Below are 72,089 nucleotides of genomic sequence, written 5' to 3'. Positions count from 1 at the left end.
CAATGCGGAATTCTACCAGAACTTCCAAGAAGAACTAATACCTATACTCCTTAATGTATTTCACAATATAGAAACAGAAGAGGCATTGCCAAATTCCTTTTATGAAGCTACAGTTACTCTGATACCAAAACCGCACAAAGACTCAACCAAGAAAGAGAATTATAGACCAATCTCACTCATGAACATCGATGCAAAAATCCTCAACAAAATACTGGCAAACCGAATCCAAGAACACATTAGAAAAATTATACATTATGATCAAGTAGGCTTCATCCCAGCGATGCAAGGCTGGTTCAACATAGGAAAATCTATCAATGTAACCCATCATATTAATAAAGTGAAAGAAAAAAACCATATGATCATTTCATTAGATGCTGAAAAAGCATTTGACAAGATTCAACATCCCTTTATGATAAAAGTAATGGAGAGATTAGGGATACAAGGGTCATACCTAAATATAATAAAAGCTATATACAGCAAGCCGACAGCTAACATCAGATTAAATGGAGAGAAACTCAAAGCCATCCCACTAAACTCAGGAACACGACAAGGCTGTCCACTCTTGCCATACCTCTTCAATATAGTGCTTGAAATTCTAGCAATAGCAATAAGACAACATAAGGGGCTCAAGGGGATTCGAATTGGAAAGGAAGAAGTGAAACTTTCGTTATTTGCAGATGATATGATAGTGTACATAAGCGACCCTCAAAACTCCACCAAAGAACAGCTGATAAACAACTTTAGTAATGTGGCAGGATACAAGATCAACTCCAAAAAATCAGTTGCCTTCCTATACACAAAGGATATGGAAGCAGAGAGGGAAATCAGAGAAGCTTCACCTTTCACGATAGCCACAAACAGCATAAAATATCTTGGGGTAACTCTAACCAAGGAAGTGAAAGATTTATTTGACAAGAACTATAAGTCTTTGAAGAAAGAAATTGAAGAAGACACCAGAAAATGGAAGGACCTCCCTTGCTCTTGGATTGGGAGGATCAACATAGTAAAAATGGCAATTCTACCAAAGGCAATTTATAGATTCAATGCAATCCCCATCAAGGTCCCATCAAAATTCTTCACAAATCTTGAGAGGGCAATAATCAACTTTATGTGGAAAAACAAAAAACCCAGGATAGCCAAAACAATCCTATACAATAAAGGATTGTCTGGAGGCATTACCATCCCTGACTTCAAACTCTATTACAGAGCTACAGTGATGAAAACAGTGTGGTAATGGCATAAAAACAGAGAAGTCGACCAATGGAATCGTATAGAAGACCCGAATTTTGACCCACAAACCTATGAACACCTCATTTTTGATAAAGGAGCCAAAAGTATACAATGGAAGAAAGAAAGCATCTTCAACAAATGGTGCTGGCATAACTGGATGTCAACCTGTAGAAGAATGAAAATAGACCCATATCTATCACCATGCACAAAACTCAAGTCCAAATGGATTAAAGACCTCACTATCAGTCAGAACACATTGAACCTGATAGAAGAGAAAGTGGGAAGTACCCTACAACAGATGGGCACAGGAGATTGCTTCCTATGTGTAACCCCAACAGCACAGACATTAAGGGCAACATTGAATAAACGGAACCTACTAAAACTGAGAAGCTTCTGTAAAGCAAAGGACACTGTCACCAAGACAGAAAAAGGCAACCTAATGACTGGGAGAAGATCTTCACCAACCCCGCAACAAACACAGGTCTGATCTCCAAAATATATAGAGAACTCAGGAAACTAGACTTTAAAATACTAATTAACCCAATTAAAAAATGGGGCACTGAACTGAACAGAGAATTCTCAGCAGAGGAAGTTCAAATGGCCAAAAGACACTTAAGATCATGCTCAAACTCCTTAGCAATCATGGAAATGCAAATCAAAACAACTTTGAGATATCATCTTACACTTGTCAGAATGGCTAAAATAAAAAACTCCAATGATAGCCTTTGCTGGAGAGGCTGTGGAGGAAGGGGTACCCTCATCCATTGCTGATGGGAATGCAATCTTGTGCAACCACTTTGGAAATCAGTGTTTCGGTTTCTCAGGAAATTCGAGATCAACCTACCCCTGGACCCAGCAGTACCACTCCTGGGAATATACCCAAGAGATGCCCTATCATATGACAAGAGCATTTGTTCAACTATGTTCATAGCAGTATTATTTGTAATAGCCAGAACCTGTTAACAACCTAGATGCCCTTCAATGGAAGAATGGATGAAGAAAGTATGGAATATCTACACATTAGAGTACTACGCTGCGGTAAAAAACAATGACTTCTCGAATTTTGCATGCAAATGGATGGAAATAGAAAACACTATCCTGAGTGAGGTGTCCCAGACCCAAAAAGATGAACATGGGATGTACTCACTCATAATTAGTTTCTAGCCATAAACAAGGGTCACGGAGTCTACAATAGGTGAACCTAAAGAAGCTAAGTAAGAAGGTGAACCCAAGGAAAAACATATAGTTATCCTCTTGGCTAAGGGAAGTAGACCAAATTGCCGGGGAGAAAATTGGAATCTTGGGGGTGGGGTGGGATGGGGGTAAGAGGTGATGGGGAGAGAAAAGGGAGAAGGGGAGCATGGGGGGAACTTGGGGTAAAAGGATGATTGGGATAAAGGAAGGTTGGATAGGGGAGCACGGAAGCACAATTCTTAGTTAAGGGAGCCACCTTAGGGTTGGCAAGAGACTTGAACCTAGAGTGGCTCCCAGGTGCCCAAGGCGATGTCCCCAGTTATTTCCTTGGGCAGCTGAGGATAGGGAACCTGAAATGACCCTATCCTATAGCAATACTGATGAATATCTTGCATATCATCATAGAACCTTCATCTGGTGATGGATGGAGATAGAGACAGAGACCCACACTGGAGCACTGGACTGAGCTCCCAAGGTCCCAATGAGGAGCAGAAGGAGGGAGAACATGAGCAAAGAAGTCGGAACCACGAGGGGTGCACCCACCCACTGAGACAGTGGAGCTGATCTATTGGGAGCTCACCAAGGCCAGCTGGACTGGGACTGAAAAAGCATGGGATAAAACTGGACTCTCTGAACATGGCGAACAATGAGGGCTCATGAGAAGCCAAGGACAATGGCACGGGGTTTTGAACCTACGTAATGTGCTGGCTTTGTGGGAGCCTAGCCAGTTTGGATGTTCACCTTCCTAGATATGGACGGAGGGGGGAGGACCTAGGACTTACCACAGGGCAGGCAACCCTGACTGCTCTTTGGACTAGAGAGGGAGGGGGAGAGGAGTGGGGGGAGGGGGAGAAGGGTGGGAGGAGGGGGAGAAGGGTGGGAGGAGAGGGAGGGAAATGGGAGGCTGGGAGGAGGTGGAACCTTGTTTTTTTTTTTTCTCCTTTTCTCAATAAAAAAAAAAGTTAAAAAAAAATGTTCAACATCCTTAGCCATCGGGGTAATGCAAATCAAAACAACTCTGAAGTTCCATCTTACACCTCTCAGAATGTCTAAGGTCAATAACACAAGTGGCAACTCAATGCTAGCAGAGATGTGGAGCAAGAACGCTCCTCCATTGCTTGAGGGAGTGCAAACTTGTACAGCCACTAAAGAAACCAATATGGAAGCGACTAAGAAAATCAAGACTCCATCTACCTCAAGACACAGCTTTACCACTCGACATATAATCAAAGGACACTCCATCTTACCACAGGACACTTGCTCAACTATGTTCATAGTGGCTTTATTCACAATAGCCAGAAACTTGAAACAACCTAGATGTCCCTCAACAGAAGAATGGGTAAACAAAATGTGCTATGTTTACACAATGAAATATCACTCAGCTGTTAAAAAAAAATGACATCATAAAGTTTGCAGGCAAATGGATACAACTAGAAAAAAAAATCCTAAGCGAGATAACCCAGTCCCAGAAAAACAAACATAGTATGTATTCACTCCTGAATAGGTATTAGCCATTAACCAAGCTACATACAATATATAGACCTAGAGAGGCTAGGTAAAGTTGAGGGGTTTGGAGGAGGCACATAGATCTCCCTGGGAGGGAGAAATAGAAAAGACTTTATGGCAGACCAGGAGTATGTGGGGACAGGAGTTGAACATCAGGATGGGACAGAAGAGAAGGGGAAGAATGCACACAGACACAGCTGGAATTGGTGGACTTTGGTGGGGTGATTAGTATGGAAACTTAATGCCAGGGAAACTGCCTGCAATCTATGAAGGTGTTCCTAATGAAGACTCCTACCAATGGGGAATATGGAGTTTCAACTGGCCATCTCTTGTTGCCATGAACTCTGTATTTTCTACTCTGTTTTCTTGGGGTAAACCTAAAATTATTCAGAAATAAATTTTTATTTTTACAAGTTGGTTACTATTACATATAAAGAGCTCAATTATCAAACTGGAAACATAATCACAGAATACATTTATGGACTTTTTTTTTTTGAAGCAGAGTGCCATGTAATACAGGATGGCCTTAGACTCACTATATAGCAGAGATAAACTTGGAAATCTCAAACCTCCCACTGCCCTCTTCCACCTCCCAAGTGCTGAGATCACAGGCATGTACCATCACACTCAGCTTAAAGTAACTCTTTTAAAAACAAGACTGTATTGTTTTAGTGATGCATACATATGGGGATATGTGGGGAGGCTATGTGCATATTAAATACAGGCGCAGAGTATGGAAGATGGCATCAGATCCCATGGAGCAGAACCGTCCACCGCGGTGCTGGGAACGAACCTCAGGTCCTCTACAGAAGCATGAGCTCCTGGCTGCTGAGTCATCTCTTCAGTGCCGCTGGTAAAGTAACTCTTATCGCAGGATTTTGATTTTATACATAGGAGAGACAGGACTAGGCCGATGAGATATGGTTGCTACATATGCACTCTATTGGATTGTTTTCTAACATGGGACAAAGGCGGTCTGTTGTCCATAGCAACAGCAATCGCCAGAGAACCATCATTACGCTCTAGCTCCCTGAGCTCTAGTTCCAGCAGAGAAACATAAAGAGCTCATAGTGAGCTGTATTTGAGGGGGAAAAACACTAAAATCATTGAATTCTTATGTTATATGGGTAAGCTTGTCTGCCCTTTGCTCCAGATAAGAGACACTGACTTTGTCTTCCAAAATTGTTCGCTATGCAACCATCTTTGAGAAGATACAGCAAGCAGAGTGCAGGTTTGCTTGCTGCATATAAACTCAAGAGCCTTGTGGAAGACTTCAGTGAATATATTAACTACCCTGATCTAATCTGCATGCATTGCATACATGGGTTGGAGTGTCACAGTGAACATGGGCTACTGCTATGAGTCTTACTGCTATAATGATGATGACAACAGCGTGGGCAAGGAGACAATAAGCCAAACCTAGAAGACAGAAGACTGTATGAGATAAATGATCCAGTTTATATAAAAACAGCAATTTAAAAGGTAGGTGAAAGAACTATTATGGTCTAAAAAGACTTGGGGAAATGATGTAGCATAAAGTATGTTTGATCCTGACCAAGACTATTTTAGGATAATTTTAACAAGGAATGTTTAAGCATGGGTAGAAATAGCAACTGAAATAATTATTTTATATGTTATGACAGCACAGGATCCTTTTTTAAAATTCTTACATGCTGAGTTAGTTACCTGACTATTTATGACATGCATGCTCTAAATTATATAAACATCAACATCAAAAACTGATGAAGAGAAATGAGACCAGCTTGACAAATGGTATTTTTTAAAACTGGATAAAGAGTGCACAAATATTAACATTATTTTATGTAATTTTGAATTTCTCTATTTAGTTTCATAACTGAGTAAAACTATATGGTTTTTTAGTATAAGGAAAAAGAAATTCATTGCAGTGCTAAGGGAACCCAACAGCCGCTTTTAGACTCCAGCAAAGCGTCTCAGAGCTTGTGAAACCTCTTCCAACAAACTAGCCTGCATTTCCTTGTTAATGTAATGGCTCAGACCCTCTGCCCATTAAATAAGAGCTCTCAGTGGAATAAAGGTGAAGGATGGGTAGAAAAGCAAGGGAGAAAGTGGAGAGGAGTAAGGGAGATGAGGGGGAGGGACTGGTGAGCAAACCCACCAAAACCAAGGTTTGTTTGATTTGGGGTTTTCTCAAGGTCCCACTCTGAGACAGAATTTGGCCAGTTTTCTTCCTGTGTCCTCTTATCTTCAGTTACTCTTTCAACAAACTCTTTCATGCCAGGCACTGAGCAAAGAGCAGGAGACGCTTTCTACAGCTGAGAGAGCAGCAAGGACCCTGCTGAGCAGCAGGGCAAGGGTGTGGCCCTTAAGTCTGTCGCAGCCTTCTTCAATTGGCTTCGTGAGGCTGAGGAGGAGGAGTCTGATCACAACTGATGGGGGTGGGGCCGGGGACTTGGAGCCCTGGACACGTGGATGGCCCAGCCAGCCAGCCGCCTGGACTGCAGGGGAGCGCGGCAGCAGTGGCGGCAGTGGCAGTGGGTGCCTGTAGTGCGATGTGTCTGAGCTAATAAAGTGACTGATGAGGCAGGATGGCTTGGGGCTGCCTGGGGCCCCCCTCCAGGATGCTGCTAAGTGTCCCTCTCCTCCCCCGCGAAACACAGAGAATACCCCCTAAAATCCCCACAGGTCCCCATTACAGGGGAAACATGAATTCAATTTAAAAAAAAAAGAAAATGAATAAAGAAAATGCCACTCTCCTCCTGTGGCTTTTCTGGTAGTGAGGAGGCTTCCAATAGTCCATAGCTACCTACACAGATGAGGGTGTGTCCTTACCAACCAGACCAATTGCTGTTAACTAAAAAATGCATTTCTGTATGAGCAAACAATACATTTCCAGGAAGCAAAGACAATACTCTTAAAAGATCTTGTTGATACTTAGGTCTAAAATTTAGGTCTGCTGGCTTCACACTTTCATGTGTGGCAATGTCTGCTTCCCTCAATATCACCCTCCTGGGAGGGAAAATAAAGTCAGCATAGAAGCTGCTGCCCCACACAACGGTTTATTGCACAGACACTGAATTTCAGACAAAACCTGAGCGTCCACGCCCACTTGCTACCTGGGTAACCACACACAACTGTCACTCTCCCCTCCTCTTCCTTAGCTATGGAACGTGCTAATAAGGCCATTTACCATCAGGTGACTTCTGAAGACTGAATGCAGTGATTAGCTGTGACAGCATTCCACGTGACTGATGAAGTTTTCTTCCTGAGAAGACACACAGCTTATTTAGTCAACTGACGTTGTGCCATGAGAAAAACTGATTTAGCCATCAAATCCCTGCCTGAAGGCCTGGCATGTCAGTGGCATCTAGAACGCAGTTTGCAAGGTTCCAGTTTTGGTCTCACCCTTCCCAGAGCACCAAATTACCTTTGACATAGTGTTGGCAGACAAATTGATACATAATATAGGTGACTTCAAGCATCAAGACACTAACAAAACCTTGAGAGATTGTAATAGCCAATTCAATATTACATGCCAATATTTCATACAAGGCATGAATGACCACAGGTTAAGGACTCTTCTAGACTCAAGTAAGAACATGCCAATCCTGTGGGGTTTTTGTGCAGCTACTCGGGCCACCTACCCCTGAATTTTCTGGCATCTTATTAAATGGTAGTCATTCCCCAGAGCTGCTAAATCAGCATCTATTGTGGGATGACCCAGGATCAGCAGTGATAACAAGGACGGTTTGATAGTGAGGACTCATCAGGCAGATTATCTGTTCTTCAATCTTGATAAACCTTCCAAGAATGTAATTAATAACACTTTCAGCAAGGATATTTGAATAGATTCCTAAGTATTGGTTATGATAGTTTAAAACATGAATGCATCATGAGAAACTGAGTAAACCGAGTGGTCAAAGGATATTCAAATTTTCTATTTAAATTCTTTGGCTTCCTACCACTTTAATGAAGAATTTGGGCTTCACTAAAATGAGCGTGTCTGTGTTCTGGGTTCAGTAGGGTATTACATCAGTTTCTGATAAGATTAAGCACAATAATCACTTGCCGAGTCAAACACTAGATAAAATAATGGAATGTGAACCTCTCACTTTTTACTTTCCGTCTTGAAGTCAGAATTGGAATTAAGTAGTTACATTGTGCATAACTTCTACTTTAGGCCTGCACACACACATACACACAGTCTCCCTCTTCCATTCTTAGAGTTAAGGCCATGAATTTGGAAGCTGTAACTGGGGCAGAGTAGTCCCAACACAGTTACAGACAGGATTACTAACCACGTAAGTCAAAATACTGAGGCAAAATGGAGCCTGATCTTTTACTATCAGTCAAGGCAGTTACATATAGGTTGAAGTGAGAATAAAAGCCGCGTTGTAACTGTAATTGAAGGGATCAGTAAGGACTAATGGTTTTTAGCTGAGCAGGGGGGGTGAGTCTAGAGGCTGGCAGATAGGTTTGTCTATGTGTACATGTGTGTATATGTGTGTGCCTATATAAACATATTTCTTGGTCTGCCAAGAAAGCCTAAAAATATGACACCCAATAACAATGAGTACAAAGATCATGGTTTGCAAATAACACTCTCCACCAAAATGAGGCAGAGTGCTGTTAAGAACTGGCTGATTGCCAAGTTGTGCCAAGGATGCACTGGTGATCCCATGGCATCTTCTTGTATTAGAAAGTTAACTCCTCAAAGAATGATGGGAAAGTATTAAGAATGAAAACCCTATCCAAATGACATGAGTTCTTAATACTTTTTATTTTGCAAATTTTCCATCAATTGAAAATTACTTCAAAATAATTTTTGAAACAATCATATACTGCCCTCATAAATGAGAACTTAAAAAATTGACACTCACTTGCTGTGTTGAAGAAGTTCCAACTTCTTTAATAACAAGAAAGGGTAGATGTAAAAGGAAAGATTTAATTTCTATAAGTAGTCAGCATTCAGCTTGGAAAAGAGAGCTGTAAGAATATCAGTAACTCAATGTAGGTTGAACAATAGTATTATCTAGACTCTCTAAAGCCCTTCGGTTAAAAAAGGCAGCTCCTCCTGCCAGACAACAGATCCCAGGCTGAATGTGTGGGGTGACCATGTGAACTGAGGGGCTGCTGACAGCTTGCTAAGTGTCTTAGGGTTTCTATTACTGTGATAAAACACCATGACCAAAGTAACGTGGAGAGGAAAGAGTTTATTTGGCTTACACTCCCAAATCATGTTCAACGTTAAAGGAAGTAAGGACAGGAACTCAAGCAGGGAAGGAACCTAGAGGCAGGAGCTGATGCAGAGGCCAAGAGTAGTGCTGCTTACTAGCTTGCTCCTCCTAGCTTGTTCAGCCTGCTTTCTTATGAACCTAGAATCATCAACCCAGGAGTGGAACCATACCAAAATGGGTTGTGCCCTCCCCATCAACCACTAATACAGAAAATGCTCTACAGACTTGCCTATAACCTGATCTTATTTATTGAGACATTTCCTTAATTGAGGTTCCCTTCTCTCAGATGACTTCAACTTGGATCAAACTGACACAAAACTAGCCAGCACACTAAGGTATAAGCTATTACAAGCATGACCCTATGTCCAATTAACATTATCAACTTAACATAACAAGTGTTTATCTTTTACCTTGTGAAATACTAACATTTTCCAATAATGAAAGCAACCCAGGACCAGAAATCTGAGTGACTGAGTGTTTGCCTGACATGCAAGAGGCCTAGTCTAAAGTTAACACTAACTCTGGACCAGGCTCTCTCCTAAATATGTTACTTGCACTATTTTTAATTATCTTCACTTCTTTATGGAATTAGAATCCCTGGCTTTTCAGTGCTAAAGTCAATTGAATTAACCATTATATAGGTTTTATGTCATGCTTCAATATTTTGTGGCTCCCTCTACACTCTGATAATGATAATTCAGGGGTAAAACCTTTAAAATAATGTATGGAGATGCCCAATTGCAAAACAACTTAAAGTACTATTTAAATACAAAATAAAGAAAACCGGCTCTCAAGTGAGGTGCCTTGGGTCATCTGGCATCACACCACTGAGGCCCTCAGATGCCCACTGCTGGGGTAAACTGGTGCTTTGACATTTTGGTTAAGGGGAAGGTAGGAGGAGTTGCTTAGAAAGTCTAAAAAACAACTCATTTAAACTATTTCTTTTATGCTCTTAAGACTCAACTATATTTTGTCCTCAGTTGAACTTTTAAAGGTGACAAATATAGGACTCAAAAAATAATCTAGTAGTTGAGGGCACTTGTTTATTTTATGTTGCTTTTGAGTCGGTCTCCTACACAGCCCTGGCTGGCCTCTGCTGCCCCTCCCCTTCCCTTCCCTCCCAGTGCTGCACCACACCAGGCACAGGAGCACTTGTTTGTGTAAGGGATCTAGGTTCTGTTGACAATTTCCCACAGGGACACCCAGAACCTCTGAGGGGACCAGGCATGTACATGGTACACATATATGCAAGCAAAACATTCATACACAAGAAAGTCTTTTTAAAAACTATTATTCACTAGCTACTCCTGAATAGGGTCTGCAAAATTAAACAGGATTATCCAAGAGCTAGATGAATCATGATCTCAAACTCCAGGTCCAGGTTAGGAGCTCCCAGGCTCCCTTCTATGGGTGCACAATGGACAATCATGGAGAAGCATGCCCTCTCACACACGCTGAAGTATCTCCTGGAACTGCATTCTCCTCTCCTCCACAAAGCAAACACTATCAGTGACATTATTATAGGCATGCTATTAACTTCAAGTTATGAAAAAGAATTACATTAGCAATTTTCATAACTCTTATTAATATGTCACAAGTGACTATAGATATATTTGTATATGTCCCAAGTTAAGTTTGATTGGCACTTCAAGGTTATTGCCATCCCCTGTACCCCCTTCTTAAAGTTTTAATTTTTTGTATTTTACCTAGATCCATACCACAGAAAATCTGAGACGCAGGTAGTGAAGGCAAAGCATTCGCTAGAAATCACTCCTGTTCAAGAAATGCTACTTACAAAGTCTGGGTCCCTTCCTTCTCCGATGCTGATGCCTAGTCGACATAACAGCTGTGGTTGCTGGTTTTGAAGACCTTGAGCAAGTCCAGGCCACACAGGGCTTCGGGCTACATAGTGAATCCTGACAGTGTAATATGTTTACAGGTCACGGGAGAAGGACAAGGCCACTGAAATACAAGTCTGGTTCACTTCCTCTACATAATGACAAACTCTTGTTTTGAAATTCTTCAGAATTAGGAACAAGGACAGAATTCCCATGTCTCATGCTACTAAACGTCCCCCCAATGTCTGCTGCCTCTCCATCCTGTGGTTTAGAGCTCAGGTTGATGCAGAACACCACCTTTTCCACACATCACATGAAGGCTAAAGGCAGGAAATGGGTAGTATGTCGAGAGCTTGTGTGAGTCCTCAGTCCCATCTGCTGTCCCAGCCCCGGGCCCAGCAGAACTCGCCCTGCAGTGGTGAGTGTATCCCAGACCTGTGTGCACTTCAAGGGGGACCACTCACTTCTCCAGTGACTAAGGGTGTGTGCTAGGGGAGAGGTCACAAACAATCACACATGGAAAAACTTCCTGGAATTTTTACTCACTTGGAAGCAGGACAAAGAATAAAACTATTTAAATGGCAACTATGATATACAGAGAATCCAAACTCAGAAGTGGTAGCTGTTTAGTATACTAGACAGATACTGATGATACCTGCTGTAGTTCCATTTCCTGTCCTCCGTGGATCATGAGCCCATCCTAACAGAAGTCTGAGAAGCACAGGATAATGTTTTCTGGAAATCAGCTAGCCCTTCACCTTCAATCATAACTACTCTCAGCTCTCCTGACACATGCTTTCCTGAAGTCTCCTCAGTCTCTAATATGAACAAAGACTGTAATCCTCTGACCACCCCCTAGATTTACTAGACACAGAATTCAAGCTGTACCTCCCTGCTTACTCACTACACTCTCAATACACCACTCACTCTACCAAGCCCTGCTCTTGCTCAAGACACCAACAGAAAATTAGCTCTTCTGCTCAGAAGCAGGCCTCCTTCCCATGCATAAGATCCGTTAGCAGGTGTTGAACACTATCATCCAGACGACCTGAAAGGCAAAGATAGCAGAGCACTCATCCACTCTCATGACAGCTACCATGGATTCTCTTTACTTGGCATCTGCCCTTGTGTTATGCACAACTAAATGCGATGGACAGGTTGGTGTCATTTCCAAGCTGCCTGGTTCCTGTGTGGTTGGGCACTAAGTGAACCAGAATTAAGCAGCAAGAATGATGCTAAACTTGAGCACTTAACATAACAGCAACGATTACCACAGCACACGAATTGACTTGTAACTTACCTAGTCAGGCATGGTTTTAACCTAGTCACCTTAAGTAATGCTTTTAACCCTAAGATAAACTTTCCATAGGGCTGGCCCCTTTCACTGCCCATCCCCTAAGCCTAGACTGCAGTGGCTCTGAGTTTCTTGCCACAGTCCTTCTATATCTCATCGTTCCAGATTTAAGAAATACCAAACTGTCTATTATTAAAGCTATCTACTAAGACCTTTGCCTCTGATCACCTCTGGCCCTCCCAAGCATACTGTTCACACAGCGGTTCTTTGGGAAACAAGCTCTGAGATGGAGATCAGCACTCTAGAAGCTGATTAGGAAATATTCTTAGGTAGCTAGGCTAAGAGGGAAGTGGAAGGGATGTAGTGCCAATGAAGATTCGGCCAATCCATGAGGATTTCTGGTCCTACCAGATTGGGGGAAGTGCAGCTGAGCCTTTACACCCAACCTTTACATACCAACCAGGCCTTGGATCCGAGCTGCTCTGGGAAAAGATGCAACACCGCAAACCAGTTCTTCTTGGTGAAAGCTAAAGCAGCAGACTGCTAAAGAGTATGCTAACAGCACTCCCAGCTTTGGGCAGCATTACAGCCCACATTTCAGAAGAGGAACTCAATTCTTAACATACCATCTTTGTTTTGCTGTTTGTGTGAGCTTCTGTCCCTAACGTAAGAACACACACAGAGTATAAAAGCTTTAGCGCACACGTGCACACGCATGCACGCATGTGCAGACACACACACTTTTATTTAAAATCTAGTTCAAATGGAGCTTTAACACTCACTGTAAAGGCGCTACCACTCAACTCCTATGCATTAGGTGACTAGGCATGTCAAGGTTACCAGCCATCATACCATGTATTCTGCACAACCTTATCAGTTTTCAGCATAAGTTCAAAAACGTTAAATTTGCTAGAATCATGAAGGTGAAGCACTTTCAATATTTACTTTTAATTAAAATTTCTAACTGCATTCACAGTAAAAGAAGGTATTCCTGATGCAGTCATGGGTTACAGCCAATCGGCAGAGAGCAACATCTAAAGGCAGCAGGCTTAAATTTAAGGCATAGGTTCAGCTCCCTTAAAAATGATCAATAAACATTAACAATCACAGGAAACCTGCCCCTAAAGATGACAGCAATCGATTCCTTACAGATTAGGGCATTGAATTTTAAGTATAAACAAACTTTAGCAATTACATTATATTTTAAGTCAACTTTGGGTTTCGTGCATCTGTGGAACTTAATGCAACAGTTCCCTTAAGCTGTCAATATGTTCCTTAAGGCCCTCTTCTGGCCTTCAGGCATATATGCAGACAGAATATTGTATACTTAATAAATAAATATTAAAAAAAAGAAAGAAAATCCACCATAACTAAAACTTTTAGTTTAAAAGCTTTTTTTTTAATCAATACAACTGTAAGGCTCAGTGGTGGTGGCCCACGCCTTTAATCCCAGCACTCAGGAAGCAGAGACAGGCAGACCTCTGTGAGTTCAAGGCCAGCCTGGTCGACAGATGGAACTCCAAAACAGGTTCCAAAGCTTCAGAGAAAACCTGTCAAAAAACAAAACAAAACCACTTTAAATAGTTGGTCAGTGGTGGCACACACCTTTAATCCCAGCACTTGGGAGGCAGAGGCAAGCAGATCTCGAGTTCCAGGCCAGCCTGGTCTACAGAGCAAGTTCCAGGAGAGCCAGAACTACACAGAGAAACCATGTCTTGAAAAATAGCAAAACAACAAAACAACTTTAAATATACTGATTTCACCATAACCCCTACACTGTATCAATTTTTAAGGTAGTAGAAAATACATCTTGGTGCTTCTATTTTTGTCACACAGAAACTGAACACAACAGACTGAAAGCTCATCAAAGGCTGTACCAGCCCAGTACTCTTCTGTGGTGTCATCTCCACTGCTTCCTTTTATTGAAGCCCGCTGACCAAATGGCCAGCCAAGATGAAGTGCTACTCCACAAAAAGATACAAACTAACCTGTTAGAATTAAGAACATTTGCGCCCTTAGTTTCGTCTGCTTTAAAGAAATGTATAAATATGGCATACCTCCACACTCCAATTTGACCACTGGTAAAATGAGATCTATCTAATTTAGAAGGGTAATAATAATTTCAAATTTTAATCTAAAATAAACTGCTGGGCTAATATTACAGGTTTTAAAGCTTGAAACGTGTTAAGAGTCTCAGAAAGCAGTTTCGGCATTTGAGTCTACAGTCACTGTGACAGGAAGAGGCAAGCACTGCTTTCTCACAGTGTCACTCACGTGGGCGTGGGCGTGAGGCAGGAATGTGACTCAAGTGTCAACAAACAAGCAGTTTAGTTAGTGCTTTTGCTCAGAGGCAATTTTAAATCATCCATCAATTTCACGCTTCAATAAGCTTTCCTTGGCCATATGTTGTCTAAAGCTCTGCAAACCATAAAGGCGCCAATGGCCACATATAATTAATTTCATATAAGTAAATTTAAAAGATTTACAGGAGAAAGTTCCCGTCCTGAAGAGTGCAACTGTGACAGCTCGTCTCAAGACACTGCAACTGTACTATATGCTGAGATTTATTCTAAACCCTATTTTTTAAAGTTGCGCACACACACACACACACACACACACACACAAGATCTGGACACCAATGGTCTCACATTTCTGGTCCTCATTTACACTGAGTTTATGAGGCATTCAGATCCAAGAACAACATGAACTCAAACAGACACTTCACACTGCTACAAAGAACAAAATACTCAGCAAGGGTGATAAAACTTAGCAGTCACAGTTAAAACATCTCATCCTCCAACAGATATTCAATACTTCAAATAGAAAAGCAATTTAAACTATCAATTTAAGTTTCTCACAAGAATGGGTCAAAAAGTCCAATAGATCCTGCTCTACTTTAATGTTTAGCAAAAGGAAAAAAAATACTGCTTATCCAAGGAGGCACAGTACAAATAGTAAAAATAAAAACTGTCCTAGGAGTCAGTTGCTAAGAACAAGGACAGTAAACTACTTTCAGTTAATGAGTGCTTAAAAATGTTCTCCCTTGTACCACTACCTCAGTTGAATAACTTTGAGTACATTTAGCAATCAAATTTGTAATTTCATTTTTAAATTTACTTTGTCAGAACACAGCATAGAGAGATAAACAGTATCATTCCTTCTAAATAACTCTTGATGGAGGGCAGTGAGAAATAGAACAGGATGCTTTTTAATTATCTGAAACCAAATTACAGAATGCACAGAGCTGTATCTTAAAGAAAAATGCAAACACAACTTAACCATACTTTATTTGACTGCATGTTATTCACACAGCTTGCACAGTTCAAATCCCATGAAATCTCTCTCCAAAAGGACAGGTCAGTAGGAGAAATCTATGCAGCAACACCCCAGTCATGAAACAGCAGTCCAATATTCTTGAGATACACGTGATATTTCATAGATACTCAACTCATATGTGACGTCAATATAACTTATGGTTATGTTTTTACAAACCTGAAAGCCCTAGGATATTATAGCACTCATCCTAGTGATGTCGAGGTGTACTGTAAAGTAACTGGTGTACTACCAATCTGATTCCCTCTATGCTCCTGGAAAGTGATGAACCTCATAACTTTTAGACACCATAATAAATATACACATCCAGTCTTATACATGCCAGCCAATACCATTAACACGGGGCATGGAAGAGTTAAAACTTGAGTTAAACTCCTTTACACAGATTTGTTTGAGTGTGTGGAAGGTAATTTGGAGAAGAAGCAAAAAATGTTAAAAATCAGATTTTAATATTATTTTTTATCTTATTTTGCTGGTTTTAACATCAAGTACTAATGTGGACTTTGATTATTCCAGAGTTAGGTTTCATCCCAATGTAAGGAAAATTATAATCAGTCCACACATCAAGACTGGTAGCATACCCGTTAGCTTTCTTCAATACTAACATATATAGCTTCATGGTAGCATGTATTAAATGTTCAGCAGTATCAACCGCCAAACCAGTGTCAGTGGATAGTACAGTCAGTCTTAAAGAGGCAGCACCCCACTAAAAGAAAGTTGCACCAATTTTGCTCAGTTTTAGCCAAGTGAACCCATTGTCAATTATAAATGGGACTACTTTTTAAGTTGATATAAGAAAAATGAAAGCCTTAATATCAAATTCATGTTTGAAGTTATTTCAACTTGGAAAGTTTTAATTTTGTAACTAGGTTAAATTTTAGGTTAAAAAAACTGGTCAAGTAATTAAAAACATCAAAGTATACACTGATATTCATCATGTCTCCATCCATTGAGCAGCATGTAATGACCTGATATTCTAGCCACATAGTTCAGGTCATGTATACACATCATCACACAGGTAATTCAGCAATTCTGAAGTTAAGGGGAGTTGTGACAGTTTCATTGACAGCCTAGCAAGAACAAAACTTTTGAATTGAAAAATCGAGCATGTATCTATTTTACAACTATTCCCATTAGAGCAAGTCAAGAAAATGTACGTTCATTAACAATTCATTACTTATGGCCTGGCAAATCAAAACAAAATTTGACAACGTCCAGTATACTGTTTAGCTACTTTCCTCCACGCTGAAACAGAAAACAGAATCATCATGATGACTGGCAGTCTTCTAAATACTGGAGCTCAAATGAAGTTTGACCAAAAACAGACTCAAAGTGGTACACAGAAAAGCTGAGTACTACGTGGTCATCACACTTTTAATATTACCAGTATTCTGCATTAAACTTTAAAGAGCAATATAAAATGGAAAGACACATTTTCTTAAAAATAAGGACTATAAATGATCCCACCAGCAGGAAGTTTTTATTTTCAAATATAAAGTGTGCATCTTTATTTTAAAAGTACTTGTTACCATGTTCACTTTCAAAATATTATACTGAGCAAAGAGCAGCTTTCCTTGAAAAAAAAAAAGAAAAAAAAGGAAAAAAAAGCAACAAACTTTCCTGAAAAGGGGCCTTTACCAACTGTTAATGGAGGTAGGGTTTTAAAAAATACAGTAATTACAGCCATAAAATAAAATTCAAACCAAGTACTAGAGCAGAAGAAAAGTAAAATCAAATGAAAAGAACAGCACGAATGCCATATTCCTATAGAACATTTGTCAGAGAATCAATCTTGTTCCTTATGAGTGCTTAGGGTTTCTATTAATTAAATTATCCATCACAGGTTTACTTGACTCAACTCAAAACAATCCGCTAAAATTTGTTAACATTACACTGATTAGCCAAAATACATTGTAACTAATAAACACCTTGGCTGCTCAGAAAACCCAAAGAACTCATTTTAAAAATTTCCAACCCTCCCCTTTTTCTGGAGGAACAAAGCAAAGGTCCCTCAAGAATCTGCTCATGAGTGAAAAGAAAATAAATGCAGCTTAAAACGGATACAATGCTCCTTGAAATTTATTTCTAAGACAAAGAACCAAAAGTGAAGTGTTGTCAAAAATGGAAGCGATGTGAATTCAAATCAAGTAAAAAACAAAACAAAAACCCAGCTACTTTATAGAAGCTGTTCTTCACAGCTTAACAATCATTTTGATTAAATAAAATCATACCAATTTACATTAATTTTCTATTCCTGTCCAAAAATTCCCCATTCTCAAAAAAAACAAAAAAACAAAAAAAAGTGCATCCAGAACCCAGCAATTCCCAGCTCCATCCCTTTAGGTCATTTCTGTTTCCCAAGTAGATTCAATTTCTTACTGTAAGGAAAAAATGGACTTCTAAATCAAACCACTGTCACTCACCTGGAAAAACTGTCCAAATTATAAAAATCTGAAATAATTTATTATCAAATTTAGAATTTAAATAAAAACAAGTTTGCTTGCAAAGGCATTAAAGAAAAAGAAAAGACAGCATGCATTCAAAAACTAGAGATGAAGACAAGAATACTTATCTACACAGGCACTGGCAGACGCAATTCAATTGTCATCTTTACTCAATGTAAGACAAATCCCACCCTATATTTTTCATTCACTAATCACTGAGGTACCAATATTCAAGAATGGAAAATGTAATATTGAAAAAAATAAAACCTAAACTGAAGCTTCTCCCTCAGCCCCTTCAGAAAACTATGGCAGGTTTGTGTGAAATGTTAGTATACTTAAGAGACTTACTACATTGGCTTCTTTAAGGAACAAAAATCATGTCCCACTTACTGGTTCTGTGATAAAATGATCACTATGTAAATAGCACTGTCAGCAAACTTTGCAAATGAACAAGTCTTGGCTACTAACTGGCACATCCTGTTGGTACCAAAAGAACCCTTGAAGTTTAAAACAATCTCATTTAATTCAGAACAAATGCGCCATGCCAAAGTGCAACAAATATTGTGCGACACTCAATGGACACTGACAGGTAACAGCTGCATTGGGAATTACTAGATCCACCTGCAAAGCAATTCTGCACAAATTGCATTGCATGCAAAAGTCGCTTCCGTATGGGTGGAGCCATCCCTTGCCGTCAGTCTCAGCGCAGCCACAGTTTAAGTCGCAGTGCGTCAACTCCATTTAAATAGTATCTGAACAGCCTCTTATCGCGAACAAAACCAAGGTTTTCATAAAGTTTCAAAGCAGACTTATTTGTTATTTCTGTTTCCAAAACAACCTTCAAAAAAGAAAAAAAACCTGAAGTTATAATTTCATAATTAAAAATTGACAAAATATATAATCAAATATTTTTTAAATTACATTGATTTGTTTTAAAATGACAATAAAACAAAACTGGTGTACAGAAAAAAATCATCAAAATGCTAATTATTTTTGAGTGGAGACAGGGGTGGAATCATTGAGAACTTTTCTCCTGGTTTTTGTGGTGTTTCGACGTTTAGGACTTGACTACATGTTTATAATAAACAAAGATGAACTATTTTCCTGTGGAGAACTAAGGTGACATATAAGGTGATATAAAAAGAAAAAGAGAAGAAAAATCAACAATCAAAATTTTGGAAGTCAAAACTTCAAGTTATTTAGTCTGACTTCTGACTCCTGTTTCTATTAACCTGTCACTGTTTATCTATTATTGGTTCCTCAGCCTTCCTAATGCTGCGACCCCTTAATACATGTTGTGGTGACTCCAGCCATAAAATTATTTCCATTGCCACTTCATAACTGTGATTTTGCTACTGTTACGAATCATAAACATATAATAAGCAGATGGTCTCAGGTGAACCTGTGGCACTACCCCCCCCCACCCACACACCCACACACAAACTCCCCAAAGGGTCCCAAGCTACAGGTTGAGAACCACTGGTCTAGAGTCTAGACCAGTCTACAAACTTCAAGAATTGAACCAAATATCCTAATGCTGTCAGTTTCCGTATATAAAATTTTCCTGGTGGGCTGGAGATATAGCTCAGTGGCAGAGTACTTTTCTGGCACGTATTAGGTTTTGAATTCACTCTTCAACAAAGCATCAAAAAGGAAAAAAAAAAAGGAAAGAGGAAGAAAAAGAGGGAGGGAGAAAAAGAAAAAAGGTAACTTTTATTGGAAAGTGGCTATGCCCATTTGTACACATGCCAATGGCGCCTTTCTTGACACAGAACAGAGTTAAGCAGCTCTCACGAAGACCCATGGTTTATAAAGCTTAATATATTTAGCATCTGTCCTTTTGTAGAAAGTTTACTGAACCTAAACCAAGGGAATAAAACATTAGGGTCTATCAGTCACCTGGAGGGATGGTTAGAGTAAGATTGCTCAGGGCATCAGGTGTGAGGCTGGGGAGAGACAAACAGATCATTAATGTCACTGGCTAGTCTACAAATCAGCAAGCTGCAATTAGAGGAAGAGACCCTGGGTCAAAAATAAGGAGGGATGGTGATGGCTAAGCAGGTGAAGGTGTTTACAGAGCAAACCTGGCAACCTGAACTTGCAAGTGGGAAGCCCATATAATGGTGTAAGAAGAGAGAGAACTCTACAGAGTTATCTGATGTCTTCATGTGCCATGGCATATGCACTCACACATCACAAATATATACACACAGTAATAAGAAAACTAACGTGGAGGGAAATGAGACAGAAAACAACTGAAGATACCATTATTGATTTCATATATATACATACACACATACACACACACACACACATATATATATGCCGCACATGTGCACGCGCACAGACACACAAAGAGACTTAGGACAGGGCCCAAGAATTTGCATTTTAAACAAATTACAAGGTGAGATTGATATTACTGAGAATCTAAATATTATTCAGACCAAAACTTAACAGAGGATGGGAGAGAATTAGATTCCATTTGAGTCTTCTGGAGTATCGCTGAACTGGTGGCCGTAACAACATAGAGCTGATACTTTTGAAAACTATGGGCTCTTCATATTTCTACTTCCCTCTACCTAAACACTCTCTCCTTTCCCAGCCTTTATATATGTTGCTCTATTTACCTTTTCTATTTATTCTCACCTGTGTCGCTTACACAGCAACCCACAGTCCGTAGATGTAATAACCTTTGGGCATTGAGAGCAAGGGAAACATGGCAAAAGCACAACTCAACAGAGACACAGCAAAGCATCTATAAAGCACATGAGGCCCTTGCTGCTCTATCTTCGAAAAGAATCAAGAGACAGAGAGAAGAGGTAGCATCTCAGTTTGCTACGTCCAAAACCACTAAGGACCTGCATACTTCTGCATCATGGTGAAAGGCTTTCCATCCCGCCACCCAGCTTCTCAGCTGAAATCCCAAGAGTCTTTTTTTTTTAAATATTTATTTATTTATTATGTATACAATATTCTGTGTGTCTGCCTGCAGGCCAGAAGAGGGTGCCAGACCTCTTTACAGATGGTTGTGAGCCACCATGTGGTTGCTGGGAATTGAACTCAGGACCTCTGGAAGAGCAGGCAATGCTCTTAACCTCTGAGCCATCTCTCCAGCCCCCAGAGTCTTAAACTCTCTTCTCGCCATTCTCCTGCATCCATCAATTCTCCCTTTGAAACTTTCTCTCAAAGTAGTCCTCTTATTTTTATCCTACACTGACAGCACCTTAAACTGCCACCAGCCGAGAATTTCCCATTTTCTACATGTGATCCTCTCATTAATTTCCTAACTAAAATAAGTTATTATCTCTTTGTCCTTAAACTTAATGATGTAAAAATTCTCTGGAGACTAAACGGTCTCTCACTATGTGGCTTCCATGTACAAGTCTAGCTTCACTCTAAGTCCCCTCTTCCTCTCTCCATGCCAACACCAAACTGTCAGTCTCTGGAACCAACTATCATCTACTTCACCTTCTCTAAGTGCACAAGCTTTCAACAATGTAATATGACATCACTTACAGACCTGTTGGCCCAAATTCACAGCTATTCTGAAAGACATGGCCCATGCACAAGTTGGATACACACCTTCAATCACAGCAGAGGCATTGATTGATATGACCACTGAGCTACCCAAAGCTACATAGTGAAAATCTGCCATGAACAAACAAAAATTCAATTTTAATATTGAATGTTACACTAGAATACCTGAGTACAAGTGTTCAGATCTGAATAATTCTCTCAGGAAATTCTTAAAATTCTGTAATTAGGTCAATATGTAATTACAACTAAATTGTTAAAGGCAATTTGAGGAAAAACTAATGTTGCCACAACTCTAAATTACTAACTTACTTCATAGTAATAAAACATGAAAAATATTCAAAGAATAGTTATATTTAGACACCAACCTCAAGAAACGAACATGGCTATCTCTACCAGTGGTTCTAAACCTGCGGGTCATGACCCTTTGACAACCCTCTACCTCTAAAAATACTTACTTTATGATTCATAACAGTAGTGGTTGGGGTCACCACAACATGAAGAACTGTATTAAAGGGTCACAGAATTAGGAAGGTTGAGAATCACTGGTTACACTTTACAAATGAATGAAATTTAAAAAATTCAGTAAACGGGCTGAAGAGATGGCTCAGTGGCTAAGAGCACTCACTGGCTACTCTTCCAAAGGTCCCAAATTCAATTCCCAGCACCCACATGATGGCTCACAACCATCTTTAACTGTAATATCATGGGATCCTACATGAAGGATGCCCTCTTCAGGTGTGCAGACATACATGAAAACAAAATGCCTACATACATACATAAATATAAAATACATAAATAGATCGTTGACAAAAGAAAATCAGTAAACAAGGGCAAATAATTGGAGTCCAAATAAAAGCTAAACCTCCATAGTAACCACACTTCAGACCTCTCCACTATTTCCTAGAGAAAGATAAAGCTATAAATAGAAAATCTAATCAACTTGGGCAAAGGGATCTAAGTTCACTTTCATTAATAATTAGCAACCTAAACTATTCTAAACTAGTAGTTCTCAACCTTCCTAGTGCTGTGCCTCTTTAATACAGTTCTTCATGTTGTGGTGATTCCCCCTTCCTCCAAACATAAAATTGTTTTCCTTGCTACTTATAACTGTAATTTTGCTACTGTTATGAATCATAATATAAATATCTGTGTTTTCTGAAGGTATTGGTGACCCCCTATGAAAGGATCATTCAACCCCCAAAGGGGTGGTGAGAATCGCTGTTCTAAAGAGTTAACTACAGCTCCACATTACAACTGAAGTGTGCTATGCAGTTTAGCCCTGGAGAGATGGTTCAGTGGTTAAGAGCACTTGCTGCTCCTGCAGAGGACCTGAGTCCCTCTTTTGGCTTCCTCAGACATACGTGACATACTCACTTACATATACATATATAAAAATAAAATCTTCAAAAAATATATTTGAATTCTGGCTTGTTACCATCCTAATAAATTAATTAAGCCTAACTATACAGAAAAAAATTACACAAGTGGCTACTCTAATCAATATGTAAAGATGGTCTTAGTATACTGAATATTTCCTAAGAGATCCTGTATTACTCAATATAGTAGAATATGCTAAGAAAAAAGTTAACTATTTTTCAACATTTTATTACTTCAACTCTTATAAACATTTCTTAAATCAAGGTTTATACTGGAAATTTACTGCAAAGCTTCTCTTTTACTTCACATAGAGACATGAAAAAACAAATCAAAAAATAATTGTTGTGGAATATTAGTTTAAGATGTGCTACATTTGTTTATGCTGTGAAACATTTTGTTTAATGATGCAAAGGTGCTGCATTCCTTTAAGCTGCATTTGTTTAGCTCTATGAAGCTGTGTTACTCTGCCTATCTAAACACCTGATTAGTCTAATAAAGAACTGAACGACCAATAGCAAGGCAGGAGAAAGGATAGGCAGAGCTGGTAGGTAGAATAAACAGGAGAAAAAAGAGACGGAAGGAGCAGGAGGGGAGAGGAGGACACAAGGTGCCAGACACCCAGCTAGCCATGGAGTAAGAAGTAATGAAAGGTATACAGAAATAGAGAAAGATAAAAGCCCAGAGGCAAAAGGTAGATGAGATAATTTAAGAAAACCTGGTTAGAAATAAGCCAAGCAAAGGCTGGGCATTTATAAGTAATAATAAGCCTCTCTGTGTGTGATTTCTTTGGGAGCTTGGTGGCAGGCCCCCTAAATGAAAAGAGCCCCAAGAGTAAAAAACAGCCAACAACAGATAATTCTGGACTGTCCTATAAACAGTTAAGAGAGATGGCTCCGTGGTTAATAAATGCACTGCTCTGGCAGGAGTCTAATTCAGTTTCCAGCACCCACACCAGACAGCTCACAGCTATGAGCTACCCTAAGGGGCCCACTCTTTTGGCCTCTTGAATATCTACAGACAGGTGGCTAACAGACACATACACATAATCTTTCTAAAAGAAGCTTAATGTGTTTTGAGTATTTGATTCTCTTTAACAGAGAAATACATTACAGTGATGGTCCACCAACTCTCCATCAAGGAAACATTATGAGGATAAGTCAAACTGGCAGAGTTTAGACAGCATTTTTAACAGTGGAGGCTGGAAGTTCATGGAGAGAGGCTGTGCCTACTGTTATCTGGCTCCCAACAGACCTTGAAAGATATCTGATGAACAAGTAAGTAACTATTGTTCTTCACAACAAAAGTTAAAAGCACATTAACATAACTTCACACAAATTTCAGAGCAGGCAAAGTTAAATGATTTGCCCTCAATTATACAACTTATATACTTAGAAGTTCCTAAATCACAGAAGATGGATAAGAAATCAAGGTGTCTCATACTGAGTCCTTTAAATAAGTCAAACCATTCACTCAAGATACTTACGGTATGAGGCCATGAGAGCTTAGAAAGTGCTACCAAGCCCAGCTGAGCTGATAAGGTCTAGGTTCAGTACAACCTATCTCAAAAATTAGGGTGAAAAGTGATCAAAAAAAGACAACCAAGGTCAACATCTGGTCTCTACACGCACACACTGATACACATGAGATAAATACAGAAGAAATATCATTCGATTCTCAAACACACAACAAAATTAAGATTTAACCATATACTAACACTGTATTCTCAAACTCTCTTAGAAGCTTTGATGAAAAGCTAGTATTATTCAACACTTTTCAGTAAGTACACATCTTGCCTCATAGGCAATGACTAATATAACTCATGAAAGACAAAGTAGTTCCTGGCATTAAGCATCCCTGTTCACAAGAAATAATTCTCAGTAGCATAAAATCAAAATATAAGTCTATCAACTCAAAGATTTCTCCACACAGCTAAGCAACTTTTGTGAAGCCTGAAGAGTTATTATATCTACATGAAAATATGCTTAGAAAATGTGAAGGCAGATAGACAACCAGATTTCAGTAGAAAGGACATAGATGAGGAACAAGACAATAGGAAGAATTTTGTAAACACACACAAATTAACTTTAGCAAGGTACATTTCTATTTTTCTGGTACTCTGGAGGCTAAGGCAGAAAAATGGCAAGTTTAAGGGCAGCCTGGACTACCTAGTAAACTCTAGACCAGACTGAGATAGAGACCCTGTCTCATACAACAAAACAAAACAAAACCCCTCTGTTTTAAAAAGTTATCAAAGCACTTACTAAGGTCAAAGAAAAGAACCACCTAATCGCATGTATTGAATAACTTTGCCAAGACACATATGCGCTCTCACAGTAAAGACGTGCTGAACACAGTGGTGCACACTAATCCCAGCATTTGAGAAGTTGAGATAAGCAGCAGCTTGGTCAACAATGAGTTCCAGGCCAGCCAGGGCTACACAGTGAGGCTCTGTCTCAAAATAAACCAAAAGTGACTTTTCTCCAAGGATAACTGTCATTTGTGTTGCTCATAAAGTGCAATAATTTTTATTTCTTAGCTGTCTCTACTATAAAAGGCATTCATTCTCTAGTTTAACACCATTCCCACCTCCACTACTGTACACTGTTAGCATCCCCAGCGTAATCACCAATGTTTACTAAGCATATGTGAAGCACAGTGCTATAGGAATAAAGGGAAGTACAGATGGCAAAAGACCCTACAGACAAGCTGAAAAGATGTCCCCTTATGGTAATATGCAAATCAGTTGTTCATTATTTAATACTTAAGAAATATTATCCTTGAGTGAAATGCCCTCCATATAGGTTGAGAGTTTTTCCAATAGGACAAAAAGAAACAACTTACTTAAGTGACTCAGCTGATAGACAACAAAGCTTTTGAACATTTATTTACTGATTATGTTTAGATTTCACTCTGTGTTCTAAAGAAATTCAACTCCATTATCTTAAAATGTACTTTACATCACAACTGTTATTTCTTAACAAATAGCATTTTCTCCACAATCTGATTTGTGTAGAAGATCTGCAATGACACTTCCAGTACTGGTACTAGCAGATGCTGTAGAAACCCATTCAGCAGAAGCCTGCCCAGGACAACAGGAGTAAACACCTGAGTGACTCACCTCATCACAGTCTCCTTCCACCATGGCATATATAGCTTTCTTTACCAGGTTAGTACCTAGAATATAGATCTGAGTATTAATGAAGGAAAAGTATAACTAGTTTCTTAAAGAATCTAAATTATGGTAATCATAAGTGCACAGAAATCAAATATTAGGTTTTATCTTGAATGCAGATACACTGATCATCCCTAAGTAAAACATAAACCAGGAGGAGTCCAGGGAAACCCCACAGAGAAGTGAGCCTGCCTTGGAAAGATCTGCTTTCTGATAGATTCCCTCTCCTCGGGTCTCATTAGCCTCAACCATGAGCCTGTTTTATTGTTACAAGATACTAGGAAAGATAAATATAAAAAGGGAAAATATAGCACAAAGTAGTCCAGAATCCTGTGAGCTAGCAAAGATACTGAATGACTGAGCTATTTTGCCAAATGTCATCCAAATCTCTAGACACAAGGCACAAGACCATCAAACAAGAACTGCTTATCCCACTGGGGCTTAGATAAAACCAGCTGCTGTAAAATGTACTGAACTTGGCACAACCAAGTCAGGCACTCTCACTGATGCCAGTGGTGTGTCTGTAACTCTAGGAAAGTATCATAATTCAGTGTCACACAGATCTGAAACTATAAGAAATAACTGCCAAAATCTCATTTTAAGAAAGACAAAATTTTCCAGGTGTAATTGTACACACCTTTAATCCCAGCACTTGGGAGGGAAGGTAGATGAACCTCTGAGTTCAAGGCCAATTTAGTCTAACAGTGAGACCCCATCTCAAAAAAGATATAAAACTTATTTTTATTTTAAAATCACTTTGTTTCCAAACTGAACAATCAAACTGTTCTTCCTGAGTCCTTAGCTCTTTTCAAACTTATCTATAGAACAAACCAAATTCATTACAAATTTTAGTAGAATTTACGGTTAACACTATCCAAAAACAAAGTCCTTTACCCTTTAAACTGGCTCAGTACAGTGGCACCTGATTGTAATCTCAACTACTTGGAAAACTGAGGCAGGTATTTAAGCCCAATGTCAAATAAATAAATAAACTGAACATATTTATAGGGATTTCTCAGGACACTACCTTGACTTTGAAACTTAAAAGTATTAGACAGCAACACCCATATTCTTTTATAGCTACAAATAACAAAACTGCTAACAGCAATAACAGCACATCAAATACTTTATAACACTGACTTAGCTTAAAATACATCCCAACAAGCACTTCTCCATCTAACCATCCAGTTTTAAAAAAGAGCCAGCAAGTACTGGACACTAGGACAGAAGTTCTAATTGGGCTTACAAAACAGTCAACAGGAAAAGCTTGAGCCAGACCAGCTGAATGAGATTCTCAAGGAGAGTATAACCATCTGCTTTTAAACCATGCAGACGATTCTAGTGACAGTTAAAAGACACACGTGTTGACCCAAAGATGGGTCAGCAGGGATCAGATCCCTAAGACCCTAAGATTATAGAAGAGACTCAAAAATTGTTCTCTAACCTGTAGACATGCACTGTATCTCTCTCTGTCTCTCTCTCTCATACACACACATACACACACACACACACACACACACACACACACACATATTAAAAAAAACTAAGGAATGCCACCTTAAAAAAAGACTAGGAACATGAATCTCAGAATAATAATTACCTTCTTTTGGACTTTCAAATTACAACAGGCTTGATGATTAGCATAAAGTAACTAAGAATTACTCCATAATTTTAGTTTGGTTAGCGTCCACTGAACTTGAGAATAGTACCTGGTATAAAATGTTCTCATAACTCTATAAAAAACAGGAACACTTTCTCCAGTACTTAATATAAAGCATTCTGGATCAATTTTTTAAAAATTCTAAAGACAAAAACTGATCATCTGATACTTTTATTAAAAAGATTATCTCTCACCAAGTGATGGTAGCACATGCTTTTAATCCCAGCTCTCAGGAGGCAGAGGCAGGCAGATCTCTGTTGAGTTCAAGGCCAGTCTGGTCTACAGAGTTAGTGCCAGGACAGACTCCAAAGTAACACAGAGAAACCCTATCTCAAAAAAAAAAAAAAAACATAGATAGGCCAGGTGGTGGTGGCGCACACCTTTAATGCCAGCACTGGGAGGCAGAGGCAGATTTCTAGGAGTTCAAAGTCAGCCTGGTCTACAAGAGCTAGTTTTGGGACAGGCACCAAAGCTACAGAGAAACCTTGTCTCAAACAAAACAAAAACAAACAAACAAACAAAAAAAAAACCATAGAAAAATAATCTCAAAAACATTAAAAAAAACTATTTTAAGAATGTCTCAAAGATATGTTGAAAAGAAAACCCATCATCTTACCATCTTAAGGATAGTGAGATGGCCAAGTAGGTATTAAAAAAAAAAAAAAAAAAAATCCCTCGCCTGCCAGTAAAGCCTGATGATCTGAGTTCAATCCCCAGAACCTGTGTGAAAGGAGAACTGACTCCCCAAAGCTGTCCTCGGATGCCTGTAGCAATGTGTGTACATAGACACACAGTTATTCATTTAAAAAAATACCTCCTTCCCTTACCTTCAAGTTTATTCCTACATACTGACATTTAAATCTTTTGTTTCAATATACAAAAATGAAAATAATTTATTCACCCTTTGTGAAATAACATTTTCCTTACCAATGCCATTCCTCCTGTACTTGGAATCCACGGCTAACATGGCTATATAACCTCTGCGGAACATCTTTTTGTGCATATCCAGCTTGCAAACGATGGCACCTACACACTCCTCCCCTACCATGGCCTTGAAAATAAAGAAACAGTTAAGAAAAATACAATGCCATCAGGTACTGCAAAATTATCAAGGGAAAACAGCAACTGACCCTTGGTCAGCATTTTTGAGAGGAAATCAGGAGAACTCCAGAGCAAAACAGCAATCACAGAAAGTTTCGGAAATCTGAATCTCAAAATTCTTCAAATATTCTTGTTTCTAAAACTCAAACTTTTTCTTCCGATCATGATTTTTTTTATGCTTATTAAAACCCTAAGGGAGAGGCAGACAAGATTTCTACAAGGCAAACACTCAAGAACTTTTATAGACTCCACATCAGTGCTTATATTTAAACTAATTTGAGATAAAGACCTGTTTACATTTGGAAGAGGGAGCAAGTGAACAAATTATTTCTTTAAAAAGTTTACTTATTAAAATACAATAACATAATGTACAATTTACCCATAAGCAGAGTATTACAAGTTTTTATAATAAAGATTTAATGAAAGATAAACATAACTGGAAATTACATCTAGTAGTTAATTTTGATCAAGAAAAAAGTACTATGACTTTTTCAGAAAAAGCACTGTTTAGAAGTATTACTTAAATTGCACTCAAAAGGCACTTTAGCACTAAATACATGATGGTCCGCTTTCAGGATATTCCGGACAGTATGAGTCATTATCATAAAGCTCCCAGAAATTCAATAGCCTGCATTCAGTAGGCTAAGGTGGAAGGATCTGAGTCAGAAGGATCCTAAGTTCAAGGCCAGCTTATTCTACACAGCAAAATCCTGTTTCCAAAATATATATAGATAATATATGTGTGATATTTTAAGACATATACACATAAATATCTTAAATTTCAGTCTTTTTATCAGTGTAAATTAGAATACTATGATTTCTATTTTAATAAAACTATCAGGTTATCGGAATGTTAAAGGCTAAATGTTAAACAATGCTGATAACTCATTTTGATATTCCAGTGTTGTTAATGCAAATGTTTATCAAATATTTCAAAACTGTTAAAAGTTCTAATAGTGTATACTGAGAGATATAAATAGGGCAATCCCTCAGCAAGCAATATTTCTGTTTTGTAAACTAACTTTGCAGAAACAACTATTTCAACAACACCATAAATTGGTCAAAAGATTAGTAAGCAAAATCCAACATATACTTAATATTTATTTTAACTTTGATTCTGTTGTAACATTTTGTGGTCTAGTATTCAATGCATTTCCTGAAACTCCTTTTTAAATAAACTGTGGAAAAAATCTTTGTAAGCAAGATAATATTAATCCATTTAGAAAATGCTTTTGAAGGGATATTAAAGTCAATAACTGATAATAGTTCATTCCCATTGTATCACATTTTCCATAATTATTCTTGGTCAAAAAAAACCCTTACAATTATTATTTCCATTTTGCTTTTTTCATTCATAACATACCAATTTAATGCACAACAAATCAATTTAATTTCTTTTTGTATTAAGACCTGAAACAGAGATAAAAGTTATCTAAATGAACAACTTTGACGGCCTTTTTAGTGCTAAGAACTGAACCCAATAACATGCATGTACTCTATCACTGAGCTACACGCCCAGCCCTGCTAATAGTAGTTTCTGATCTGGATTGTCAATATACATGTATGTGTGTATGTATGTATGTATGCATGCATGCGTGTGTGTATTCAACATATACATATATGTGTACATGTGCTCACACGTATATAATTATCACAGACCAAATCATATAACAGGCAAAAAATAAATAAATAAATTGCCCTGACTTAGTAAGCAAGGCTCGTGTAAAACGGAAATAACATAGGAAACTTAAACAAGACCGTAGAACAGCTATATCCTACAGTTAATAAAGCCATTCAAAAAGAAAAATTAAAGCCACTAAATACAGCTAGGTAATACTTTCAAACAGCACCAGAATTTCAAACAAATATTTGTCCTCTGACCATATAAGTAAAAAGCAAACAAAATATTATGTTAGTTTTTCTTGAGACTACATTACTTCCCTAGTTAAAAACAGAAATATAGGTCAAGTTGTACATACCATCTAAAAATAAAAAATCTGACATATGGATATATGACTTGCTCAGTATAAAAACCAATACTGCAATCCTAATACATTGCTTATTCAACAATTACTAAATTACTTGGTTTTTTCCCAAACCAAAGCTGCTGCACACACTTTGAAGCATGTTATTAAACGTGTTTCCTGAAAAAATCTATCTTTTACCTTCACAAGGCTTTTTAAAAGCCTGTCAAGTCTACAGAACTATGAAAAACGTGTATCTGCAAAACTGATTCCCAAACTCCCCCATCATTACAAAAAGAACACTGGAGGACACCAGAAAGTTAAAATTAAAACAGATAAAAAGAAATACTATACTACATTGCTAGTCGTAAATTTAAGAATCTCTAAAAACCCAAAAGCGAAAATATTGTGAACTATAGGCTAAAGTTTATGGTAACTGACAGTGACTCATCTGGATTAGTTTCTATTTTCCAAAGTGCTACAAATATTAGAAAGGATTTTAAGAAACTTGTTTTGATAAGTCAACCAAGTACAGGCAATTTTTAAGGTTTACTGCATGTTCTCCCTGGAACCTGGAGGCACTTCGGAGGTTCTAATCCTGAGACTGACGCTTATAAGGACAACTTCCACGATGATAAAACAGTTCTTCATCTTATTTGTCAGCATGAGAGGCCAGGAGACCAGAGAGCTAAAGACCTCTCTGCTCCTAAAACAGCTACAAGTTTGAACATTATCCATAACCACGGTTTTTATTCCCATTGAAAGAGAAGAAGGAGGGTCTAGATTATCTCTAGGGTGGTCCTTTCAGATGTAATTTGAAAGTCATAATTCAGACATTATTTATAAAAATAACTTCTAATGGAAAATTCAATTTGAAAAGCACACGAAAGACCTAGTTTTACCTGTCTCTGTCGTGTAACAAACTAGTTACATAGTTTTATTGTTCGCTATCTCCAGACTCATATTCCATACTTAATGAGAAACCTTAGAGGCCAACTTGTACACATTTCAACTTCTAGATATTCATAACTTAATGTTAAACTCTAGCTAGTAAAGGCTAAAGTAAAAACTTAACTGGCCAATTAGGAAGAGTGTACACGAAATGAAGTTTACCATGGTATAAAGTGACAAAAAAACTGAGGTCTAGGGACAGCATGGCTCAAACCCACGACCACTGAACACTGCCCCAGCCCCATTTCAGTTTAAACTCCTTGATACGCTTTTGTGGATTAATTTACAATTCAGTCAATACATAATTCTGAGGAATTGCATCTAATGGCATTTTTGTCATCACAGTGTTGTAAGTACTGTCCCATATTCACTGACACTAATATGTCTTAGAATTTTTGTTTGTCTTTGGTTTTTGAGACAGGGTCTCTGTACACAAGCCTGGCTACCCTGGAACTTGCTGTGTAGATCACGCTGGCCTTGAACTCAGAGACTCTGCTGCCTCTGCCTCCCAAGTGCTGGGTTTAAAGATGTGTGTTATCCCATCCTGCAGAACTATTTTAACATAATACTAAGAATCCTGACCACGTTTTCTGGAATACAAAATACAAAATAGTACCTACCTAAAGTTTAAACAAATGTCCTAAAATAAAGTTTAAGCACAATTAACACAAAAGCTAACGAAACTACCAATGTCTAACTACAACATCCAGTATTTCTGGATTACCATCAAGCTGTGGAAGCAACCACAAGCCTTTTGACATATTGTCAAAACACACTGCAAGGAATACTGAGTGCAACTTAGTCAGGGTTAAATAATAACAATGGGAGCTTTATTCTCTGAAAAGTATGTGCTGTGCTCACGGTACAACTTACACCTCAAGTCTAACAATATCTCAGTTAAAGATTTCATACAGACACAAAGTGGGTCAATGTTACTGTTGAGAGATTACGGGTGCTGGGAATGAAAACTTATAATACCTATTCATCTTATCCAAGAGACAAATCTGTTCAACTTACATGTAAGTTAAAAAAAACCCTTTGGTCAGCTATCCCCATACAAACCAAAGGCACCAGTATTCAGGCTGTTTGAGCAGTTTCACACTTAAGTTTCCTGTGTCCCACAAAAAGGCCTGTTCCCGTTCCAGGGGCCTTTCAGCCACCGGAAGTGTTAGTGACACCTTCTGCAATGGCACACCTGAAAGCATGCTGCTTGCAACTACTGTCCTACTGAAGGAAACAATGTCCATCATCCATTACCAGGGCTCTGAGATTTCATTCTCCAACGTGGCCACAGCAACAGACAACCACGTTCACCAAAACATGTTTACCGCATATCTTCTTCCCTGACTAAAGCTGGAACTGAGTTATTACTAAGGCCTGCACGTGAACAGAATCAGGTTCCAATTAAATCACTACAAAATGCTCTGCGAATGAGGGCGGGGAATTGATGAAGGGTAAACATGATTAGCAGCTAATGTAAGCAGGACATAAGACACCCCCCCCCGTCCCCCGCCCCAGGTGAAACACGCTCTTCTGTTATAACAGGAGCCTGAGAACCCTGCTCATGAGCTCTTACCTTCCACACAGTTCCATTTACTAACTAGGAGAGCGCGCGCACTTTGGCACTTCACAGCTGTAGGGTGCTGTGAAAATGAAGGCTACAACCCCTGCCACCACACACTGGGCCCTCGCCTGACACTCCCTGCCCTGAGTGGCCAGGCTCTCTGCCGGGCTCACCCTCTTGTCACGCCATCCACTTACCAAGAAACACAGCTGGGGCCAGTTGTGGATAAAATATCTATACGTATAAATGGAGTAGGGTTCGGACAGATCTTTGGTGATCAGTCTCATGATATCAGGCATTTGGAGCTCGGATTCATAGCGGACGTATCGTATCGTCCGATCCTCCCCGGGCTCGGCCTCCCGGCCCAGGGAGCTCCTTAGACTGCAGCCGGCGGTCAGGGCCGAAGCCAGCAGCCGCACCTGCTCGTCCTCCTCCTCCTCCGGCTCGTTGCCCTCCACCAGTCCGTTGCGAGCCGCCGCGGGGTCGCTTGCCGCCGCCTCCGGCCGGCCGAGGAGCGCAGTTCTTGCATTGTTGGGGGCCGAGCAGGGAGCTCTTTCCCCCGGGTGTCCCCCGGCTCCTTTTGTGGCAGTCACTTTGGGGGCCCCGTCGGGGGCGGCTGCCTCCGCGGCACTCAGAACCTTACTCTTGAGGGTCGCCGCGGCCCGGAGGTGTCGCAGTTCGGGGCCGATCAATCCGTTGAGCTGCTGCGGCTGCTCCGGAGGCAGCTGCGGGCAGCGCAGGCAGGAACGCGCCTTGGCCGTGCTCGTCGCCTCGCCGCCCGCCGGGCTCCCGCAGCCGCCTTCGTGTTCCTCGTCGTCCTCCTCGTCGTCGCTGCAGCAATCTAGCGCGGCCCCCGCCGGGAACGGGCAGCGGGGCTCGGCCGCCGCCGGGGCCGCGGGCGCTGGTGGTGGGAGGAGGCTGCTAGGCCCAGGCGGTACCTCCGCCATCCTGGAAGCGACACAGCCGAGAGAGGAGGCCATGAGCGGCGGCCGAGCGGCGCCAGGCAGTGCCGAGCGGCGGGCCGGGGGCGGCCGAGGAGGGGGGAACAAAGGCAGAAACCGTCCCTCACCGAGCGTCCCCAACGCCGCGCCGCCCCCACGCCGCCGCGCCGCCGTGCCGGCCACCGTCCCCGGCCGCCCGAGCCCCGCCGCCGGCCGTGTCACCGCCTCCCACCCGCCCCTCCTCGCGGCTCACCCCGCGCCGCTCCCCGCCGCCGCTGCCGCCGCTCCTGTCCCTCAGCCACCGCCGCAGCCGCCTCTGCCGCCGCGGCCGCTCCACCGCCGCCGCCGCCGCCGCCGAGCCTCTCACCCGGCCGCCGCCGCCGTAAAGCGCCTCGCCTGTTACCCCGGGTAAAGTTTCCTGGGCCAGGCTTTACGACACTTCCCTGCCTGCCGGCTGCCGGGCCAGAGAAAGGGGCGTGGAGGGCGGTGACCTGAGCGTGGGGCGGGGCCCGCGGTGTCTCCCGAGGGCTTCCGGGCGGCCGCGCGCCGGGGGTGTGGCCCTAGCCTGGGGTTCCCGGCCGCGGAAGTTGCCGGGCGGCCTCCCAGGGTGGGCAGAGGTGGGCCGGGTATGGCTGGCGCTCCGGGAGCTGCGGCGACTGTGGACCAGCCATTGACAGCCCATCTCCAGCGCCTTTTTGCAGCAGCACTGTTAACTTTTGCTCGGACCTGGCGGGTGGGGCAGGGAGCAGCGGCTACAAAGGTGGCAAATCCCGAACTGGACGGCGAAAAAGAGGGAATTTGAAGTATTGAGCTGTGAAGATAGCGTTCTGCAATAGGAAAGAACCTCATTATCCCGTTGGGACAAGAGAACGGCTAGCCGTCTTCCAAAGCCCCTCTTGCCCCATTTCTCCATCCCGAACATTGGAGCCATAAACGTGACTAACAGGTGCTGGACAGCCACAGGCACACCTAGGGGACAGTGACAGAGGCGGTGGTGGCTAAGAAGCACACTTCTAATTTGTGATTGTAATTGTGTTAGGTTGGGAGGCACCGGGAAAGAGTTCGCGGGATCCTCCCAGGTGACGTGCATTGTAAGCAGGTGTAGAGCATGTGTTGAGCATGTGGCTTACCGCTGCCTGCTTTAGTCCACAGCTGGTGGCTTGCCGCATATCTGAGCTGAGAGGCACAAGGGTTGTGTAAATAACTCATGCATACAAATCAAGTTACTATTTTTTTTTTTGTTTTAGTTGTTTGTAGAAGCTGGACAGATGAGTAGGAACATTTACTGCCAGGGTTAGATTCCCAGCACCCATGTAGCAGTTCACAACGGTCTGCAAATCCAGACCCAAAGGATACTACAACCTCTGCTGGCCTCCAAGGACAACAGGAATACACATGGTGCACAGACAAACGTACATGGGGGGGGGGGTACATTCAAAAAAATAGGTTTTTTATTTCTTTGAACTGGCGTATAGAGCTAGTCAGGTGTTTGCATGATTAATGGTTTCACAGATAAGCTTCTCTGACAGAAGGATTTGTGCCACGATCTAATCTAAACTAAAAAACTGAGCTGCCCTAGTTGGCACATGTCTATAAAGTCCTAGTTCTCAGGAGGCAAAAGCAAAAGGCTCAGAAATTCAAAGTAAACCTGGGCTGCATAGCAGAGCCGTATCTAAAAATAAATAGTACATAAAAATAATTCTCAAGCAACACTGACCCACACTGTGGAGGCATTTTAGACTCAAGGGTTACAATCCTTATTACTGAGACTATTAAAGGACACTAGCGCTTCTCAGGGAGAGATTCAGCCTCTCAAGATAATAAAATTTGTAATTATCCGCCAGGTATTGTGCAAATTGTCCTCTATTCATTATGAATGTCTTGCCAAAATACATTCCTGGACAAACAGGCTTGAAAACACTTGCGTATTTCAGTCTTCTCTGTATTATGGGGAAAGTCCAACTACGTAGCTATAAATTTGAGAATGAAGAAATAAACGTTTTTGTTCTTTTGTGTGTGTGTGGTGTGTAGGCATGGGTGAGTGTGAGTGTGTGTGTGCATGCATGTGAACACCTGTGCTGCACGTATTATCACACTTGTGGGCACAGGTAGTGCATGCATGTGGACCCTTGATGCAGAAATCTTCCTCCTTCACTCGTCCATCTGTTCTTTGAGCCAGAATCTCTTAATTGAAACCAGAACTCGCCAAGAGAGCTAGTTTGCAAAGCCGCTTGCTCCAGAGATCTCCCTTCTCTACCTTCTCAGGCTGAAATTAAAGGGGTGCCACAACATCCACTCAACAGTTTCAAAGGATCTGGGGATTTGCACTCAATAGAGTCCTCTTGCTGGCAAAGCAATCTAACCATCTCCCAATCCTAAATTAAAGACTAGTACTGTCAAACTGTGTTATTGTTTTTAAAAATTAAAATAAGTATTGCTATTGGTACTATCCTAGCTCCTATTAGCTTTGCAGACTACTCCCACAATTATTCACTATAAAATAACCATTTATTGTGTGTGCTGGAGTCTTATGTCAACTTGACATGAGCTAGAGTTATCTAAAAGGAAGAAATGTCAATTGAGAAATGAAATACCTCCGTAAGATTAAGCTATATGCAAGCCTACAGTAGGGTATTTTCTTAATTAAGGATTGATGGGGGAGGACTCAACCCATTGTAAGAGGTACCCTTCCAGAGATGATGGTCAGGGTTCTGTAAGAAAGCACAAATAATCAAAACTCAGAGACAGATATTGGGGTTCAACCTGAAGATCAGAAAAGCAAAGCAGCCAAACTACTAGGGAGCTTTTACCTCAATGAAATCTTCAGAACAAAAGAGAGCAATTTCCTGTCCCATCCCAACTTATAATCCTCTCTAGTGCTAGGATTAAAGATGTACACCATCACCACCAGCCTATATAGCTAACTAGTGTGACTTCTGGGATTAAAGGTGTGTGCCACCACTGCCTGATTTGTATAGTTGACTAGTATGTCTGTTTTGCATTCTGATCTTCAAGCAAACTTTATATATTAAAATACAAATGAAATATTATGACATTTACCCTTTTGTCTAAAATTTTAAAAGAAAACTATATAAAATAAATACAATAACTATGTATAATATATACAGGCAATAAATATATGAACAGTGTCTAGTCCATTTGCATTTGACAAATTCAAAGAAAATATTCCATATCTGTCCTATCTTGGTGAGTCCAAAATCTTTTACCTAATTTACTTTCTATCATAATTTGCTTTCTACACTTGGTAACAAGGAAAACTATAGCTATAACTATCTGGTTTTCAACTCCCTCAGAGACCTGAGAATGAAATATTAACTGAGTAAGCAGGAAGTGCAAGCAAGCAACTTCCAAAAATGCGAGAAATGGCAGAAACATCTGGATGCCTGGACAGCCACCCAAAGTTCCTCTGCAACATTAGAGCATCGATCTTCAACCTACGGGCCTAGCATATTTGATAAACTTTTCTGTGAAGCAGGATATTCTAAAAGGCTGTCCCTCCTTGTCTTGACAATGTTTGGCAGTCACTTTCTTTTTGTGTCCTGTTTGTCCAATTAGGACAACATACTGTCAGCAGTTGAGGCAAGGGCATTTTCTTGTCCAGTGGCTTACTTTTGCCAGAAAGAAAGTAAACTCCATGTGTAGTTTCTTAAGTGCCCATTATCTTCTCTGAAGTAGATTAGTGCTCCCAGGAGCAGACATATTATCATGAAAAAGAACCTAGATTATTAAAACATCTTAAATACCATATTCTGTAGATCTCTGACATGTTTGAAGATGACCTGTCTATCTAAAATATATCTTTGTTTGACCTTGAATACAAACCTGATGTGACTACAAGTTCAATTATAATAGGTGACTAATTACTAACCTGCATTTCCCTATTACCCTAAACAGTTGGTAGTAATAATTTTCAAGGACTAGAAGTTTGCATTACATTTTATTAAAGATTTATTTATTTATTGTGTATACACTGTTCTGCCTGCTGGCCAGAAGAGGGCATCAGATCTCATTACAGATGGTTGTGAGCCACCATGTGATTGCTGGGAATTGAACTCGGGACCTCTGAATGAGCAGTCAGTGCCCTTAACAGCTGAATCATCTCTCCAGCCCCTGCATTACATTGTTAAATGAATTGTATAGGTACCATACCTTAAACAACAGTAGAAATGGATGTTCAGTATATTCTAACAAAATTAATCTCAAATTCGTATTAATATACAAATTTGTGTACAATATACAAAAATCCAATACAATGTAAAACATTTAAAGTAGTAGTTGCTTTTAAAAAGTAGATTCAACCATCTACCTTTTTATCTTATATCTACATCCTCCCTATTTTCTTTTCAGAGTAGATTCAATAATCTACCCTTTTATACTATCATATCTATATCCCCCTTTTCTCTTTTCCAAATGAGAACTCTGTATTTAATCTCCTTTGTTCAACTTTTCTCCTGACCGCAAACAATAACAACTTGTAATCAAGCCTCCTAAACAATGACAAATATCTATAACCCATTGAACGACCGAAAACTACCCACCCCACCTCTTGGGAGTGTGGTGTCATGTACTTAAATTTACTTCTTGCTGTCTGGGGCAACAATACCTTTAGGGGATCCTGAAAAGAAAAATTTGGCTTAATTGTCAAGTCCTGAGAGAGATAGTGGTATCATTTGTTGTACAGTCTTTACATAATGGGAAAGTGCAGAGCTTATCTCAGCTCTTGGCCAGAGTAGTCTGTTAGTATGGATCATCTCAGTTAGCCACCTCAAAATTGGTCTGAGCAGTTTGTGGTTCTAAGCCGATCTTTAGGTGGTGTTTTTCAGCTCAGTGGTGTTACTATAGTCCTGAAGGAATCATTGTTGTGGGGCCCCATCCTCCTTTTGGAGATTGCAAAGGTGGCTATTAGGAGGCTGTTTTCACTGCAGAAAACTGATAGAGACTCACACCCGAAATCAAGTACAGAAGTACAGGGCAGTAGATGAAACCCTTTTCTAGAATTAGTTAGTACTCTATATGTCCATTAATATCATGACAAAAAGTTATATATATAAATATATATATATTTATTATGTGGGATATTTTTTTGCCATTGGTGAATAAAAAAGCTGGAGAGATGGCTCAGCGGTTAAGAGCGGTTAAGAGCATTGCCTGCTCTTCCAAAGGTCCTGAGTTCAATTCCCAGCAACCACATGATGGCTCACAACTATCTGTAATGAGGTCTGGTGCCCTCTTCTGGCCTGTAGGCATACACACAGACAGAACATTGTATACAAATTGTATACATAATAAATAAATAAATATTTTTAAAAAAGAAGAAGAAGCTGCTTTCGGGCAGTGGCTTAACAGTATATCCAGGCGGGAAATTCGAGCAGAGATAGAGGAGAAAGTAGGTAGAGTCAAAGAGATGCCATATAGCTTCCAAGGAGAAAGATGCCTGCCCTGGAACCTTCCAGTAAACCATGAGCCTTGTGGCAATACACAAAATAATAGAAATGAGTTAATTTAAGATGTAGGAACTAGCTAGAAATACACTTAAGCTATTGGCCAAGCAGTGTTGTAATTAATACAGTTTCTGTGTGGTTATTTTGGGTTCTGTGTGGTTATTTTGGGTATAGGTAGCCAGGAAATGAACACACAGTATCTATATAAATATATCAATCTTACAAATTTTACCCCTTAAGAAAAGCTATTAAAGAATCAATATAAAACCACAGTATTATGAGATTAGTAGCAATAAAATAGTCCTTAAATTTTTGTTTTTCTTCTTCCCATATCAAGTGATTCTTCTGACATGAGATGCAGATTTTGGATTTCGCGTTAATAAAAATGCTTGCATTTAAAGAAGGAGAGCCACACTCCAACTCCAAAGCCAGCTTTAATCTGTAATTGGACTGGGACTACAGAAAGACCATCTGCATTATATGTCTGTAGAGAACAACAGAAACAAACATTTGGGAAGATTTATGAAATTTTATTTTGTTGGAAATGTGATATGCAAATAGACCAGTTTACTACTTTTCTTATGATAATTTTTCTACATTATTTGTCCTTTTTCTACAGATGTCTCATTTGTCTAGTGATCTTTGGATTCCTTACTTGGAAACCTTTATTCTTCTGAAAAAAACAAAAACAAAACCCTTCTCCAACCCTAATTTTGGGGAGATTCTCTTTTGGTAAGTTGTAGATGATCAAATGAAAAGCATTTGTTAGTTTTTTGTTGTTGTTGTTGTTGGGTTTTTTGTTGTTGTTGTTGTTGTTTTTTTTAAGATAAGGTTTCTTGGTGTAGTACTAGAACTTACACTGTAGACCAGGCTGGCCTCGAACTCACAGAGATCCACCTGCCTCTGCCTCCTGAGTGCTGGGATTAAAGGCATGTGCCACCACCGCCAGGCTGAATCTTTATCAATTTTGGTGGTATCCATAGCTTTTCTTCTCCTGTAGAAACAAACAAACAAACAAACAAAAAACCCTTCCCCAACATAACACGTGTCCTGGTTTCCATTCTGAGGTCATTTAAATGATACTTACTGGTTTAATTATGTACTCTTTTTCTACTATGCAATGTCTCTCTGCAGCTGTTATTCCCTTCACATTGGCATTTAGAAAATTCAAAGTTGATAAAGCATTATACAATCTATTTCTGGGGGTATTTCCCATCCCTTTCAGTTTATTTAACCTCTCCTTTACAGTTCAATTTGATCTTTTTGTAACTGTCTAATGTGTAGGAGTATAGGGTATACCTGTAATGTGCTTTAGAATAAGCAAAATACTGTTTCATTTTCAAAGCAACATATGCTAGACCATTGTCTGTCTTTATTTGTGCAGTTATACCTATGATGGCCGTTACTTCTAGTAAATATGTAATTACTGAATAAGCCTTTGCTGACCTCAAAGCCATTGCCCACTGAAAACTTGTATAGGTATCAATGGTGTGGTGTACATGGTTTAGTTTTCCGAATTCTACAAAATGAAACACATCCATCTGCCAGATTTTATTCTTTTGATCGCCCTTTAGGTTACTTGCTGCAGGTAGTGGTGTTTTGTCGTATGAAGAACAAGTAGGACATTTCCTTATAATTTCCTTGGCTTGTTGTCACATGATGGGAAAGTCGTTTTTTAAGCTTTTGCTATTGACATAATGTTTTATAATATTCTGAGGCCTTCAACACATTTCCATTTGATAATTGACCGACTTCAACAATACCTTGTGCTAGAGGATCTGGCAAAACTGTATGGGATCAGATGTGTGTTATGTATATAGGATGATTTCTATTCCTGATAGTATCTTGCAACTGAATAAATAATATAGTCAATATTGTATCAGCTGGTATAAATTTAGTGGTCTCAATATGCAGAACAACTCTTTCTGCAAATTGTGAATTGGTAACTATGTTGAAAGGTTCTTTAAAATCCCTTAGTACCTTGAGAATAGCATATAATTCTGACTTTTAGACAGAATCATAAAGGCTTAGATCCATTTTACTTAAGTTTTCTGATTTGTAACCTGCCTTTCCTGCTTTATCTGCATCAATATAGAATATGGCAGCTCCAGTTATTGATATGTCCCATACAATGTAAGGAAGGATTCAATTAGTCTTCGTTATAAGTTGAATTCTCTTGCTTTTGGGATAGTTGTTGTTAATCTCTCCCAGAAAATTGCTACAAGCTCTTTGCCAGGGCTCACTTTCTTCCCATAATTTGTCAATTTCATCATATTAAAAGGTACTATAATTTCCACTGGGTCTATACCTTTTAATTGTTGAAGTCTCAATTTTCCTTTTCTAATTAACTCAGAGACATTTTTCACATAAGTTTTTAATTTTTTACTTGGTTTATATGGTAAAAAAAAAAAGGTCCATTCTAAGATACTATCTTCCCTCTGCATTAAAATTCCTGTAGGAGAATGATTGGAGGGTAATATAACCAAAATGCAGTTAAGATTTTGATTCATACAATCCACATGTGCCTTCCAATTCCTCTTCAATTGAAGCCAATTCTCTTTGACTTCAGTTGATAATTCTTTGAGTTCTTGTCACCATCTAGGTTTTGTTTATATTAATCAGTTCATCAGGTTTTATCTCAATAGTGTGCCATAGATGGGAAATGTCTCCTAGCAATCTTTGGAAGTCATTAAGAGTCTGCAATCACTACTAATTTGTACCTTTTCAGATCAAATTTTTTAAAAACCTATTTTATGTCCTAAATAACTAAGACTCTCCTCTTTCTATTTTTTAGAAGTAATTTGTAATCCCCAACAAAGCAAAATTGTATTTACATCTTCTTAAGTACCTACATTTGAATTAGATAATAAAATGTCATCCATGTAATGGTAAACTATAGATTTAGGAAATTGTTTACTTATCATTTCCAATGACTGACTTTAAAAAATTGGCACAGGGTGAAGCTATTTAACATTCTCGTGGGAGAACCTCCACTGCTATCTCTTAGCAGGCTGAGAAGTATTATAAATAGGCAATGTGAAGGCAAATTTTTCTCTGCCCTTTTCTCATAAAGGTAGAGTGAAGAAACAGTCTTTTAAATCAATAACTATGAGAGGCCATCTTTTAGGTAAAGGGGAAGGCAAAGGAATTCCAGACTATAGAGAGCCCATTGATTGAATCATCTTATTAACAGCTCTTAGATCTGTTACCATTCTCCATTTTCCAGATTTCTTTTTAACAACAAATATAGGAGCATTCCAAGGTCTAGTTTATCCTTCAATATGCTGAGCATCTAGTTGTTCCTGTACTAGCTGTTCTAAAGCCTGTGGTTTCTCTATTTTTAACCATTGTTTAACCCGGGGCTGGAGAGATGGCTCAGAGGTTAAGAGCATTGCCTGTTCTTCCAAAGGTCCTGAGTTCAATTCCCAGCAACCACATGGTGGCTCACAACCATCTGTAATGGGGTCTGGTGCCCTCTTCTGGCCTGCAGGCATATGCACAGACAGAATATTGTATACATAATTAATAAATAAAATATTTAAAAAAAAAAAAAAAAACCATTGTTTAACCCATACAGGTTTGCCTGTCAACCATTTTAAAGGTAGGGTTGTTGGTGCCTTTGAAATATCAGCAACTGTTGTTCTCTGTTTTGTACAACCTGAGGGGTCAGTGACTGTTCTTTATAAAACCTTCTAATATTTCCCAGAAACATAATTTATGGTTTGTTTCTTGAATTGGGGAAGTGTTAATCTGAGTATTCCATTGCTGTAACAAATTATCTCACCACAATTTATTGCTCTGTTAGCCACATATGGTTTTAATATTCCTCTCTGTCCTTCTAGTCCTATACATTCAATACATCTCATTTTCTGCTTTACCTAAGATAAAATTCTGATTCCTAAAAACTGAACATTTACATCCTGAAGATGTCAGTTTGGATGCCAACATTCTGATGAAATTGTTACATCTGCAATTCTGTATACCAACCCTCAATGATATAATTTATTCATTTTAAAATTTTGGTCTTTGTTCATTTATAGAAATTTGCCAAGATATTTGCTTTACAGTTTCTCCTGAATTTTTTGTTCTCTTTTCTATAGCTGTTCTATTATCCAGAGCAGTATGTGATGTAGGAGGTCCTTTTGTCTATGTGTTACTTACATTGGTTAATGAATAGTGTTTTGGCTAGTGACTTAGCAGAATAGAGCTAGGCAGGAAAACTAAACTGAATGCTGGGAGAAAGAAGGTGGAGTTGTGAGACACCATGGAGCCACCAGAGGAGAAAGATGCAAGCCACCAGCCAGAACACTGCTGGTAGGCCACAAAGCCTCATGGTAAAATGTAAAATAATAGAAATTGGTTAATTTAAGAGATAAAAGTGAGCTAGAAATATGCTTAAGCTATTGGCCAAGCAGTGTTTTAAATAATACAGTTTCTGTGTTATTATTTCGGGTCTGAGTAGCCAGGAATGAACAAGTGACCTCCTACAACAAGTATGGTTGCTTACAATAGGCATTAGGTTCTTTAATTGCTCTGGGAAGAAATTTCTTCAACTAAAACAGAAAACAACTGAGCTGGATTTGGCATAGGGGCCTGTAAGAGGCCCCTCACAGAGTTTCCCAATGGCAAAGGATTACCTTGAATATTCCTTGTTGAGTTACATTCATTAGTCCAATACTTGCCTTTGTCATACCTTCTGCATAACCCAGAAGGGAAGGGCATGCTGAATGGATTATTCTTAGAAAAAACTTTGTTTCTAGTAATGCCCTGTCTACAATCCCTTTTGAGGTGACCTTGTTTGCCACAATTATAATATGTGACATTTTGCTTTTTCCTCAAACCTCTGGAAACACCTCTCCTATCCATCATGTTCATGAAATTCAGTACCAATTGTATCTCAAATCCATTTTTGCCAAATGCTGACCTTGCATTTAATGGCCTAATTATCATTTGGCATAAAGAATTGGCATTTAAAAAAAATAGAGATTCAATTATTATTTGTCTAGTGCTATAGGCCACAACATTATACAGTATTTACTCAGCAATACTTTCATGAGGTCAACTTACCAGAGCCAAGAGCATTGTTGGAGGTTTAAACCAAGATGCAGGGCATATTGGAATCATTACCTTGTGAATAAAGTGGCTATTTCTTGCTGTAATATTTTTCGATGTAGTTATTTCCCTTCTGTTACAAATTTGGGATTTATCTCCCACAGTTAAGCACTATTTGAGCTGTGTGTGAAGACAGTCACACAGTCAAGGAACCTGCTTCCCACTACCAGGTTCTATATTAACATGGAGATATGCCTTCCTGAAATTATCTTTATTGACAGGCATTTGGTCAGCGTTTAGGGTCTAATCAAAAGCATTTAATTTAGTACTTACCCAGCTATCCAAGGCTTCCTTGGGCCCTGGATAACTTAAGTAAATGACTCGATTTTCTTTCCTACTTCTCCAATTCTGTCCCAGGCATTCAAAGCTGCTGAGTGGCATAAATCCAGGGTGTGGTCATCATATACAGCTTGCCTTCCTATAGTAGAATAATCTTCTCCATGAATTTGGTCTTGGGTGATTTTCCTACCTCTAGCTTTACTCCATTGTTGAATAACCTTAGCCTCTTTGCTGAACCAGGTACTCTATTATAATTGTGGACCTGACTCTAAAACACCTTTAACAAATTCTATCCAATCTTTAAGAACAGTACTATTACAAACTAACCACTAGTTTAACATTTATTCTACAAAAGGTGACTGCATGCCATATGAGACTATTACTTCCTTGAATCTCCTTAAATCTAACATTGATACAGGAGTCCATTTAGCTGTAGCAGAGCCTCTGACACTTTGGCAATTTATGCAAGGTTACTGGATATGTTAAAGTTAGTTGTTTAAAAACCTTAGCCTATTTTTCTCTCTCTATTCTTATAATGCAATGCTGAAATTGGTTCTCCATTAAATTCCTCTATCTGGATTTGAATATCTCTGTGATCTGTTTTATTAGGTTTTCTTATATCTTAGCACTCAGGTCAAACAACTTTTTTTAGTGATACAACAAAAATGATAATGCTGACAATGTTTACAATTGACATTACATAAATCCCATCAAAATAAGATATCCTTTTATCTGATCTTTCCATTGTCAAACTGTCCAGCATATTATTATACAGAGACCCAAATTCCTCCATTGTAATGGTTTTTCCCATTTTTTAATGTGGGAAAAAATTCTCTTTTAACTAATTCCTCCCTTTATCAATTTCCACTTGTCTTACAAATCTGCTGATGATGTTGATGAAGATATCAGGCTTATTGCTGCTGAGTAGAACAGTAAAAGCCTGGTTGGATTTTCAGGCGGCTGCCTATATGGCAGCAGTCCAAGAAGGGGGTTCATGTAGAGCCCACAACCACGATGGAGAGAGAGGGACAGAGACAGAAAATCAGCTGTCTGAAAAATACACAGGGGATTGTTCGGAAAAAGCTCATATGGTGGGGGCGCTGCCTGAAAGCAGAATCAGCTGGTCTCAAACAAGTGAGTCCTGTGGCATTTGGAGGCCAGGTGCTTCTGGAGTTTGGGTGGCAACTATAGACTGTTTCAAGGAGACTACAACAGGAAAGTCCCAAACTGGTGTGGGAGAATTGTCTGTATTCTGTCAATCATGTTTTAAATAAACACTGGTTGGCTAGGCAGAAAGTATAGGTGGGAAAACCAGACAGGAAGTAGAAATGATGCAATGAGAACAGGAGAATTCTGGGAAGGAGGAAGTTAATTCCTCCCAGTCCTGTGCAGACCACTGATGAAGCAGGATGTGACCTGCCAATTGAAAAAGGTACTGAGCCATATGGCAAAAATATATCAGAATAATGTGTTAATATAAGCTACAAGAGCTAATAAGTAGCCTGAGCTAATGGGCCAATCAGCTTTATAACTTATAGAGATGTCTGTGTGATTTTTGTTGGGGCTTGCTGGCTGTGGGAAAATGGGAGGGACAGAAACCCCAACAAGCCGGCCCCCTCATGTTACACCAAACTTGCTCAGAGGCCTGGGGACATAAGAAAAGAAAATCTAACCTGGTGGGGCTGGAGTCTCATGTGCAGCTCCAGCAGGAGCCCCACATGCAGCTCCGAACTGTGCTGGTGGCTAAAAAGCTACAGGCAAATGGCTTTTGTGTGACTTCATACTACAAATGTTGGGCACCAAATATAGCACAGATAATAAAAACCCAGAGACAGATGTTGGGATTCAGTCTGAAGACCAGAGAAGTAAATCAGCCAAGTCACTAGAGAGTTTCTACCTCTATAAAATCTTCAGACTGAAAGAGAGTGAGTTCCTGTCTCATCCCACCTTATATTTCTCTCTAGTGCTGGGATTAAGGGCATGCACCGCCACTACCCAGCCTCTGTGGCAACCAGTATGGCTGCTGTGATTAAAGGTGTGTGCCACCACTGCCTGGCCTGTATGGCTGACTAAGGTGACTGTTTTGCATTCTGGTCTTCAGGCAAGCTTTATTTATTAAAATACAAATGAAATATCACTACAGCTAAGCAGCCAGTAAGTAGCACCCTCCATAGTCTCTGTATCAGCTCCTGCTGCTAGGTTCCTACCCTATTTGAGTTCCTGTCCTAACTTCTTTCGGTAATGGACTACATTGTGGAAGTCTAAGCCAAATAAACTGTTTCCTCCCTAGCATGCTATTGGTCATTGTCTTAGGGTTTCTATTGTTGTAAAGAGTCACCATGACCACACAACTCTGATAAAGGAAAACATTTAATGTGGTGTCTGGCTTACAGTTCAGAGATTTAGTCCATTATTATCATGGCAGAAAACAAGACAGCACGCAGGCAGACACGGCTCTGGAAAAGTTAGCTGAGAGTTTGAAACACTGGGCAGTATCTTGAGCATTTATGAGACCTCAAAGGCCATCTCCACAGTGACACACTTCCTCCAACAAGGCCACACCTCCCATAAGTGCCACTCCCTTTGATTTTTTTTTTCAAATCGCTATAGTCATGGGGTTCGATTACTGTAAATGCACTGTTCCTGCGCCAAAGGAACATGATCTGTTCAAATTGTGAAGGAACAATGCCCACATGGCTTCACACAGTCCTCAGAGAAGTGTTAAGGGAAACTCTCACTTAGAATAATGTGCCTTGGGTTGGAGAGATGGCGCAGCATTTAAGAGCACTGGCTGCTCTTCCAGAGGACCCAGGTTCAATTCCCAGCACCCAGATGGCAGCTCACAACTGTCTGTAATTCCAGTTCCAGGAGATCTGGCATCTTCACACAGACACACATGCAGACAAAACACCAATGAACATAGAATAAAAAAAATAAATCATTAAAAATATATAAATAGGGCTGGAGAGATGGCTCAGAGGTTAAGAGCACTGACTGCTCTTCCAAAGGTCCTGAGTTCAGTTCCCAGCAACCACATGGTGGCTCACAACTGTCTGTAATTCCAGTTCCAGGAGATCTGGCACCTTCACACAGACACACATGCAGGCAAAACACCAATGAACATAAAATAAAAAATAAAAAAATAAATCATTAAAAATATATAAATAGATTTTAAAAATTTTTTAAGAAAAGAATAATGTGCCTTGGCCTTTCTCTTTGGAATACTGTGTCTCCTAAACGACCAAAGACCCCAGTGTAGTAAAGAGGAGCAACTTGTCTTCAAGGTTTTTCTGTATTGTTGGTTGACAATGAATTTGGTCACACTGAAGGGTTGATTGAATGTAGTTTCTTAAAAAGTTATTTTCAAAAAAATCAGAATTATGGCCCAGGGAGAAATTCAGAAGTTCATAGAGTATCGGAGGTGACCACCAAGCCTGATGGCCTATGTTCAATCTCAGGGACATGCACAGTGGAAGGAAAGAAACAACTCTCATTAGCTGCCCTCTGACCTCCAAACATGACCTGTGACAGGCATACGCCCCTCTGTCTGTCTGTCTGTCTGTCTGTCTCTCTGTCTCTCTCTCTCTGTCTCTGTCTGTCTCTCTCTGTCTCTCTCTCTCTCTCTCTCTCTCTCTCTCTCTCACACACATACACACACACACTAAAATGTTATTTTTTTTAAAGTGAGGTTTAATTAGTCTTGTTTTGTTTTGCTTCTATTTTTGTTTTTTGAATCTTGAAGCCCTCCTTAAAACTAGGGACTGTTATTTTGTATTCCCCAACTATCACCTAAAGGAGTCTTAAGCTTGTTTGACATTCTCCTTCAGCAATCTTGAATTCTTAGAGTAACAAAGTAAATTCTGGCTTTCTTTACCATTAGGCAGAAATGTTTCTTACATCTGAGCACCAATGAGTTCTCTGTGTAATGAGTTCTGTTTGTGTTAAAATCTCAGCTGCAACCTCCTGGGTCAGATGAAGGCTCTTGGAAGACTGAAGACTGTTTTCGACTTGGATTGGAAGTAGTTTTCTTTTTGACTTTCTACATGAAGTGGGGATCACAATAGCACAGAAACAGAACTAATTTGCTACAATGCTGCAGGCATATTGTCTGCTGTGAAATTCTACAAGGAAAGCTACCTCCCTGAGCAAAGACTCAGGAAAAGAAATGGCCTCGGAGCAGGGAAGTGCCACAGTTACTCCTCTACCTGGGGGATTGGTATTTTTATTGCTTTGTAATATCCTATGATGCAATAGTCACTTAAAAAAACAGGACCTACTTGTTCTCTTCTGAATAGCAGAAGGACACAACTTCAATTTTAGAAGAACAACACTCTCCTCATTAAGCCAGTTAAAATGACCAACAGCAATTTCAAAACATCTTAGAGCAACTTCCTGGAATCTTCCCGGAACAAGGAAAGTTCTTTCCCAAGTCTCTCACTCAGCAAGACGTTTTTCTGTCTTTGTCTAGGTTTAGAGGAGAAACCGATCTGCATGCTGACCTGCATGGCAACTGTGGGAATGAAGACATTAATAATGAAAAGATCTTTGGTTCCCTTCACTCAGCAGGATGACTTGATGTGCCATAGGCACAAACACTGAATAATTTAAGTATTTGTGTAGTTTTATTTTACATGCCATGTGGCTCTTAAGCCCACTAATCTTATCTATTATACATAAAGCGCTGAATGTGTGTGTGTGTGTGTCCATGTCCTTAACTTTTTTTCATTCTAGTGGAAAATTGGACATATCTCAAATCTGAGGGCTATATAATTTAGCCGAAAGATGAATATTAGTAAAGTAGAAATTTTACTCCCTAACCCAGTTCACTCTGAGATCCCCAGTTTAAAGTGCTTTAATTAAATTGATTCTTCCCTTTGAATGGAGGGTTTGGGGTGGTGGTCTGTTTTTAACCTTTCACCTTCCTTTGAGAACAGTAATTGGTGATCTCCACTGCAGGCACAGACCAGAGGCCTCCGGAAGCAGTCAGGGTTATGGTCCAAAAGCGATCTTCCCGTTACTTTCTCCCTTGTACTAATTTCATAAGCAGCCTACAGACCTGGATGCAGGATTGGTGAGAGGCCTTGGGGAGAACTACCTTCTCTTCACTTGAAAGCTGTTGAAGATTACGGGTCTCCAATTTAGCTGTGCCCTTTGCTGTTGATACTTCCGAGACTGCTTAGCCAGTCTCTGAGGGCCAGACTCATCCCATCCAACCACAGCTGAATGGCTGCTGGCTTTCCCCTAAGAAAGTGAACTATTTCTTAGCTGCCCTTGCCACCCTATCCACATCTGAACTCACCCTCAACTACCTCGGCCTCGGCCCCGACCCCACCCCGGCCAGTCCAGAGGGTGGGAGGCAGCCCTCCCAGCTCTCCAGGCCTCGCACCTCCCTTCACCTGAGAGACTCAAGCAGTCTGTTGCTAGGACTATGGACTTTCCGGGTCACAGCTGCCCCCTGAATATTCCGTGTGGTCTTGGCTGGGAACCGTACCTCAGAGCCTAAAACAAACTCCCTTTGGAAACTCTTTCTTCTCTTGTGCTGTCTCCATTGCCTTTAGTCAAAGACGAATCCGCACACTGGCTCCTGTCCCCCTTCAAGTGCAGGCTCATCCTTCACCTGTTGTGTGGGTCTTTCTCTGCTAAAAGTCACCTGCTGTGTTCCCGAAGCTGACCTTTCACCTCTGAGTGCTCCTGCCACTTTGTTCCTCTGTGGCATTTCTTACTGCCATGCCCTTTAGGATTTTTTTTCTCTCGGTGTGTTAGTCCATTTTCCATTATTTTCATCTAGTAACAAATTCAACTCAAAATATTCAACTAGCGGTGATTGTTTATATGAATGGGGGAATTTTTTCTTTTCTTTTTTCTTTTTCTTTTTTGTGGTGTGTGCCACCACCGCCCGGCTGAATGGGAGAATTTAGAGATAAATTATTTGAGCTTGCCAAAATATGCCAAGTAATTTCTAGCCCCCATGACTGTGCTCATGACGTCACCAGTGCCTGGAGTCATCATTCTAACCTCCAGTCCCCTCCATCTGGTTTTACACAGCCATGCACACTTCCCCGTGATCAACCAACTTCTATGTTTTAGTTGTCTTTGCTTGCACTTCTTTGGAGCATCTCTTTGCTTGTCTGTCTGTGGCTTCTAGAATAAAAGTTTTTCTTTAAAAAAAAAACATGTATGCATTTTTTGGGTGTACGTCATGAGCATGTAGTGCCTGTGGAGGCCATAGAGGATTCCAGGGCCTCTGAAACTGGAGTTAGAGACCTACGTGAGTGCTGGGACCTGAACCACCTGGTCCTCCTAGAACAGCAAGTGCTCTCCACAGAGGCATGTTTCTGTGAAAGATTCCTTAAGGGTAGGGTTTTTTGTGCAATGCATTTGTTCTAAAGTTATGGGTGCAAGATTGAGTTCTTTTACATCTTTTGAGAATGTAGCTCTCAGCTAGGCCATGGTGGTGCATGCTTTTAATCACACACAGAACTTGGAAGGCAGAGGCAGGTGGATCTTTGTGAGTTTGAGACCAGCCTAATCTACATAGTGAGTTCCAGAACAACCAGGGCTACATAGAAAAAGACCCTGTCTTGAAAAACCAGAAATTAACCAAACAAACGAATAAATAAATGCAATTAAAAAAGAATGTAGATTTCAATTGGCATAAATATCTTTAACCAAGGTTAATTATATAGAACTTTCTTTTATCACATAGATGATGTACTTGGGGCTTAAGATAATGTTTCTTAAATTCATAATTTTACATGATAAAATTTTATAATGAAAATGAACTTTGGGAGGCAATGTTTACAATTAAACAGCCATTTATGTGGTTGATTGCATTATTTTGACTTCAGGTCACCATAGCCTGCATGAAATGTTTCAACAAAAGGACCTTTTTCAAGGCTGACACCGAGGTTCTGGAAAAGTTAAGTAGACTTTGGAGACGTGCATGTGACATTAAAACACAAACATCTGAGATAAAATACTGCAGTGCCCATTGGCATGGATGGGCCTCTAGTCCTAACAGATTCTTTGATCTGCAGCTCATTTTAGTACAAAATCGCCAATGCAACTGTAGTGAAGAAATAGACGGTGGCGAGGGAACCTTTCTAGGTAAGGTCTTTCTATGACTGAAGTCTCCAAAGGACGCTGCTTCTCAGGGTTCCCAGCGGAGAAACCTTTGAAGTTCCGGGAGTGGCTAATGGTTCCTTTGATCCTCTTAGACTTCTTGCACTTCAAGGAGCTTTGGAGGAGAGCGGTTTTGCTTATCACTGGGACCTATTGTTAAGCAAAAGAAAAGCAACTTCCTAGATTTGTAAGTGAGCAGGTGAGGGGCTTTTCCTGGCCAGCTGTGGGAGTTGCTCCTGAGACCCCCCCCCCCCCACGCGTCCCTTTTGTCTAGCCTCTAACTTACTTGGAGTAACTGTAAATGGGTTCATTGCTATGAAATTCATGCTAGTATAAAGATTTTTAATACTTGGCCCTTTAACAAACATGCTACGTGCTCATTCAGAGGAAACACTAAAAACTCTAAAGAAATAAAGTGTTTTACACAGAATGGCCCTCAGAGACAATTGTATTGTATATATACATAGACACTATGTAGACCAGGCTGGCCTCAGACTCACAGAGGTCCACCTGCTTTGCCTCCTGAGTGCTGGGATTAAAACCGTGCACCACCACATCCATGTATTTTCTGCACGTGAATTAAATAAATTCATAATATATTTTCAAGTGGAAGACAGCAGTTTATTTGAATCATGCAGTTTGTATATGTAAGCTTTAGAAAGGAGAATCTGAGACAGATTTCATTCACAGCAGCACAATTGTGTGCACAGCTGGTCGGTGGTGGCACACACTTCTAATCCCGGCACTCAGGGAGCAGAGGGGTAGACCTCTGAGTTCTAAGTTCAAAGCCAACCTGGCCAAGAGACAGCCAGAGCTACACAGAGAAAAAACCCTGTTTCCAAAAAAAAAAAAAAAAACTCAGCAAAATTGTGTACATTTAAAAAAATATTCCAAAGTTCAAAATCTGAGTATACTCTTTACTTATTAGTTAGACAATTAAATATATGTTGGACATCAATTAATAGGAACTAATATTAATTAAAATATATGAACATTTTCTTGTGTCTTTAAAGATTATTTATAATTTTGATGTTTTTAAAGTATTAGAATTTAGTCAGTGTATCAGAATTGATCCAACCCATAAAACACTTGAAAAACAACTTTAAAGTATATCATGGGTCATAAGAGAGAGACATACACAGACACAGGACAAAATTGAGGAGTTGACACCCGATGTAATACTCCTAGCACCCACTGGACCACCATCACAAGATTCTTATTTATTCCAATATGAAATGAATATTATATGATTATAAATTATATATAATCTATATAAAAATTATTATGATTATATTCATGTTATTTATTTCATATTTATTTCTAGGAATGCTTTGCTAGAGTTGTGCGTAGATCAAATAGGATCAGGTTATCTCATTTTTTCATGCACCCCATTCATTTAGTGAACAACTGTTACTTCCCTGCTAAGCACTATCAACGCCAAGGAAAAAGAGAAAACTTAACTCTGCCTTTACAAAGCCTACAATTTGGAGGAAGAGAAGGACAAATCAAGCAGACAGTTAAGGGTGGGAGGCTGGGGATGGGGGGAGGGGAGGAGGACGGAGCGTACAGCTTGTGGTAAACTACTATCCTTGAATGCCTGAGAACCTGGATTCTATCCCCAGCACCACAGAGACTTCAGCAGCACCGTAAAGGATTACAGTAGGGAACGTCGTGCCACGGAGGACGTGAACAGCACGGACCACGAAGACTTCCCAAGGACAGCTGCTGCGTTTTATCAAAACTCTAAAGAAATACAAAGTGTAGGCCATAAATAATTAAACTAGAGAAAAGGTGCATCTGGTTTAACCCAAGTGACCACCAGAGGGCGGTATGAGGAGCATCAGAATGCCTGAATGACGGAGAGGCAGCTTAAAGGGCTGGGTGGGCAGAAGGCAGGTCACCAGCAATGGTCTTCCAGCTACCCTAAAGGGTTTCAGCTTCATCCCAAGGGACAACAGAAGATTTGTTCTTGCTTCAGTCTGGAAAATGACAGGGGAGCAGTGGGAGGTAAGAGAAGAGGTTGTTGGAAAACTTCACGTCGGGAGACCAGCCACCCACCAGCTGAGGCGGTCCCACAAGAGCCCGGTGGAACTTCGGCTCCATCCTTCACTCCGCATACTCCCTCATTGCATTGAGCACCCAGCCCCCTTCAATCAACCTAGCATGCAACGTGCCTAGAAAAGGCTGCTTTTTTTCTCTACCCTTTTGTGTTTTGGGGGAAGGAATCCATTCTCTGACGGTACTCTCTTCCTCCTCTGAAGCATCCAGTGTGGTTCCTATCCAATGTAAGAACTCTCTCACAGTGCAGAATCCCCACCTTCCTACCTGCACTCACTGAGATGCTGTGTCCTGAGCTGAACTCTGAAGTCTGGGTTTTCTTCCTGGGCTTAAACCGCACTCGGGAAGAGGTGCTCACAACAGAGTAATTCACCCATCAAAACACTAGTTTAAACCCATGTTTAGTATGAAAAATACAAAAAATTCGGACAAGTGAGAGACAGATGAAAACCCATCTATTCTGCCATCACCAAATGACAAATATTAGCATTTCGAAGCATTCTTTTATTGTTTCTGCTGTTGTTACTATTGTTTTTGAAGTTCTGGGGATGAAATCCAGGCATTTAGTCATGCTAGGCAAGCACTATACCACGAAGTTCTGGCCAACCCTCTATTTTAGTCTTTAGATCTAGTTTTAGGGGGCATGCTCAGAAGTCACTGTCTTACACACACACACACACACACACACACACACATTTTCTGATGCTTTTAACTTAGCATAATAGAAGAAAATTCATTTCAGTTAAAATACTACAATAAAAAAATCAAACATTTATTTATTTATTTGTATGTGGGTACTTGTGTGTATGTATGTGTCTCGCATACATACCTGGTACCTACATAGGTCAGAAAAAGGCATCAGATTCCCTGGAACTGGAGCTTTTACATGGGTGTCAGACACCAAATCTGGGTCCTTTACAGAAGCAGCAAGTGCTCTTAACCAGTGAGCAATTCCTCCAGTACTTGTGATAAGATGCTAATGATTGTAAATCATTTCACTCTGGAACTGTAGTCTACTCTAATTCAACACGGAACCATGCATCAAATGTTTGTATTATAATGAAGTTATCACAAACAGTTTGTGCATAAAATTAGGGGGTGGGTGTTTAGGACTGTGTTTTTAAGATAATCTCTAGGAGCAAACCTAAGTTTATAATGTATAGTGCTAATTTGATTTGCAAAATGGATGTACCAGTCAGTTGTGGTGACAGGCAGTGCATTCCCAGCACTTGGAAGGTTGAAAGAGAAATGGGGAGTTTGAGGCCAGTCTAGACTATACAATGAGGCCCTGCCTCAAAAACTGGAGCTGGGGATGTAACTCAGTGGTAGCACACTTGCCTAGCCAAAGGTTGGGAGCTCATCCCACCAAAAGAAGTATGAGTGTGTACATGCATGGTGTGCAGTCAAGCGTGTGCATGCATGTGTGCATGTATGCGCATGCATGTACACCAAATTTGCATTTCTACTGGCAGCATATGATTAGTGCCTTTAATTATACAATATTAAAGAGAAAATTTGGCTCACTGACTACACAAGAAAAAAGTTTAAAATAATAAAACTATGAATGCTATATTCCTATGGTAACTGAGAAAACAAGGAGAGAAACTGGCAGGAGATGCCAAGGCAACACCTCTCTGAGGGGCCAGTTGGCTGCATCTTCCATCACTTGGGTAGTATTGGGATTTAGCATCTGGCTCTTGAAATCCCTTGACATTATTTGGGGGAAGATAAGATATGTAACTATTTCTCCTTAATTCTGGATCTCCTTAATATTAGGCCATAGTATTTTATAAATAATGTTGGGGATTAACCTCATTTAACAAGTCCTAACACTGACCTGTGTCATTTTTCATTATTTACTTTTAAAATTAATTTAGTAGTAAATTAATTTTGAGATAGAAAAGTGAGAAAGAACACTAAATCAATAAAAGTGATAATGATTTAGTTAGAGAAAACACAAGAGGGCAATCTTGCACAGCAATAAAATATGTTTTCATAAGATGTTTGCAAAAAATAAGACAACATTTTTAATTGATTGTGAATTTTTCAACAGAAGATACTTACAGTCTTGTTAATATGCATCGTCTTGTTTTTAACTATTAGAAGGGTAAATTTGCATGGAAATGTAGCACTGATGTCCATCTAACAGATTCTGCATTGCAGTTGTGCTGATCTTGTTTGTAAATCCTGGGGGGGGGGAACTTGAATCTATTTTTATTTGACTACTGTATATGTTGGCTTCAATTTGTAGAAAAGCAAGGGGATAAAAATGATATATAAGGCACACAGGGTGATTCTTTTTTATGTAGGATTTTGTATAAATATCACACACACATATAAAATTAGAACTGGGCAGGCCTATGACGGTGAACTCCATGGGAACAGAAACAGATCCAGACCAGGGACATTTGCGGAGGCAGGACTGAACCAGTGACCTGGGTCAGAGCAGACCTGAGACAGCAAACTCCACAGGAGGAGGCAAGTACAGGGGAGCAACTGCTGAGCAAGTGATCAGACCCTCAGAGAGTGCTGAGGGTCCAGACATGAATCTGGGACCTTCAAGGGAGTAGACCTAAGCCAGGACCCCTATGGGTCTGGGTGTGAGTCTAGGACCTCTGAGAAACTAGGCCTGAGGCAGGACCTCTGCCAGTCTGGGCATGAATCTGGGACCTCTGAGAGAGTAGGCAGGAACAAGAGATCTCTGTGGGTCCAGGCATGAATCTAGGACCTTTGAGGGAGTAGACCTGAGCCAGAACCCTTGAGGGTCTGGGTATGAGTCTGAGACCTCAAAGGGAGTAGGCCTTAGCCAGGTCCTCTGCAGGTCCAGACACAACTGAGTCTTGTACTTCTGAGGAAAAAGATTAGAGCCAGAGACCTTTGCAGGACCAATTCCAAGACAGGGACCTCCACAGGAATGGATCCAGATCAGGGACATTTACAGAAACAAGTCTGAGCCAACAACCTAGACCAAAGCAGGCCTGAGACAGCAAACTCCACAGGAGTGGAGCAAACCCTGGAAGGCTGAGAGATTGTCAGCAACATGGAGTAACCAATGGGGTAACTAGAACTGTGGCACTGACTGTACCATGAGGAACAACCATCTGAGCCTTGGATCCACTGGCATCTAGAAGATTAATCACCAGAGTCACAGACAACCCCAACCACACCAATTAGAGAAAAAGATGAGTAGACATGGTAAGAACATGTGCAACACCACAAAGAGCAACACAACACCATTAAAACCTAAAGACCCTACAACAGCAAGACTTGAACAACCAAATATAAATGAAGCAGAAGAAAATGACCTAAAAAATAACTTCAGGAAAATGTTGAAACTCTTAAAGAGGAAATGAGAAAGTCCCTCAAAGAAATGGAGGAAAAGACAAACAAAAAATTGGAAGATATCAGCAAATCCCTTAAAGAAAACCAAGAAAAAGCAATCAAACACATGAAAGAAGTTATTCAAGACTTGAAACTGAAATAGATACAATAAAGAAAACACAAACTGGGAATTATAGAAACAGAAATCATAAGAAAATGATCAGGAACAACAAATGCAAGCATAAACAGCAGAATACAAGAGATGGAAGAGAGAATCTCAAGCACTGAACACAATAGAGTAATGTGAGATTTCCCTCTGTGTGCTGTGATTACCATTGATAAATAAAGAAACTGCTTTGGGCAGAGCTACAGGTGAACCGACCTAGGCGGGGAAAACTAAGCTGAATTCTGGGAGAAAGAAGGGTGATGTCAGAGAGAAGCCATGTAACTCCACCAGAGACAGACGCCAGCCATGTGACGATACACAGATTAATAGAAAAGGGTTAAATTTATATGTAAGAGTTAACCAATAAGAAGCTAGAGCTAATGGGCCAAGCAGTGATTTAATTAATACAGTTTTGTGTGATTATTTTGGGAAGCTGAGCAGCCAGGAACCAACAAGTGGCTTCCATGCAACAAATTGGTGCCAATGGCCATCTAAATCCATATAAAACCTGAGAGGGCATGGAAAGGAATTCTAGACACAAAAATACAGAGTTTAACAAAGCTTCTTGCTGTTTGCTGGCAGCGTGCCACAGCTCCTTTAAGAGAGGTTTTCCTGATTCAACAGTAGCAGAAAAAAACCCAGATTTTTGAAATGCTGGCTTTCTGGGTCATGCTGCTGGTGCGAACTCTGACTTTTTCTGGAGATCCGGCTATGGAGCACTTGAATGGGGCTTGGGGACTGGGTGCTTGTATGCCTGCTTGGAAAAATTGCTGATCATGCCCAAAGCTGAGCGCCCCCTGCCTGGGCAGGCAGTGGGTTCAGGTCTGCTGGAGTGTACAGACAGGAGAGCATGGTGAATTTCTGCCACCATACAGGCAGATATTTCCAGACCGTGCAATGTTCTGCATGGCATATTTAGATATTCCTCAGAAAAAAAGGGTTTATTGCTACAAGCTCCTTCTCAGAGTTAAAGTACTGAACACACCTCCTACCTGGCAGTCCCAGAGCTGGCAGTAATGGTACCTCCACCATTTTGAAAGTATAGAGAGGCAGAGCCAGCATCCAGAGCTGCTGCAACCAAGCTGCTTACCATTTTAAAAGCTCTTCAAGACAGTAAAGAATTACAGGTACACAATAGGAGAGTTTCAGATATAGAAGACCTCTAATGGGTCACAGTGTTGGATAAATATATGTAGGCTTGGGAGAAAGAAGAGTATAGAGAGTTATAAAAGAAAGTAAATGGTTTATAAAAAATAAATAAAACAAAGTCTTTAAATAATAAAGAAAAATAAGCCTCATAAAGATGGAATATGCAAAGAGAATCTGGATTATGTATACTATTGTGTTTTCTTTGAACTTTATTTTTTTTTTTACTGCAGAGAGACATTTGATTCTAGGAACTGCTAAGCTAAGCCAACATATATATTTCAAAGGTATCATGAATTCAAAATTTGAGTCTAAGGATATGTTGCTTTGGAAAAGAGGTTCTTCTTTTGTTTACACAGAGGATGAGAACCTGTGGATTGCTTCCAGACTAATATGGTTTGATGGACCAAGATCCCCTGAAAGGTTGCCTTGAACTTTGCCCAATAAACAGCAAGAAGCAGTTTGGAGAAAAACTATGTCCATATGCCCAAATATTGTTTATAAATGTCTGCTTACATTTAAAGGGGTGTTGCGGGAGCTCCTTCCGCTCCTTCAACCAATAGCCACTGAGATACCAGCCCACTGGGGTGTGGTCTCTCTCCCTTTAAAAGTGGCCACTTCCCTCTGCTCTCGCTCTGACTTCCGGCTCCACTTCCAGCGAGTAGGTTCCATTCCTGATTGAGCAGAGGGCTGTTGTCTGGGATGGTGATCTGTAAGTTTTTCCCCTTAAAATAAATAACCTATCTAATAATCATAATTGCAAACTGGTGTGGGATTGTTTGTGACTTATGCCTTCAAAGGGGAATATATGCTATAGAGATTTGCATTGGTATGGATCTTGGTTTATTGATACAAATTTAAAGTTAATTTTGTTATACTGTATATAAGTATTTCTGATCTTGATTAAGGTACTGTGTTTGTGCAGCTCATTTAGAAATGTAATACATAATTAAGAAATATAGGTTAATAGATAATCATCTATAATAGTCGCTTGTAGTCATGTTAGATTTTCTAGATGTACATAGATATATATCAGGTAGATAGGCATTCTCCAAACATTTCAAAGACTACAGAATACAGAATTTAAAATATTTAAGAACTTAAGACTTTTCACGACAGTGAGACACATCTGCTCCTGACAGCACTAGTTACTTCAAGAGGACAATGGGCATCAAAGAGGCTCCTTATGGAGTTGATTAGCCATTTGGGAAAAAAAAAAACAAACCTGTTCTTGCCTGGACTGCTTGATGAACTGGACATGCAGGACCCACAAAGAAATGACTTAGTAGGTGAGACTGTCCTTCAGAGTTCCTTCTTCATGAAAAAGTCTGCCAGACATTCTGTAGGACACAGAAGAAAGTGACTGAAAACTGCCAATATAGACAGAACTGTCTTTGAAATTTCCTGCTTCATGGAAAAGTCTGCTCAATACTATGTGCCCATAGGTTGAAGATGGATGACCCAACAATACAGGAGAACTTTAGGTGACTGTCCAGGCAGCCAGAAGTCTCTGTAAATTCTAGAGTTTTGGAAGTTGCTTACAATGCACTTCCTGTTAAAATAGGTAATATTGTATTCTTCTGGAGTCTTTGATGGAGTTGAAGAATAGTCATGATAAAAGATAAAATAGATATAAATATTGTAATGATAATTCTTATTTGATACCTGTTTTGCTATATGTAATTTTCCTATGTTAAAGTTAAAACTTTCCTTATTTTATTTAAACAAAAAAGGGGAAGTGATGTAGGATTTCCCTCTGTGTGCTGTGATTACCATTAATAAATAATGGAACTGATTTGGGCCTATAGTAGAGCTATAGGTGAATAGAGCTAGGCAGGGAAAACTAAACTGAATGCTGGGAGAAAGAAGAGCAGAGTCAGAGAGAAGCCATGTAGCCCCACCGGAGACAGATGCCAGAACTTTAGCTGGTAAGCCACAGTCAGGTGGTGATACACAGATTAATGGAAATGGGTGAAATTTATATGTAAGAGTTAACCAATAAGAAGTTAGAGCTAATAGGCCAAGCAATCATTTTTTTTAAAAAAATATTTATTTATTTATTATGTATACAATATTCTGGCCTGCAGGCCAGAAGAGGGCACCAGATCTCATTACAGATGGTTGTGAGCCACCATGTGGTTGCTGGGAATTGAACTCAGGACCTTTGGAAGAGCAGACAATGCTCTTAACCTCTGAGCCATCTCTCCAGCCCCGCAAGCAGTCATTTAATTAATATAATTTCTGTGTGATTATTTCGGGAAGCAGAGCAGCCAGGAACCAACAAGTGGCCTCCATGCAACAATAGAGGAAATAGACTCACCGGTCAAAGAAAACATTAAATCTAACAAAATCTTAACCCAAAATATCCAGGAAATATGGGACACCATGAAAAGACCAAACCTAAGAATAATAGGTATAGAGGAAGGAGAAGGAATTCAACTCAAAAGGACAGAAAATATATTTAACAAAATCATAGAAGAAAACTTTCTCAACCTAAAGAAAGATATATGAAGATACAAGAAGCTTACAGAACACCAAATAGACTGGATCAAAAAAAAAATAGTCCCCTCACCACATGATAATCAAAACACTAAACATACAGAATAAAAAAAGAATATTAAGATCTACAAAGGAAAAAGGCCATGTAACACATAACCGCAGACCTATCAGAATTACACCTGACTTCTCATTGGAGACAATGAAAGCCAGAAGATCATGGACAAGCATTATACAGACATTAATAGACCATGGATGACAGCCCAGGCTGCCATACCCAGCAAAACTTTGAATCACCACAGAAGGACAAAACAAGACATTCCATAACAAAACCAGATTTAACCAATACCTACCCACAACCCAGGCCTACACAAAGTACTAGAAGGAAAACTCCAACCCAAGAAACTTGGCTACATCAACAAAAACACAGAAAATTGATGATCTCACAGCAGCAAATCCCAAAGTAGGGGAAAACACACAAATTAAAACTAAATTAACAGGAGATAGCAATCAGTGGTCATTGATATCCCTTAATATAAATGGACTCAACTCACCTATAAAAAGGCACAGGCTAACAGATTGGATATGAGAATATAATATATCCTTCTGCTGCATACAAGAAATGCAACTAACCTGAAAGAGAAACATCATCACAGTGTAAAGGGTTGGGAAAAAAATTCCAATCAAATGAACCTAAGAAACAAGCTAGTATAGCTATCCTAATATCTAACAAAATCGATTTCAAACTAAAATCAATCAAAAGAGACAAAGAAAGACATTTCATATTAGTCACAGGAAATCTCAACTGAACAATTATGCCTCCAATACAAAAGCCCCCTCATATGTGAAAGAAACACTTCTAAAGCTTAAATCATACATTAAACCCCCACACACTAATAGTGGGAGACTTCAACAATCCACTCTCATCACTGGACAGTTCTATCAGGCAAAAAAATAACAGAGAAATAAGGGAACTAACAGATGTTATGACTCAAATGGACTTAACAGACATCTATAGACTATTCCAGGCAACATAAAAGAATATACCTTCTTCTCAGCACCTCATAGAACCTTCTCAAAAATTGACCACATACTCGGTAACAAAAAAAACCTCAACAAATACAAAAAAATTAGAATAACCCCATGTGTCTTATCAGATCACCATGGCTTAAAACTAGAATTCAACCGCAATACTAATTCCAGAAAGCCCACAAATACATGGAACTTAAACAACGCTCACCTGAATCATCAATTAGTCAAGGAAGAAATAAAGGGAGAAATTAAAGACTTCCTAAAATTCAATGAAAATGATCACACAATATACCCAAATTTATAGGACACAATAAAAGCACCATTAAGAGGAAAGTTCATAGCACTAAATGCCTACATAGAGAAGCTGGTAGAATCCCACACTAGTGAATTAACAGAACATTTGAAAACTTTAGAAGAAAAAGAAACAAACTCACCCAAGAGAACTAGATGGCAGGAAATAATCAAATTGAGAGCTGAAATCAACAAGATAGAAACAAAGAAAACAATACAAAGAATCAATGAAACAAAGAGTTGTTTCTTTGAAAAAATAAACAAAATAAACAAACCTTTATCCAAAATAACTAAAAGGCAGAGAGAGAATATCCAAATTAACAAAATCAAAAATGAAAAGGGGGACATTACAACATACATGGAGGAAATACAGAGAATCATCAGGTCATATTTCAAAAACTTGTACTCCACAAAATTGAAAAACTTATAGGAAATGGACAACTTTCTGGATAAATATAACTTACCAAAATTAAATCCAGACTAGATAAGCAAATTAAGCAGACCTATAACTGCTGAAGAAATAGAAACATTCATTATAAATCTCCCAGCCTAAAAAAGCCCAGGACCAGATGGTTTCAGGTCAGAATTCTACAAGATTTTTAAAGAAGAACTCATACCAATACTCCTCAAATTGTTCCACGCAATAGAAACAGAAAGGACATTGCCAAACCCTTTTTATGAGGCTACAGTTACACTGATACCCAAACCACATAAAGACATTACTAAGAAAGAGAATTACAGACCAATCTCACTCATGAACATTGATGCAAAAATACTAAATAAAATACTGGCAAATCAAATCCAAGAACACATCAGAACCATCATCCACCATGATCAAGTGGGCTTCATTCCAAAGATGCAGGGATGTTTCAATATATGAAAATCTGTCAATGTAATCTACCATATAAGAAAAATCTGAAAAATAAAAACCACATAATCATCTCATTAGGTGCTGAAAAAAACTTTCAACAAAATACAACATCCCTTCATGATAAAAGTCTTGGAGAGAGCAAGGATACAAGGAACATACCTAAACATAATAAAGACAATATACAGCAACAGCCAACATCAAACTAAGTGGAGAGAAACTCTCAGTGATCCCACTGAAATCAGGAACAAAACAAGGTTGCCCACTCTCTCTATATATAGTTCTTGAGGTCCTAGCTAGAGCAATGAGACACAAAAAGGAGCTCAAGGAGTTGCAAATTGGAAAAAAATAAGTCAAACTCTCACTATTTGTTGATGATTTGATAGTTTACATAAGCGACCCCAAAAATTCTACGAAGGAACTTCTAAAACTCATAAACACTTTCAGTAATGTATCAGGATACAAGATTAATCCAAAATAATCAGTAGCCCTCATGTACACAGATGATAAATGGGCTGAGAAAGAAATCAGAAAAACCATCACCCTTCACAATAGCAACAAATAGCATAAAATATCTCAGAGTAACTCTAACCAAACAAGTGGAAGACTTGTATGAGAAGAACTTTAAATCTTTGAAGAAAAAAATTGAAGAAGTCACCAGAAAGTGGAAAGATCTCCCATGTTCTTGGGTAGGCAAAATTAACATAGTAAAAATGGCAATCTTACCAAAAGCAATCTACAAATTCAATGCAACGCCCATAAAAATCCCAGAAAAATTCTTCAAAGACCTTGAAGGAATAGTACTCAACTTCATATGGAAAAGTAAAAAACCCATGATAGTCAAAACAATCCTGTACAATAAAAGAACTTCTGGAGGCATCACAATTCCTGACTTCAAACTCTACTATAGAGCTACAGTACTGAAAACAGCCTGGTATTGGCATAAGAACAGACAGGAGGACCAATAGAACCAACTAGAAGACCCAGATATCAATCCACACATCTTCGAACACCTGATCTTTGATAAAGAAGCAAGATATATCAAAAGGAAAAAAGAAAGCATATTTAACAAATGATGCATAACTGGATATCAACAGTAAAAGAATGAAAATAGACCCATATCTATCACCACGCAGAAAACTCAAGTCCAGATGGATCAAAGACCTCAACATAAAGCCAACCACACTGAACCTTATAGAAGAGAAAGTGGGAAGTACACTTGAAGGCATTGGCACAGGGAACCACTTCCTCAATATAACCCCAGCAACACAGACACTGAGAGAAATAATTAATAAATTAGACCCCCTGAAACTGAAAATCTTCTGTAAAGCAAAGGACACGGTCACCAAGACAAAACGACAGCCTACAGAATGGCAAAAGATCTTCACCAACCCCACATCAGATAGAAATTTGATCTCCAAAATATACAAAGAATACAAACAAATTGGTCATCAAAAGAACAAACAATCCAATAAAAAAAATAGAGTACAGACCTAAACAGAGATCGCTCAACAGAGGAATCTAAAATGGATGAAAGACACTTAAGGAAATGTTCAACATCCTTAGTCATCAGAGAAATGCAAATCAAAACTAAGATTCTATCTTACACCTGTAAGAATGGCCAAGATCAAAAACACTGATGACACCTGATGCTGGAGAGGTTGTGGGATAAAAAGGAACATTCCTGCGTTGCTGGTGGGAGTGCATACTGGTCCAGCCCCTTTGGATGTCAGAATGGTGATTTCTCAGAAAATTAGGAAACAACCTTCCCCAAGACCCAGCAATACCACTTTTGGGTATATATCCAAAGGATGCTCAATCATGCCACAAGGACATGTGCTCAACTATGTTCATAGCAGCATTGTTTGTCATAGCCAGAACCTGAAAACACCATAAATGCCCTTTGACTGAAGAATGAATAAGGAAAATGTGGCATATTTACACAATGGAGTACTACACAGCAGAAAAAAAGAATGACATCTTGAATTTCACAGAAAAAATGGATGGAGCTAGAAAACGCCATATTGAGTGAGGTAACTCAGACCCAGAAAGATAATTATCATATGTACTCACTGATAAGTGGTTTTTTAAAATAAGGCAAAGAAAACCAGTCTACAGATTACAATCCCAGAGTACCTAGACAACAATGACTACCCTAAAACAGATATACATGAATCTAATCTACATGGGAAGTAGAAAAAACAAGATCTCCTGAGTAAACTGGGAGCATGGGGACCTTGGGAGAGGGTTGAAAGGGAGGGGAAAGTGATGTGGGAGTGATTTCTTTCTAATCTGTTGCTTTCATTGGTTAATTAATAAAGACACTGCCTAGGCCCATTTGATAAGCCAACCCTTAGGTGGGTGGGGTAAACAGAACAGAATGCTGGGAGAAAGAAGCTGAGTCAGGGAGTCGCCATGATTCTCCCACCCAACACAGATGCAGGTTAAGATCTTGGTGGGCTACACAGATTATTAGAAATGGGTTAGATCAATATGTAAGAGCTAGCCAATAAGAGGCTGGAACTAAAGGGCCAGGCAGTGTTTAAAAGAATACAGTTTCTGTGTAATTATTTCTGGTAAAGCTAGCCGTGTGGGCGGCCGGGTGCCAGGAACGTAGCCCACCGCTCTTATTACAACAGGAAAGGCAGGGAGGGGAGCAGAGAAAAATGTAGAGTTCAATAAAAAAAAATCAATAAGAAAATACACCCCTGGACCCTTATGTAAATGTCATAATAGCCTTAAGAACTTAGGCATTTGCAGATGCAGACTGTGTGCTTGGGGCTTTCTTCTCTCAGAGTTTCCATACTTAGGGGGAAGGTGACATTCTCCTATGTCAGATTTCTGAACTACATGCCACGCTTCACATGACCTCAGAGACCTGCATATCTTTCAGAGGGGGATGTCTGAAAAGGACCATTTATTTATTTATTTTTTTATTGCGAAAAGAAGAAAAAAAAACATAAACAAAAAACAAGTTTCCACCTCCTCCTAGCCTCCCATTTCCCTTCCCCTCCTCCCACCCTTCTCCCCCTCCTCCCACCCTTCTCCCCCTCCTCCCACCCTTCTCCCCCTCCCCCCACTCCTCTCCCCCTCCCTCTCCAGTCCACAGAGCAGTCCGGGTTCCCTGCCCTGTGTTAAGTCCTAGGTCCTCCCCCCTCCGTCCATATCTAGGAAGGTGAACATCCAAACTGGCTAGGCTCCCACAAAGCCAGCACATTAAGTAGGATCAAAACCCCCTGCCATTGTCCTTGGTGTCTCATCAGCCCTCATTGTTCGCCATGTTCAGAGAGTCCGGTTTTATCCCATGCTTTTTCGGTCACAGTCCAGCTGGCCTTGGTGAGCTCCCAGTAGATCAGCTCCACTGTCTCAGTGGGTGGATGCATGCCTCGTGGTCCCGAATTCTTTGCTCATGTTCTCCCTCCTTCTGCTCCTCCTTGGGACCTTGGGAGCTCAGTCCAGTGCTCCTGTGTGGGTCTCTGTCTCTATCTCTATCCATCACCAGATGAAGATTCTATGATGATATGCAAGATATTCGTCAGTATTGCTCTACTATGTTCATAGCAGTATTATTTGTAATAGCCAGAACCTGGAAACAACCTAGATGCCATTCAATGGAAGAATGGATGAAGAAAGTATGGAATATATACACGCTAGAGTTCTACGCTGCGGTAAAAAACAATGACTTCTCGAATTTTGCATGCAAATGGATGGAAATAGAAAACACTATCCTGAGTGAGGTGTCCCAGACCCAAAAAGATGAATATGGGATGTACTCACTCATAATTGGTTTCTAGCCATAAATAAGGACCACGGAGTCTACATTAGGTGAACCTAAAGAAGCTAAGGAAGAAGGTGAACCCAAGGAAAAACATATAGTTGTCCTCTTGGCTAAGGGAAGTAGACCAAATTTCCGGGGAGAAAATGGGATCTTGGGGGGGGGTGGGATGGGGGTAAGGGGAGATGGGGAGAGAAAAGGTAGAAGGGAAGGAGGGGGGACCTGGGAAACAGGAGAATTGGGATAAAGGAAAGGTGGATAGGGGAGCACGGAACCACAATTCTTAGTTAAGGGAGCCACTTTAGGGTGGGCAAGCCACTTGACCCTAGAGGGGCTCCCTAGTGCCCAAGATGAGGTTCCCAGTTAGTTCCTTGGGCAGCTGAGGATTGGGAACCTGAAATGACCCTATCCTAGAAAAGGACCATTTATATCTGACTAGAATGTAGCAATCTTTCAAATAATGAGAAGAACACCAGTTAGGAACCTATGACAGTGTTGTAGAGCCAAGGACTGTGCTTCAGAATTGTTGCAGTACATAAATGTACATAGGCATAAAGAATAAATTTGACATAATTGGTCTTTTTGCTGAAAGCTTATTTTTCTGATTATTGCATAAAGAATTAATACTTTGGAGTATATTTCATTAAATAATAGTTTTAAATGCAAAGCACAGCATTTTGCCTTTTAATGGTGTAGCAGTGAATTGGTTTAGTAGATAGGCACTTGCCACCAAACCTGACTACCCAGAGCTCACATGGTGGGGAAGAGAACTGATCCCTGCAAGTTGTTCTCCACCAACATTCACATACTGTGACATCCATTTACTTACCAGGCCCATGATAGATAGGTAGATAGATAGGTAGGTAGATGATAGATAGATAGATAGATAGATAGATAGATAGATAGATAGATAATAGATGATAGATGGATAGATACATGATAAATGATAGATAGATATAGATAGATGATGAATGGATAGATACATAATAGATGATAAATAGATATAGATAGATAGATAGATAGATAGATAGATAGATAGATAGATAGATGATAGATGGACAGATAGAAAGATAGATAATAGATGGTAGATGGATAGATAGATGATAGATAGATAGATAGATAGATAGATAGATAGATAGATGATAGGTAGATGATGGATGGATAAATACATAACAGATCATAGATGGATAAATAGATGATAGATAGATGATAGATAGATAGATAGATAGATAGATAGATAGATAGATGATAGGTAGATGATGGATGGATAAATACATAACAGATCATAGATGGATAGATAGATAGATAGATAGATAGATAGATAGATAGATAGATAGAAGGATAGATAGATGTAGTAAAAGCTGTTTTCCTGAAACGAGATCATGGAAATGTATATGACTCTCACTGTAGAAAAGGATGGTCACTATTGCCCAACCAGTTGTACCATTATCAAGACTCCAGAGTACCTGGAGTTCAGCCCAATCTCTGCTGCTGTTACCATGGAGCTGCCTTCACATCATCATCCCTCTGTGCGTTGATGCTGGTGGTAGTCTGACTTTCGTTATTGTGAGGAAATGCTTGAGGCAGGCTGACTTTACAAGGAAAGGAGGTTCATCAGATCACAACTGTGGGACTCTGAGAGCAAAGGGCTAGCACTGGATCGGTCCAGGACCTATTGCTGATGTCAGAGCACCAAAGGGCCCTATGAGGAAAAGGTCACATGGAAAGACAGAGCCAGTGAGACTAGAGTCCTTTCTAGTAGGACTCTCCCAGTGACTGTAGGCTCTGACCCTAGGTTCCACACTTCCATGTTAAAAGCCAACCACCTGTCAGCACCACACACACCTTTGGAGTGGAGGACCAACACCTAAACCACAGTAATTCCAGATTCTCCCACTTGGTCATCTGCAATGATGCTGTCTCCCAGCAAGACCATCTACAGCAATGACTTGAATGTAAGTTTGGGAGGGCCATGATTCAACCAGAGCAGCAGGTAAGATTTCAGTAGAAGAGAACGGATGTGGGAGGAGCAGCTGGGAGTGCTGATGAGAAGGCAATTCCTAAATTTCTCTAGAAGAGAATGAGCAGGAGGTAAGAATAATAACAGCTTATCAACAGGATGCACAGGGCATGTCCAGTGATGCCAAGTACTTTGTCCAGTGTGCTGTCTAGTTCTGCAAGAGTACACTTCAAGCAAGGGACTGTTCCCTCTCTAGGAAAGAGCAAGTGATGAACTCTCTGGTCAGAAAGAAAGGCTCAATCATTGAACCTCAGAGGGGTTAGCCTGAAGCTGGACTGGATGGGGAAACCTGTGGATTCGGAAGACCAGGGAAGAATCCATTGCTATTGTAACTGCTGACTCTGCGAGGTCAGAAAGCAAACCTTGAACTTCTAAGGTAGGGCATCTCATTGGCTCCGAGACCCTCCATGGCCTGGGTAGGAGGACATAAAAAGGTAGTTTGCTTGTGATTTGCATATTCCCAAGCTCCACATGGGTTTCTCCTTTCTGTCAGAAACATTGCTTCCAGTACACTTTTCCATTTGTGCATCTGACTGGGTTGCTTTCAGAGTCGCAGGGTGGTGATTAGGTGTGTCATTTGCTCTAAGTCTCACCCAGGGGTTGTTTACGACCCTTCGAAAGGTCTTTCTTTTTCTTTTCTATGGCATTTTCAGATCGCTTCGCAGAAACATCTCACGTCAGGAGATGGAGTTGAAAAGCGTCTTCTCATTTAAGTTCTTAAGAGTGTTTCTGCATTTTTTTCTCTCTCAAAAGGGCGTATAAAAGTGGGTTAATGGCCGAATTAAGCAGCGCGCCAGCCAGGCAGACATTGTGTGCGTCTGCGGAGGAACCGTCCACCCGCCGCTCGCCATTGTGCTTGCGTCGGAGATGCTTACAATTATGGAGGGGATCCAGTAACAAAAGAAAATAAAAGTCACCAGAAATAGATGAAAAGTGCCATTGTGTCCAGGAACATGGGCAGTGCACGTTTCAGAATGTCCCGTTTTCTGCTCTGGGAAGAAGAGCTAGGTGTGGGTATCAGCCATGTTGTTAGACTGAGCAACCTTTGCTTTGGGACTCTTTCCTGGAGGGCATGGAACACATTTGGAATTATGTTGGTCCCTTAGTTCAGATACGTCTATTCTTGGCTTCGTCTTTCATAGCATTTGGCTTTCAATTCCACGGCGTTGCTTGGTTTGATCCTTAGCTCCATCTGGTATATGAACACAATACAAGGTGGCCACACACAGGCAAAGAATCAAGAGCAAAACCCTGTAAGCTGGCAAGTTCCCTGGAATACCCTCTAGCTAACAGCCAGAGGACTACCATCTTGCAGAGAAGAAACGTGGAAAAAACTAGGGAAATCCACATCCAAAGGCCAATGGTAAAAGTTGCTTTGAAGCACCCTAGACAGAGCGTTTTTGTTCCACGCTAGAGGAGCCCTGTATGCTCAAGGTTTATAGCATTCCACCAGGAGGCCAAGCCAGTGCAGCAGACTGAGTGCTAACTGCGGGGTGGTCCTGACAGCAAAACTGAGTTCGGAGTGTAAAACATGAAGTAGAAAAATGTTGGTACCCAAGGTAGGTACTCTTAAATGACCTTTCCTCAATATGAGGCCATAAATTTGAGCCTAGCCTGCACCCATTGCCCTCTGGGAGAGTTAACCATCTGTTTAGTGAGAGGAATTTTACTTACCTATCAAAGTGGCTCTACAGTTTATTCAGCATTGTTAGTACCTTTTGCTGACAGGGGCTAAAGTGTTCCCTAAGCTATGGAACTTCCTTCCAGAATAAAAAAAAAAAAAAGTGAACCTCTCTTAACAGCAAGGATTAGAATAGGAAAAGCCACACAAATTATGCTTTATAAAAACAAAAAAAAAAGCTTTTATTTTTACTCTTGCATCTAGAACAATGAGAGGTAAAGGTCGTCTTTGAAAGTGCTTTCTGTGAGATAAAGCAATGGAAAGAAGAGATATTTAGGGCTCCTTCTACATATTACTCGGGAAACACATTTATTTAAAAAATGGATCTGGGGCTGGAGAGATGGCTCAACTTTTAAGAGCACTCGCTGCTCTTCCGGAGGACCTGGATTTAGATTCCCACTACCTACATGGTGGCTCACAGCCATATGCAAGTTCAGTTCCAGGGGACCTGATACCCTCTTCTGGCTCCCAAGGATACCAAGGATGCTTGTGATGCACAGACACACATGCCAGCAAAACACCCGAACACATAAAATGAAACACTAAGGCATGTGAGGTTTGGAGACATGGCTCAGAGATAAAGAGAACATATTGCTCTCTTGTAGAAAACCAAAGTTCAGCCCCTAAGATGACTCACCACTGCCTGTAACTCTAGCTCCGCCCTCTTCTACCCTTCTTGGGCATTGCACTCGTGCACATGCATGCACACGCGCACACACACACAATTAAAAATAGCACCTAAACAAGAATGGATATGGCTATGTTAGCACATGCACAGGTATATCCACAACTCCCTCTACCAAGCTTTGCAGAAAACAATCCTGTTGTAGTTTCCTCTTCTCCTTCTTTCCTGCTTCCTCTTGATTTTGACTGGTTTTCCTTTTGTTCCCATTTTCCCTTGTCAAATTTTCTTCCTTTTCTCCTTTCATTCCCCCCCC

The 72,089-nt window shown here is 40.0% G+C and overlaps 1 protein-coding gene across 2 annotated transcripts; it reads right to left on the bottom strand.

Moving 5' to 3' along the window:
* Positions 1-15,548: 15,548 nt before the first annotated feature.
* On the bottom strand, positions 15,549-34,735 carry Naa30 (N-alpha-acetyltransferase 30, NatC catalytic subunit). Of its 2 annotated transcripts, XM_041633980.1 has the most exons (6): positions 34,576-34,735; positions 33,579-34,329; positions 28,729-28,852; positions 26,088-26,143; positions 19,955-20,001; positions 18,777-18,893 (listed from the first exon to the last, which is right to left on the bottom strand). In XM_041633980.1, exons 2-5 carry the CDS (start codon positions 34,326-34,328, stop codon positions 19,990-19,992), a joined length of 942 nt encoding a protein of 313 aa, XP_041489914.1. In that variant the 5' UTR covers position 34,329; positions 34,576-34,735; the 3' UTR covers positions 18,777-18,893; positions 19,955-19,989. The 2 variants fall into 2 exon arrangements, with proteins under 2 accessions (XP_041489913.1, XP_041489914.1); XM_041633979.1 differs by lacking the exon at positions 19,955-20,001 and having other exon boundaries at positions 15,549-18,893; positions 34,576-34,731.
* Between the last annotated feature and the right edge of the window lie 37,354 nt (positions 34,736-72,089).

This window comes from Microtus oregoni, unplaced genomic scaffold, assembly GCF_018167655.1.
Source record: "Microtus oregoni isolate MIOR12 unplaced genomic scaffold, Mior012 000045F_ref0000178, whole genome shotgun sequence".
Taxonomy (NCBI): Eukaryota; Metazoa; Chordata; class Mammalia; order Rodentia; family Cricetidae; genus Microtus; species Microtus oregoni.
The sequence above is the reverse complement of the archived record's forward strand: the minus strand, read 5'-3'. Positions and strand labels throughout refer to the sequence as shown.

Bases quoted from the DNA above. Each gene is read 5' to 3' on its own strand.
- Naa30 (XM_041633979.1), bottom strand. From the start codon at position 34,328: ATGGCGGAGGTACCGCCTGGGCCTAGCAGCCTCCTCCCACCACCAGCG. The intron at 28,853-33,578 runs GTAAGTGGATGG...TTTATTTTCAAG, and splicing joins GGCCCCAGCTGTGTTTCTTG to GCCATGGTAGGGGAGGAGTG. The intron at 18,894-26,087 runs GTGAGTCACTCA...TCTTTTTTGAAG, and splicing joins TGGAAGGAGACTGTGATGAG to GTTGTTTTGGAAACAGAAAT.